Here is a 72,089-nt window from a genome sequence, read left to right as displayed (position 1 = left end):
TCTGCTGTCTAGGGTCTCTTCACTTGAGTCCTTTCTTAAGTTCTTGACAGATGGTGCTCTATGAGCTGCTTCCTCACTTTATGGCATGAGATTTATCTGGATCCTGACTCTCATAAATGGTCCAGAGAGTTACTGCTCTATGAGCTGCTTCCCAACTCCCTTCCACTATCAGGACAGGACCTATTACATCCCCTATCTGCCTAACTCTGACTATAGAATGAACTAATTAACTCTAGACTTCCTCCTTCTGGCAAAAAGTCGCACGAGCCGACTCTACCAAGAGGCGTGAGACAAAGTGGTTAAACACGGTTACAGCCAGCCATTGCCACACAATACCTCCCCCTGCTGGATAAGATGACACAATACAGGTGACATACATAACATTACACAGAATTGCAAATAAAATGAATTTAGTGCAGCAAATAAACAACACAATAGTAATGCCCCCAAGTCTGTGGTATTACAGTAATGACTCTCACTCTAACTTCCCAGCCAAGGAATTTTATTAGACATTCCCCCTTGTGGATGTCAACCTTTGCCAGCCATGAATGATCCAAACTAGATGATAACCATAAGCATTCTTTCATTACAGGTAGTTTTTCTTAATATTTCATCTGGGCTAAAAATAACACCTTTGTCTTCCTGGTACATAATGTTATCGAATTGTATGATTCCTATATACAGTATGGTGTTCACACAAAGTCCATTATATATGGTCACAATCATTAAATAATGAGTCACCACATTCATCCATTGTACTTGCTGCTTGAAAAATGGTCTGTCAGTGGTGAGAGGAAAAGTTGCTCAGAAACTGTAGGTTTGCCAGGAATTTATCTGGTGACTTCGATTTAAGATTCAACGTTTCTCCTGCAGGAGTATCTTATCTTTTAATAGATATTGTTTAAAACAGAAGTGGGCTCTTGTACCCAGGTGTATGCCCATTTTAAGAGAAGTAATCAGCCTAGTTCACTAACAATGGTGGAGTCTTGGACATTGTATGTTCCTTTCATCACCATTGTAGGCTGCAGGCTTCCAGTTACATGCAGGCTAACTAGCTGTTTACAACAGAAAGGCACATTACCAATGAGAGTACAGAGAGCTGGGGACAGAAGGTGTTCTGTGCAGAGTAAAATAATCTGCTCTGGGTGCTAGGAGAATTTGGCACATCCACCATCTCTGATTTAAGAAATGGTGGGAATCAGCCTGAACTCAGATGCTATCTCACATGTCCAAGGTTTTACTAAGGTTTTTTAAGATGGAATTTTAAGCATAAAAGTCCCATTCTGTGGGTAACTGAAAGATAATCCTAGATGTTCTTAAAGGGAAGTTGTGATTCAAATACATTCATGTAAAATGAGGAAGGAGCGCCCAGTGACAGCACAATGCTTACACTATGTAGAGTGGAACACTGTGTCACTCTTTACTAATTGCTTTGGCCTTTATGCACCCTCATTTAAAACTATTTCAAATGTTTCCATCAGAGTGCATAATCTTTTAAAAATGTTACTAAGGTCAGTCAATAGCAGGAAACCACTAACATGTCTGTAATGTTAATCTCAACCTCCACAGGACCTTTTAGGTTAAAGCATTTTTTTTAAGTGCTATAGCTTTTTAATTTTCTGTTGAAAAAGCAGTTTGAAAAACAAAGCTTGCCCTTTTGCATGTTGTATTTCTGTTGGCAAAAATGTAATTGGAATATAATTAATCGGTAAACTTAAATTTTTCTGTCAGTGTATCAGTACGGGGGATTGTTTTTTGCAAAATGAGTTGTCATTTTTGTACCAATTTTGAGTTCTTATAATTGTTTTTTTGTTCATTCCCTTTAGGATAAGGTTTAAATAATTTCTTTTTTTTTTTCTCTATACAATTGTAGCAGTACCATGTTTCTAATAAATTAGTATTTTTTTCTATAAAAAATGAATTGATTTATTTTTGTGGGATGCTTTTTTTATTAAACTTTATTTAACCTAACTTAACTTTACATTTTTTTCCCCCTAGGGGACTATAAGCTGCAGTCTTTTGATCGCTGACATAATGATTTGAAATATTTAGTATTCCAAACCATTACTGTCTATTAATGCAAAACTAACAGGCAAACTATTAGGGCACACCTCTGGTGTGACGAGATGCCCATGGCAGACTGGGGGTCAGAGATAGGCACCAGCTGCCATAGAGATAGCATCATCGCCAGTGATTTGCATTGTGAGATGCTGATGGGTGACAGAGGAGCCCCTCCCTTTGTCTAATTCCTTAGATGCTGCAGCCAATAGCTATTTAAAAGTGTTAACAAACCCCTATAATGCTCTCTCTAATGCCCGGGCCCCTCACACAGGTTGTACTTACCTTGCTCCCCGGCACCTGTGTTACTTCCGATGCCCGTATAGCCGCTAATGCAACTCCCCGTTTCACGGATCAAAACATCTGGCGATGGGGGGGTTTATCAGCCAATAGCAGCCTGTGACTTGGACGAGCCTTCCTAGCATCACCGGCGATGCTAGGGAGGCTCCTTCCTGTCGCGGCCTGCTTTTGGCTGCCCCCTATTTCCTTAGCAGAAGTTTTGATCCACACGACAGGGTCAATTTATGTTGTGGATTTCCATGAATAAGGTGAAAACCATGGCAAATCTGTAACAAGATCCATATGTACCACATGCAGATTTTGCCATGGATTTGTCATGAGTCCATAGCAAAATGTACGGCGGATTTCTCTGAAGCAAATTATTTTCTGTGTGCATGTTCTGTGAAGGGTGAAACCACAGCACAATTGAATTCTACGGATGTACAATGCATGCCACAGGTCAATTTACGTTGTGGGTTTTTCCAGCAGGGCGTGGAACTAGTACTTTGGTGATACTGTAATGTCCTAAAGATTTGCTGTACACAAATCCACAACAGCAGATCTGCAGCCTATCCATCCTGGTAGACATGACCTTAATCGTTGGCAGAACAAGTTGGTGATATGCAAATGTAACATTATTACTCTGCTTGGTGAAACTGTCCACAAACCCTGTTTAGTCCTTGGCCACACATCTTTAGCAGAGGCCTATTACATTACCAACAGTTCACAATTTGAAACATCTATTGCCTGCAGAATATTTACTCAAGTTATACAACAACCTATCGTTATTTCCGGAAAGAAATATATTGGCTCAAAAGAGCAACCAGAGAAACTGTTAATCCCAAGCCTGTGGGAGGACACTGTATGTTCAAAGCATTCTTACAAAGTACTTACTTAACATGATAAATGTAGAAGCTGCAATTTCGAGATATTTACTGAAGTGCTTCACTGCGGAAACAGCACAGCAGAAGTATCTATTATACCAGAATAACAGCACACTGCAAACTCACTCTGCAGTTTTCTGACTCATTGGGACATTTCGAGAATCAGAACACAGGCCTGCTTAGTGAAAAAAAAGTACATTTTTAAAGCAATAAAACAGATGTGCTATTCTCATCTTTAAAGGGGTCTTCCGGTTTGCATCAGCATCCTTTAAATTAATCATTTATGAAGGTTGCTGTAGTTCTGTAATGAATTCATTTCACCTTTATTGCTCCTGTTTTCCGTTCTGGGCTGTGGTCACATGACCATGTCCATGCAGATCTTTCTAATTTCCTGTGATGCTTTGTCCATGGGCAGCAACAGGTGCAGTGATAGGGGAGTGTCTATGTAATTAGCTGGGTGGGAGGAGCTATAAACTAGCTGGGAGTTGTTAGGGACAGTGATAGGGGATTGTCTATGTAATTAGCTGGGTGGGAGGAGCTATAAACTAGCTGGGAGTTGTTAGGGACAGTGATAGGGGATTGTCTATGTAATTAGCTGGGTGGGAGGAGCTATAAACTAGCTGGGAGTTGTTAGGGGCAGTGATAAGGGAGTTACAACCACCCTGTTATCCAGCAGCGTTGGCAGTGCTTGCACACTATAGGAAAAAGCGTCGGCCTTTGCGCACTCCTGTGGTCCTGGCCACCGGAGAGGCTGTTGGTTTGCTGGATTGCAGGGTGGTCATAACTCCTGGATACAAGCAGTGTATAATGTAATGGAAAAATGAATCCAGCCAGCAAAGGAGGTAATATGGATAATAACAATGCATTAGTAAGTGCTTTGTATTAACTTTGTCTACGTGATCAATGCCATTTGCTGAAGTGAGACAACCCCTTTAAAGAGGACCTTTCACCAGAGGAAAGCCTCTAAACTAACTATACAGAAGTGTAGAGCGGCGCCCAGGGATCCCGCTGCACTTACTGTTATCCCCGGGCGCCGCTCCGTTCTCCGGTTATAGCCTCCGGTATGTAAGTAGTTAGGCTCCACCCACTTGATCCTGCCGGCGTCTTCTTCTCCTATGCTGTAGCGCTGGCCAATCGCAGCGCTCAGCTCATAGCCTGGCTATGAGCTGAGCGCTGCGATTGGCCAGCGCTACAGCATAGGAGAAGAAGACGCCGGCAGGATCAAGTGGGTGGAGCCTAACTACTTACATACCGGAGGCTATTACCGGAGAACGGAGCGGCGCCCGGGGATAACAGTAAGTGCAGCGGGATCCCTGGGCGCCGCTCTACACTTCTGTATAGTTAGTTTAGAGGCTTTCCTCTGGTGAAAGGTCCTCTTTAAGTTATGATTTGTCATAAAACAGATTTGGGGCTGTAAGCAAATATTTGGCCAACCCCTTTAGGTCACTTGTCAGGCTAATGGCTAGAAATAGAAATATTCCTGGAGGGTCACAAGAACCTCCATGTGATAGCCAAAGGTACCCTTATTACTGTTAGGTACCAGGGGCCATACACACTACTGATTTACATTATGAGTTGCCATTATGAAATTCAAACAAATTGGATCAGCCAGTGATTTGATTTTTAAGGTGAATCGGAATCCAGCTCTCAACTGGTTCATGATTTTGGTTTCCACTGGCCTTCGATACGTCATTTTTTTTTTATCAACAAATTGCATTAATTATCTCGGTAAAGATTTTCAACTTGAATCTTTCATTCATGGAGATCATGTGATTTAAGTGTACCCTTCATTTTTCTGAGCATCCCAATAGCTATTGTACTCTTCCATTATGTGTTTCTGAGAAACTACAAAAAGTTAATTCCAATTATCAATAGTGTTTACATGTCATGTATTCTCTATGATTATCACAACTCTGATGTCATCTAATTATTTCCACTCATTATTAAACAGGTTTAGCTAATCTTTTTGGGGGTGACACATCTTGTCTGATCTGTTACCCTTTCATTAAGCAGATCATTTCCCTAACCTTACACTGTTTAATTTCTCTTCTTGATGCTTGTAATGTCCTTGAACCAAGCATGAGCTGCCATAAATTCAGTTACAATCTATATTCTAGTCTTGTGACTTATTTCAATAATTGAGGGTTTCTTATTTGTGACCTATGTCTCCCCACATCTACAAATTCTGTTCAGTCTCACATGGGTGCGTGTTCCTAGTAAATACTGTCACTTCTCTTAGAGCTGTCAAACCAACCACTTGGCATAAGATCTCTTCTCAGAATATCAAACTAGATATGAACTTTGCGTTTGAAGCATGATGCCAACAAAGTTTACAGTGCCAGGAAATTGTATGGCAATCCTAATGCATTTAAGACAATGTATTATTTTGGTTTTAGTATTTCTCAGCAATTAGTAAAGCATGAACCTTTGCTATAAAGGGAATGTATCACCATAATGTTTGGTTATTAAAAGAAGTAATGACACATTCTATTTTCTAATCTGTTTTATTTCCCAATTGTACTTTTTTTTCTATTAGGATGTGGGCATAACTACTGTGAATGGGGCACATGGGGGCATAACTACTGTGAGAGGCATAATGTGGGCATTACTACTGTGAAGGGGACACAATATGGGCTTAACTACTGTCTGCTAGCACAAAGGGGGAATAATTACTATGTGGGGGCATTAAGGGGGATGGTCTAGTATGAAAAAATTGCCATGTGTTTTTCAAAAGATAGGAGGTATGAATAAATGAACATTAACAGATGATTAAGGGCCAGGCCTCGTGCTTAATTTCATGTTAACACTCACAGATAAATTGCTGCCATAGTCTGTGTATTGTTGAACTGATCACCCATACGCTGGTTTAATGAAATTGAACAAGTCACAAAAAAATTTAATTTCAACCGTGGGGAGAAATAAATGAATGTTAACAGATGATTAAGGGCCAAGCCTCATGCTCAATTTCTTGTTAATACTCAAAGGTAGATTTCTGTCCTAGCATGTGTATTGCTGTAATAATCACGTATATACAGTGTATGCTAGTTTTATTAAATTAATAGCCCTAATGCAAACACAAAACTGATGCCACGCTTCATTAATAAATATAACACCTTTATTACAACATAACCACTAAAATCCATTCATAATAGTCACATTGCAGTACGGTAAGACAAGTCAGAAAATACCCCGGGGTGCTGCTGTTGGTCCCTTCATCCCTGGTTGGTTATTTTGATTCCTATTTGCACTACCTGCACTTTATTGTTTTAACTTTAATTTATTAATTATCGTATTTTTCACTTTATAAGACGCACTTTTCCCCCCCAACATGGTGGGGAAAAGTCAGTGTGTCTTATAAAGCGCATGTGCCAAAATCATGGTGGCCGGCACATTGCAGAAGCTTTAATAAGTGAGCCGGCCACCTAGAAGGAAGAAGTGTGGGGCGGCGAGTGGGTATAAAGCACTCTGGAGCAGGCAGCTGCAGTGAAACATTCAGCTGAATGCCGCCAGCCCACACGTCCTTTTTCTGCAGCCGGGGTCCGTTCCAGAGGAGGAGGAGAGACGAGAGCCATTTTCCTTCTCCTCTGTACTGCTGCCCTGCATGTCGCGCTGATTGGTGGTGAGCAGCAGCGGGAACTGCTGCTCTGCCGCCTCCACCAATCAGCTTACTCCCTCCTCGCTATGTGCGGTACTGGTATTAGGAAGGAAGAAGGGAAGGACTCATACTGGCCTTCCGTCATCCCTGAATGCTGTGCTGTCCACTGGCCCGTCTCCAACTCAAGTTCATGGGTGAGTGACAGGCAGGATATAAAGGGGCTCTCAGGGGCAGACCTGAACATTAAATATGACTATAACCCCCCTCATCCATAGGAATGCATCCTGGCACTGCAGTACATTGATGTATTCTTAAGGATGAGGGGGGTTATAGTTACATTTAATATAAACACTGTCCAGGAACTGTACCATTATTTGCCTACATCTTTATATTAAACGTGACTATAACCCCCCTCATCCACAGGAATGCATCCATGTACTGCAGTACACGGGTGTATTCTTAAGGATGAGCGGAGTTATAGTCATATTTAAAGAGGACCCTTGATCAGTTTAGCCATAGTCTAATTATGGTCTTACCTTATAGGGCGGCCCCCACTGATGCCATGGCACTTTTTTTGTCCAAAGACCCCACCGTTCGTCCGCTCTTGGCCCCGTTGATTTCGGTGCCTTATATTATAATGAGCCGACTCGGTTATACTAGGCGGAGACCCGCAGTTTTGCTGAGGGCGGTTTTCTTCTCCCTGGCTGTGAGCGCATCCAATCAGAGCGCACCGCTCTTAGCCATGGAGAAGCGCATCCAATCAGAGTGCACGGGTCTTAGCCAGGGAGGAGCTCATTCTCCCTGGCTAAGAGCGGTGCGCTCTGATTGGATGCGCTCACAGCCAGGGAGAAGAGAACTGCCCCCAGTGAAACTGCGGGTCTCCGCCTAGCATAACCGAGTTGGCTCATTATAAGGCGCTGAAATCAACGTGCCCAAGAGCGGACAAACGGTGGGGTCTTTGGGGGAAAAAAAGTGCCATGGCATCAGTGGGGGCCGCCCTATAAGGTAAGACCATAATTAGACTATGGCTAAACTTATGAAAGGTCCTCTTTAATATAAACACTTTTGAGGGACTGTGCCGTAATTGATGTTTAATGGTAAGTGTTTATATTAAATGTGACAATAGCCCCCTCATCCTTAAGAATTTATTCATGTACTGCAGTGCCAGGATGCATTCTTAAGGATGAGGGGAGGTATAGTCCCATAACATAGCAGTGTGTTAACCATAGATCTCCCCATAATAGTGTCATCCACAGATCCCCCCATAATAGTGCTTAGCACGGCTGGAGGGGGTTATCACAGGTTATATTTCCCAATGTTTTGGGGTGTACCCTAATTTAAACAAAAAAAATATATTAAAACCAAAAACCAGTGTTGGCTATTTCCTCCTCCTCCTCCACCACCGCTTCCACCAACACCGCAACATCCACCACCTCCTCAACCTCCTACTCCTAGATCAAGATTATTATTTTTTATTTTTATGTATTTTATGCTATTTTAAGTAATTTCCCTATCCACATTTGTTTGCAGAGCACCTGCCATGCTCTTAACCACATTTTGAAGCCCTTTGCAGCCCTCTAGCCCTTTCCATGACTTTTTTAGAGCCTTTTTAGTGCTCCAAAGTTCGGGTCCTTATTGACTTCAATGGGTCTAGTGACCACCTAATGTACCTCCAGCAACATAATCACTTGTTCTTTTTTGTCAGGTGAATGCCAAATTTTTGGGGTCTGTACTCCCACGGCCTAAAATAAAAAATTTCTAGGCTCCAGCAGGACACATTTTAGAGATTTTCCCTTTAAGACGCATAAAAATGGCCGCTGATTAAAATACATATTTTTTGTGGGAATTTTTGCCATTGATCCCCCTTTGGTATGTCACTGTCCATGTTGTGGGACTATTTGTGCACTTCTAGTAAGTATTTGGTGGCTGCAAATATGACCTAAAGTTTTTTCAGGTTCGCCTGCCATTAAAGTAAATGGGGCCCGCCGCGAACTCGCGGTTCGCGAACATCCATCACTACTCACAAGTATATTGTTACACTAGTGTGTATTAGTGTACTGATCACCTATGTGCTGGTTTTATTAAATTCAATAACTCCAACCCCACCAAAAAAAATAATTTTAACTGACCTGTGTGTGGAGATTATGGCGTTATTCTGTCATCCAGCTAGAGATTGCTAGGTCCTGACCAAGTGAAGTACAGAGACATTTTACTATAATAGGATTGAGCACGGAACTCCAATTATCTGACCTCCCGTGCGATCACATGGTTGGATCACGTGATCGCTCCAAACAGCGCGCGGAGATACAGAAACAAACACTGCGGCATATATGGCTTTCTGGCGTCCACCCCAAATAAGAAGAAACCACATACAGGAGTGGGGTAAGAGCCTCAGCGAGGCATATATTATTTATCCGCAGGTCTGATAGCTAAAAACAAACAATTGGACCACCAAATGAAACTGCTATCAGAATAATGTGATTTGAATGCTGTCTGAACACTGAACATTTAGTATACAGCCTGTAGCTACTTGGTTTGATCCTGTTGGATATTATATTTTCTTGGAGACGTGTTGGATGCCATTTCCTTCTATGTACACTCGCCTAAAGAATTATTAGGAACACCATACTAATACAGTGTTGGACCCCCTTTTGCCTTCAGAACTGCCTTAATTCTATGTGGCATTGATTCAACAAGGTGCTGATAGCATTCTTTAGAAATGTTGGCCCATATTGATAGGATAGCATCTTGCAGTTGATGGAGATTTGAGGGATGCACATCCAGGGCACGAAGCTCCCGTTCCACCACATCCCAAACATGCTCTATTGGGTTGAGATCTGGTGACTGTTGGGGCCATTTTAGTACAGTGAACTCATTGTCATGTTCAAGAAACCAATTTGAAATTATTTGAGCTTTGTGACATGGTGCATTATCCGGCTGGAAGTAGCCATCAGAGGATGGATACATGTTCTCATTCTGTTTACGCCAAATTCGGACTCTACCATTTGAATGTCTCAACAGAAATCGAGACTCATCAGACCAGGCAACATTTTTCCAGTCTTCAACAGTCCAATTTTGGTGAGCCCATGCAAATTGTAGCCTCTTTTTCCTATTTGTAGTGGAGATGAGTGGTACCCGGTGGGGTCTTCTGCTGTTGTAGCCCATCCGCCTCAAGGTTGTGCGTGTTGTGGCTTCACAAATGCTTTGCTGCATACCTCTGTTGTAACGAGTGGTTATTTCAGTCAACGTTGCTCTTCTATCAGCTTGAATCAGTCGGCCCATTCTCCTCTGACCACTAGCATCCACAAGGCATTTTTGCCCACAGGACTGCCGTATACTGGATGTTTTTCCCTTTTCACACCATTCTTTGTAAACCCTAGAAATGGTTGTGCGTGAAAATCCCAGTAACTGAGCAGATTGTGAAATGCTCAGACCGGCCTGTCTGGCACCAACAACCATGCCACGCTCAAAATTGCTTAAATCACCTTTCTTTCCCATTCTGACATTCAGTTTGGAGTTCAGGAGATTGTCTTGACCAGGACCACACCCCTAAATGCATTGAAGCAACTGCCATGTGATTAGTTGACTAGATAATTGCATTAATGAGAAATAAAACAGGTGTTCCACATGTGTTTACACATCAACAGTATTGACCCTGACCTACAATTCACAGCCCATACCGATCCACAATCTATCAGTTTCCTGGACACGGTCGTTATTAAGACACCTCATGGCACATTGACCACTGACTTATACCACAAACCAACGGACCGGAACACTCTCCTCCACTATTCAAGCTGCCATCCCCGTACCACGTACCACGAAACAATCCTTACCCCGATCACAGTTCCAAAGAGTATCTAGAATAGTCAAGGACCCCATACTTTGCAAGATAAGACTAGAAAAAATGTCACAGAAATTTCAGGATAGAGGTTATCCACGTTCCTTACTTACACAAGAACAGACTCTTCCTGTACGCCCAAATTCCTCTTCCAATACCACTCCATTGCCTCCTCGTCTCCCGTTAGTGGTGACATATCATCCCATTATGCCCAAAATCCAAACTATAATAAATAATAAAAAAACATTGGCCAATTCTTACACAATCATATCCAGATATTCCAGAATTTCAGTCTCCGGTCCGCATGTGTTATAAAAGACCCCAAAATCTGAGAGATAGACTAGTGAAAGCTGATATTGGTCCTATGAAACCCTCCTTAAGACAAACCACATTGGCCCCTTCAAAAACAGGAACTTATCCATGCCTCAGTTGTACCCAATGCAATAATGTCATTCGAGGCAACAGGATCATTCATCCACATTCTGGCAAAACATACCACCCAAAGGGCTTCTATACATGCGCATCTTCATACGTTGTTTATCTAATCCGTTGTCCGTGCAGACTGGCATATGTGGGTGAAACCACCCAATGTGTACGGGACCGCATCTCTAAGCATAAATCGGATATTCGCTGCCAAAAAACCGAACTACCAGTACCACACCATTTCATCTCTGCCAACCACCAGATCAATCAATTAAAGTTCCAAATCCTTGAACAAGTAGGATCGGCAAGACGCTGAGGAAACAGGATAGCACGTTTAAAACAACGCGAGGCGTATTGGATCTTTGAACTTAACACCCTGGCACCCCGTGGGTTAAATAGAGACTTTGATTTTTGTATCTCTTGATTCTTGTGTTTTATACTCCTATTTTCCTAGATCCATATGGCTACATGCTAGCAATCTTACAATTCATTGTTTAACATATTGTATATATATGTGAGAAAAATATGTGATATGTTTCCAGATATTAATCTTCCCCTTCCCCCCCCCCCCTACTCTTTATTTTCTACAGGTGAAATGACCACTGTCACTCAGGTAGTATCATATCACTGCCATAATATATTATAGTGATACATTATAGTATTATAGTATTATAGTGTCATATCGATATATATGTTAGGATACATAGAGGCATTTCTACTCATTTACCTTAGACTAGCCAAATTCCTAGTTTTAACATATATTCCTATATCTAACAAATAGATAGCGACTTTGTCCTAATATGAGCAATTTCTATATGATTAATGCTGACTTTATGTCCTTTATGCCGTTCTATTCCTTCTATTAGAATCGTTATTGCCATTGCGCATGCGCACATCTTCCAATATGTGGCTACGTTCTACCAGTTCCCTTTCTAGACCAGCGTTCTCTACTGCGCATGCGCCCGCACACATTCCATCCGGCTCAAGCTACTCTCCGTCCAAGTCGCTCTGCACATGCGTCCACTTGTGACGCTTGTCACGTGGACTAGTAAGTCACTTTACATATGCGCACGCTTTTGGCGCTAGACACGCCCCTCCACGCCTCTCCTCGCTACCTTTATAAATCGCACAGACTAGCAGCGTCCCTATACCATCCCAGAGACTTCCCTACTATGCAGACTAAGGTATGTGCGCTTCTAAAATTGATGGCTAAGGATCCTGCCAATATCTGTGTTTATGCTACCTTCATGTTACCTTCATCTGACATTATTTCTATATCTAAGTCTATTGGCATCGTATCTAAGTGGTCTGAACTACATTATTTATATCACCTATATGACTAGAACACTATCCCAGTATCTACCTAATAATATTATACTGTTTGGATTCCACAGATACCCTACATCACCGCTATCTGGACATCCCTATTACAGCATCCCATTTTTAGACTACTGCTTTCACCCTGCGGCATACCATTCTATTGATAGACCACCTGAAGAGATATATATGCTTATATGATTTTGGGTCCGTCCTTATATGATTTTGGTCCGTTTTTGTATTCTCCTTTACATGACAGAGATTTTCTTCCCAATAATGATGTTATTATGAATGCATTGTCAACTATATTATGTGATTTGACGAAGAACCATTTTTCTATTGTTGTATATATTTAAATATTAATTTAAAACATTTACTTGTCTATACATTAGGCCGTGAACAAGGTCTAAGACTAGACCGAAACGTTGGCCAGTGGCTTATTTTTGGATGGATACTAAAATGAAAAAAGATATATAATGAAATAATGAAATAAAATAAGCAACTTAAAAGCAGCTATAGAGTGCCGTGGTTTTTTGATATAAATTATATGCACCTTTACCACTGAGCACCTCCAACTATCTAAAGGAGTGCCGCTCAACCACCTTTTCTCAATATTTGTGCAAGGAGGAACAGGAGGAGCACTGCCAGAGCCCTGCAAAATGACCTCCAGCAGGCCACAAATGTGCATGTATCTGCTCAAACGGTCAGAAACAGACTCCATGAGGGTGATATGAGGGCCCGACGTCCACAGGTGGGGGTTGTGCTTACAGCCCAACACCGTGCAGGACGTTTGGCATTTGCCAGAGAACACCAAGATTGGAAAATTCGTCACTGGCGCCCTGTGCTCTTCACAGATGAAAGCAGGTTCACACTGAGCACATGTGACAGACGTGACAGAGTCTTGAGACGCCGTGGAGAACATTCTGCTGCCTGCAACATCCTCCAGCATGACCGGTTTGGCATTGGGTCAGTAATGGTGTGGGGTGGCATTTCTTTGGATGGCCGCACAGCCCTCCATGTGCTCGCCAGAGGTAGCCTGACTGCCATTAGGTACCGAGATTACATCCTCAGACCCCTTGTGAGACCATATGCTGGTGCGGTTGGCCCTGGGTTCCTCCTAATGCAAGACATTGCTAGACCTCATGTGGCTGGAGTGTGTCAGCAGTTCCTGCAAGACGAAGGCATTGATGCTATGGACTGGCCCGCCTGTTCCCCAGACCTGAATCCAATTGAGCACATCTGGGACATCATGTCTCGCTCTATCCACCAACGTCACGTTGCACCACAGACTGTCCAGGAGTTGTCAGATGCTTTAGTCCAGGTCTGGGAGGAGATCCCTCAGGAGACCGTCCGCCACCTCATCAGGAGCATGCACAGGCGTTGTAGGGAGGTCATACAGGCACGTAGAGGCCACACACACTACTGAGCCTCATTTTGACTTTGACTTGTTTTAAGGACATTACATCAAAGTTGGATCAGCCTGTAGTGTGTTTTTCCACTTTAATTTTAAGTGTGACTCCAAATCCAGACCTCCAAAATTTGATTTTCAGTTTTTATTTTTGTGTGATTTTGTTGTCAGCACATTCAACTATGTAAAGAACAAAGTATTTCAGAAGAATATTTAATTAATTCAGATCTAGGATGTGTTATTTTTGTGTTCCCTTTATTTTTATTTTTTTTGAGCTGTGTATATATATATATATATATATATATATATATATATACAGTGCCTTGCAAAAGTATTCACACCCTTGACTTTTTTCGTGTTTTGGTGCCTCACAACCTGGAATTAACATGGATTGTTTGAGGATTTGCATCATTTAATTTACATGCCCACAACTTTGAAGATGTTTTTTTTTATTTTTTATTGTGAAGCAAACAAAAAATAGGACAAAATAACATTTGTACAGCCAATTTTTGCGGCAATCACAGCTCCAATTCGCTTTGGATAAGTCTCTATGAGCTTGCCACATCTTACCACTGGACTTTTTGCCCATTCCTCCTTGCAAAACTGCTCCAGCTCCTTCAAGTTGGATGGTTTGCGCTTGTGAACAGCAATCTTTAAGTCTGACCACAGATTTTCTATTGAATTGAGATCTGGGCTTTGACTAGGCCGTTCCAACACATTTACATGTTTTCCCTTAAACCACTCAAGTGTTGCTTTAGCAGTGTGTTTGGGGTCATTGTCCTGCTGGAAGGTGAACCTCCGTCCTAGCCTCAGATCACACACAGAGTGGTACAGGTTTCCTTCAATAATATCCCTGTATTTAGCACCAAGCATCTTTCCCTCAACTCTGACCAGTTTCCCAGTCCCGGCTGCTGAAAAACATCCCCACAGCATGATGCTGCCACCACCATGTTTCACTGTGGGGATGGTGTTCTTTAGGGGTTGTGATGTGTTGGGTTTGCTCCAGACATAGCGTTTTCTTTGATGGCCGAAAAGTTCAATTTTAGTCTCATCAGACTAGAGCACCTTCCTCCATACATACTTTTTCCACCTGCACTGTGAATGTTTACATGGTGTGTTCAATAAAAACATGGTAACATTTAATTCTTTGTGTGTTATTAGTTTAAGTAGACTGTGATTGTCTATTGTTATGACTTAGATGAAGATCAGATCACATTTTATGACCAATTTGTGCAGAAATCCATATCATTCCAATTTAGGGTTCAATCATACTTTTTCTTGCAACTGTATATACAAGACCAACATATCTGGACTCTGAGGATATCTTGAGGACTGAGTATTCATGTATTTGATCTGTGTGAAGCATATGTGAGTCAGCTTTACATTACCTTTCACTGGCTCCTCTATACGATACACAAAGTAACATAGATAGTGTTCTATTATGTATCCGGCATATATGAAATAACTGTATATTTTCATAACCTTCTTTTTTTCCTTGGTGGGATTTCGTCATCCATGATTTTACTAGATGTGTAGTTTATTTATTTTTGGTTTTTAATTCATATGTACTCAGCATGTTTTTTACTCTATGTACTCAGCAAATATTTAAATTTATGTACTCAGCTTATATTTGATTAAATACGAGGAGTGAGAAGTTTTAAAAAAAACTGTGTTTCCTACAGCAATCAGTATTAGGTGTTCCTGCCTTACTGTTATAAAAATATTTTCTTATTATTGGACTCTGGGTGATCCAAACATGACAGAGAACCCTTTAATATCCATTTTTTCTAGTGTGAGCTGCCTCAATCAGTATTTTTTTAATAAAAAATATATATAAATTAAATATGAGAGATGAGTTCTCACTAATATTATATATGCTATGCTAGATTGATGGTAGAACACGAGTTTCCTGCTAGTCCCTATTCTACACAAGAAAATTCCTCTTCTTCTTTGTAATCCTAGCCTTTCCTCTTACTCTCCCTGGCAATAGAATACAAGCTTGAATGATTTCTGACTGCCTCTGATTTTTTTTCCCCACTGTTCCTGATCGGTTTTCTGTCAGACACTGTAAGACCTAACCACCCATATTCACAGCCCAGCACTGAATCATGTTCCGCTCATTCTGCTAGGTCACCTCCCTGCCTGCTGCAGCATTGATTGGCTCATCCAGGCTGTTTGTTCGCCTGGGAGCCAATCAAGGCAAGCCCTCCCCCCACCACTTCTTCTCAGGGTCATGTGAGATCTCTTCTTCTTCCTCCCTAGTGCTTTCCTTGCTGACATATCCATTATATTTAAATATTTTTGTTCAGACTGAACTGGTTTGCTCATCCTTAGTTGTCACTATAGAAATAAAGATAATTAAGCGTTCTTGCATGGCAAGACCACTTACTGTTATCTCACATATACATTCTTTTTATTATAGCCAAATTTACCACCCTAACTCCTCCCACAGTTTTTACACTACATAGACAGTAATATACCGAAACTTGTGGATTGTTCCCGATTGGTGTGCTATTACTTTGTGGTATGTTTCGCCTAATGGTTCACGAAATATCAGCGTTTTTGTGGCGAAATTGGTCCCATAGGAATAAATGGCAGAATGTTCAAAACTAGAGTGGGAGCTGACAAAAGCTAGAGTGTGAGCTGAAAAATCAGGACATGATTTCTAAACTGCCACCACTCCCTCGTTTTCAAGCCCACCTACACAAATCGGCTGGTAATGTTTTTATAAATGTAGGTTTTAATGTAACTGTGAAGCACTTTGGGCAACAACATTGCAATTAAATGTGCTATATAAATAAATAAAAGTTGAATTGCAATTTTTAAATTTGATCAATCAATTGGTTAGTGTAATGTTTACTATCTTTACTCATTCCAAACACTCCACACAGTTACTCTGCCCACTCCATAAAGTTACTCTGCACAGTCCAACCTTTCCACAGTTACTCCAGCCACTCCAACAGTCCAACCTTTCAACAGTTACTCAAGCCACTCCACCCAGTTACTCCGCCCACTCCAGTTGTAGACTACTGGTGGAGGCAAGAACACTTCACATAATTTCCCTAGAATTTGTAGCTTTTCTAGTTATAATTATTTTTTCCTTGCTGCAAGGAAACATGGTGTGACTCTTGAACGTACAGAATATATTTATTGGCAATAAAAACAATGTGTTTCCCACAAAATTACAACGCTAGAGCAGCTTTTCTGCACTATGTCAGTCATCTAATATTGCTCCTGGAAATGTAAAATTGAATGGTATAAATAACTGAGGGTTCAATAAGTACTGACAGTGTTAGTGACAATCTATTGACAAGAAGAATTCTACTACTTAGTTATCAATTTAGTCATATACTTTAAAAAGAAATAACATAGGAACGTCATCTCTTAAGAAAAGATTCTTAACATGTGTCATGTATTTTCCAAAAAAAAAGAGAAACCAACCCTCTTTAACCCCTTCCCGACACATGACGTACTATTATGTCATGCAAGCCACTGTGTTCCCGCAATTTGACGTAATAGTACGTCATGGTGATCGTGCGAGCACTGGAGTGGTGCGCACACGATCACTGCAGGGGCCCGGCAGTCCCTGGTAGCCGGGCCCCTGCTTTTACAGCGATGTCGGCAGATTAACCCCTTCTATGCCGCGGTCCGCGCTGACCGCGACATAGAAGGGATTTGTGTCGGTTGAGGGAGCACATCGAGTCCCTGCGCTGCTGTGTCGGGGACTCGATGTGTCAGAAGGCAGTCCGATGGCATGCAGAGGCTGCCCAATGCCTTGCACGGCATTCTGTCTTCTACGGTGCCAGTGCCGAGGAGATCCAGCCTCAGGCGGGGGTCTCCTAGGCAACCTGTTTGTGTACTACTCACTGTAGTACACGAACAGGCAATGCATTACAATAAAGATGTATTGTAATGCTTGCAGAGGGGATCAGACCCCTAAAAGTGAACATCGCAAATAAAGAAAAGAAAAAAAAGTTTTTAAAAAAGTGTTTTTAATAAAATTAATAAAGTAATAAAATGTATAAAGTAAAAACAGAAAAAAACGCCCCTTTACCCTTATTTTATAATAAAAAAAACACACATATTAGGTATCGATGCGTCTGTAATGACCTGCTTTATAAATATATCACATGATTAGAGTTGAGCGGACACCTGGAAGTTCAGGTTCGACGGGTTCGGCCGACCTTCGCAAAAAAGACGCGAACTTGACTCCGAACCCAATTGAAGTCAATGGGGACCCGAACTTTGGAGCATTAAAATGGCTCTAAAAAAGTCATGGAAAGGGCTAGAGGGCTGCAAAATGCAGCAAAATGTGGTTAAGAGCATGGTAAGTGCTCTTCAAACAAATGTGAATAGGGAAATGACTTAAAATAACATAAAATACGTAAAAATAAAATATTATAATCTTGATCTTGGAGGAGGTCCACATCGAGTAGGAGGTTGAGGAGGCGGTGGATGTGGCGGTGTAGGTGGATGTGGCGGTGTAGGTGTAAGCGGCAGGGGAGGAGGTAGCCAACACATTGTGAAATATAAAAAATAAAACGAAGAGAAAGTGCGATGGAGTACAACAATGGCTGGGTGAGGCCGGTATACGTGTCTATTCAGCACAAGGTACAGACAACTCATGTGGGATCCCTGCCTGGTTCATTTTAATGAACGTGAGCTTGTCCACATTGGCTGTGGACAGGCGGCTGCGCTTGTCTGTAATAACCCCCTCCGGCCATGCTAAACAAATGTTCAGACAATACACTGGCTGCAGGGCAGGCCAGCACCTCCAAGGCGTAAAGGGAAAGCTCAGGCCATGTGCCCAATTTGGAGACCCAGAAGTTGAAGGGGGCATAACCATCAGTCAATACGTGTAGGCGTGTGCACACATACTGCTCCGCCATGTCGCACGTCCACGTGACATTGGATATTTTCTCTATCAACTTTCGATGTTCTTTTATGTGCCTACCTTGGTGATCACGGGTAAAGGGGAATAAGTGTTCCATGCCGGAGAGGGAGCCTGAGAAAGGGATACCACATCCAAGGGAGGTCAATGGCTGAAATCTGATCAGGTGGAAATGTGGGACAAGTTATTAAAGCAGAAGAATCAAAGGAAAGGAGGGGGCGCGCGGCAATTACCCACTCCCATCTCGAAGAGGTAGTGACAATAAATAACAATACAGGACTCTTAAGAGGCCCTGTTATTGGAAAGAGTAATAAAAAATTACAGGGAATGTCACTGCGGTATTTTGGATGAGGAAATGTTATACAGGAGAGGCCCTGCTGCCACTTTATTGACTCTAGATAACTTCTGCCTGATTGCAAGTCCCCGTGACCTCCACAATCAAATTGGATATCTTCCCTATCAACTTTCGATGTTCTTTTATGTGCCTACCTTGGTGATCACGGGTAAAGGGGAATAAGTGTTCCATGCCGGAGAGGGAGCCTGAGAAAGGGATACCACATCCAAGGGAGGTCAATGGCTGAAATCTGATCAGGTGGAAATGTGGGACAAGTTATTAAAGCAGAAGAATCAAAGGAAAGGAGGGGGCGCGCGGCAATTACCCACTCCCATCTCGAAGAGGTAGTGACAATAAATAACAATACAGGACTCTTAAGAGGCCCTGTTATTGGAAAGAGTAATAAAAAATTACAGGGAATGTCACTGCGGTATTTTGAATGAGGAAATGTTATACAGGAGAGGCCCTGCTGCCACTTTATTGACTCTAGATAACTTCTGCCTGATTGCAAGTCCCCGTGACCTCCACAATCAAATTGGATATCTTCCCTATCAACTTTCGATGTTCTTTTATGCGTCTACCATGGTGATCATGGGTAACGGGGAATCAGGGTTCCATGCCGATGAGGGAGCCTGAGAAAGGGATACCACATCCAATTGAGGTCAATGGCTGAAATCTGATCGGGTGGAAATGTGGGACAAGTTATTAAATTAAATTTGCGGCAGGCAAGGGATGTGCGTCAAACCGGCTAGACCCAGAGCTGCTACGAGATTTCGCCCATTATTGCACACCACCAGGCTGGGCTTGAGGCTCACTGGCACCAACCACTCATCGGTCTGTTGTTCCATGCCCGTCCACAGCTCCTGCGCGGTGTGGGGTTTGTCCCCCAAACAGATAAGTTTCAAAACTACCTGCTGTCGTTTCCCCCTTGCTGTGCTGAAGTTGGTGGTGAAAGTGTTAGGCTGACTGGATGAGGAGGATGTAGAGGAGGAGGAAGCGGAATAGGAGGAGGAAGCAACAGGAGGCAAAGAGAAGCGTCCTCAGGCCGCCTATCCGCCTCAGGCCCAGCCGCCACTGCATTTACCCAGTGTGCTGTTAGGGAGATATAACGTCCCTGACCATGCTTACTGGTCCACGTATCCGTAGTTAGATACTGTGGAACTTGCCACAGATGGCGTTGTGCAGTGCACACCTGATTTTGTCCCCCACTTGGTTGTGCAGGGAAGGGATGGTTCATCTGGAAAAGTAGTGGCAGCTGGGCACAACGTACTGTGGGACAGCCACCGCCATCAGATGTCCACCAGATGGAATGACAGCATTTCAAAGAACAGGAATTTGGAAATGCTGGCATTCAGGGCCAGGGATAAGGGGTGGGTAGGGGGGTACTTCCTTTTTCACTCCAGTGTTTGGGAGATGTAGTTGCTTGGTGACCCAGGTGGTGGCGTTGCTGGCATATCCTTTGTTTGCGGGGTGGGAGGTGCCACTGTCACTCCAGAGGGGGATGAAGAGGCCGAGACTGCAGCAGAAGAGGAAGCAGGAGGAGCCAGAGATCTTTCTTTGCTTTTGAGGTGTCTACTCCACTTCAGCTCGTGCTTTGCACTTAGATGCCTGGTCATGCAGGTTGTGCTCAGGTTTAGAACGTTTATGCCTCGCTTCAGGCTTTGATTGCACAGCGTGCAAACCACTCGTGTCTTGTCGTCAGCACATTGTCTGAAGAACTGCCACGTCAGGGAACTCCTTGGAGCTGCCTTTGGTGTGCTCGGTCCCTTGCTGCGGTGGGCAGTAGCAGGCATACTGTCTAGGGGATGGCCGCTCCGCTTTGGCACCCTGCTCCCTCTTTTTCTGTGCTGGTGGCTCTGTGCGACCACCGCCTCTTCCTCCGAACTACACAGGTCACTCGCATGACTTGGATTCCATGTGGGGTCGAGGACCTCATCGTCCTCCACATCATCTTCCACCCAGTCTTCACTCCTGCCCAGGGGAGCACCCAGGAATTTTCTTTAGGGGGGGTCCGAAAGGCAAAAAAATGCGGCATGTGTAGTGCGCTATGCTAATTGAATTTTTCAAAGCCCCCTTTATATTTAAAAATGCAGGGAAAGGGTGTAGTGTGTTGTGCTGATTCTTTTACTTGGCGATTCTAAAAGGCCTGCAGGAAAATAACAATGCGGCGCACGAAGCCCCGCCCATTATTAAAAGCCCCTCCTACATATAATAGGCCACTCCCAACAAACACTGTACAGCTGACATTCTATAGTTGCGGCCTGTCTCTACACATCATACGGAGAGGGGAGGGTCTGTCCTGGCTGCACTGCCTGCTTATATAACAAGCTACAGCCAGGAAGCTCCTCCGCTCTCCTCCATCCCCTGATCCTGCTCAAGGCCTGTGGTTCCCCCCACCATCTGCCACCCGCCCGTGGCCTGCTGCCCCCCTTGACCGTCATCACCCAGCTCTGAATCCTCCTTCTGCAAATGGCAGGGGGAGGAGCCGGAACATCTCCTCTCCTACATAGCACCACATACCTCTTACATCCAGTGATGTCACCTTTGTTGTAGACGTTCTCTTTCCTCATCTTCTCCATTCAGACCAGACCGCCATGATGATTTTTCAGCCATCTCCCATCTCTGCAGAGATTAACAAACAGACATTAGTTTCCCACATTTCCATCATCTTCACATCTTCTGAACACCCTTTCCTGCCACCCCCAATACTGTGCCCGCTGTGCCCCCAATACTATACTACAGAAACAGTCCCCCTGGAAATACTACTACCACACAGATAGTGCCCCCCTCAACAATTATTGGCACACAGTGCTCTAAAAAAATAACTGCGCCCAGACACTAATAGTATAAAGATAATGTCCCCCAAAAATTATTGTGCTAAGCTGATAAAGTAACAGGGCTCCCCAAAATAGAAATAATTCTCTGCCAGAGCACACTTAGTAGTAATAATGCCCCTATAGTGCCCATACTAGTAATCATGTTCCTCATAGCCCCCCAGTATTAGCAAAGCTCCGCATAATACCTCCTAGTACTAATAATTCTCCCTACAATATGACAGTACATGAAATACCCCCGCTTAGTGCCCGCTGTTGAGCTAATGTCCCCATAATGTATGCCAGTATAAAATACCCCTATATAGTGCCCCAGTAAATTCCCTCATAGTGCTCCTCTCCCTTCCCCATAGTGTCCCCCATAATATGCCAGTAAAAAATGCCCCTTCTAAGTGCCACCATATGCCCCAATAGTGCTCCACTCCCCCATAGTGCCGCTCTCCCCTATAGTGCCTACCATAATGTGCCAGTAAAAAAATGCCCCCTTAGTGACACCAGATGCCATAATGCCCCCATAATGTGCCAATAAGAATAAAGGCCCCTTTAGAGCCCCCACTTCCCCTTAGTGCCCCCAAATAATGCCCCTATAGTGCAACCAGATGCCCCATAGTGCCATTCTCCCCTATAGTGCCCCCATAATATGTCAATAAAAAAAAGCCCCTTTAGACCCCCCAGATGCCCCCATAGTGCTCCTCTCCCCCATGGTGCCGCCCCATAAAGTTCCACCATATGCCCCAATAGTGCTCCACTCATCCATAGTGCCACCCTCCCCTATAGTGCCTCCCATAATGTGCCAGTGAAAAATGCCCCCTTAGTGCCACCAGATGCCATAATGCCCCCATGTGCCAATAAGAAAAAAAGGCCCCTTTAGTACCCCCACTTCCCCATAGTGCCCCCAAATAATGCCCCTATAGTGCCACCAGATGCCCCATAGTGCCGTTCTCCCCTGTAGTGCCCCCCATAATGTGTAAAAAAAAAAGCCCCTTTAGAGCCCCCATAGTGCTCCTCTCCCCCATGGTGCCCCCCAAATAATGCCCCTATAGTGCCACCAGATGCCCCCTTGTGCCGTTCTCCCCATAATGTGTAAAAAAAAGCCCCTTTAGAGCCCCCATAGTGCTCCTCTCCCCCATGGTCCCCCCCCCCCCCCCCCCCCATAATGTGCCAGTAAGAAGTGCCACTTAAAAAAAAAAAAGAGTACCACCAGATGCCCCATAGTGCCGTTCTCCCCTTTAGTGCCCCCATAGTGCCAGCTCCCCCCCTCCAAAAAAAACAAAACAACAAAGCAACAAAACAACGATGCGATGCAGGCTCTTCCGGCCTGTGTCCCTGCTGTGTGCTGCCCGGCTCAGGCGCGTGATGATGACGTCATCTCGCCTGAGCCAGCCTCTGATAGGCTGCAGGCATTAGTGCCTGCGGCCTATCAGAAGAACAGGGGAGGGACACGCCTCTCCCTCCCCTGCCGCAGCACAGCACAGGCATCTGTATCGCTGTCCTAAGGACGGCGATACAGATGGATTAGATATGGAGATGAGCGCTTCCACAATGGAAGCGCTCATCTCCTAGTACTCCCACTGCCCCACCACCACCGCCGCGGCCGCAATTACATCCAGGGCCGCGCCGCCTGTGGTGATCGGCGGTGCGGCCCTGAAGGATTAAAAAAAAAAAAATTAGGTTGGTTGTTCTAGGGGGGGTCCAGACCCGCTGGACCCCCCCCTGTAGGTGCGCCACTGCTCCTGCCCTCCTTGTCGGTCTGCACACTGCAGAAAGCCACAGCAGTTGGCACCTGTGTTTCGTCATCGTCCAAGACATGCTGCGGTGGTCCTCCCATGTACTCATCCTGAAACATAAGTGGTTGGGCATCGGTGCACTCAATCTCTTCTACTTCTGGGGCAGAGCTATGTGGATGGCCCAGGGAAACCCTGCTAGCAGAGTTATCAAAAAGCAGAAGAGACTGCTCCATGACTTGGGGCTCAGACTGCTTGGCTGATTTGCAAGGGGACGAGGTGAAAGACTGATGGCCATGGGCTGCAGGTGCCAACTCTGATCTTTCAGCAGGGGACTGGGTGGGAGACAATGTGAAGGAACTGGAGGCACTGTCAGCCACCCAATCTACTATTGCCTGTACTTGTTCTGGCCTCACAATTCGTAGAGCGGCATTCGGGCCTACCAAATAACGCTGAAGGTTCTGTCGCCTACTGGCACCTGAGGAAGGTGTTTCACTTGTGCGTGTAGCTGGCACAGATCGACCACATCCTCTCCCTGCAACAGGAGCTCCACCAACACCAGCAGCACCACGACCAGGGCCATGTCCCTTATTTAACGCTCTCTTCATTTTTTGCATTCACCCACCAAACTAACAGATGGTTTATGTCAGGCGACAATTTAACCACTAATAGTCAACAATTAGGTTCACTGACATTAAGGCTGTGCCGGTGTCATAAAGAGAAAACATTTCTTGAGGTCACACAAAAATGTTAATTTGTCAACCAACAATGTAACAGCAGTATTGACTGGTTTTATTGCACTGTCAGAAATGCAGCGCAGGCCGCAAATGTACTATCTAGCACAAAAAGTGATTTTTTTTTTTTAAACGACAATGTAACAGCAGTATTTAACGGTTTTAGTGGACTGTCAGAAATGCAGCGCTGGCCGCAAATGTACTATCTAGCACAAAAAGTGAGTTTTTTTCAAACGACAATATAACAGCAATATTTGAAACAGTTTTATTGGACTGTCAGAAATGCCGCGCAGGCCGCAAATGTACAATCTAGCACAAAAAGTGAGGTTTTTTTAACCGACAATGTAACAGCAGTATTTAACGGTTTTAGTGGACTGTCAGAAATGCAGCGCAGGCTACAAATGTACAATCTGGCATAAAAAGTGTGCTCTTTTTCAACCATCAATATAACAGCAGTATTTAACGGTTTTAGTGGACTGTCAGAAATGCAGCGCAGGCCGCAAATTTACTATCTAGCACAAAAAGTGAGGTTTTTTTAAACGACAATGGAACAGCAGTATTTAACAGTTTTAGTGGACTGTCAGAAATGCAGCACTGGCCGCAAATGTACTATCTAGCACAAAAAGTGAGTTTTTTTTCAAACGACAATATAACAGCAATATTTGACAGTTTTATTGGACTGTCAGAAATGCAGCGCAGGCCGCAAATGTACAATCTAGCACAAAAAGTGTGCTTTTTTCAACCAACAATGTAACAGCAGTATTTAACGGTTTTATTGGACTGTCAGAAATGCAGCACAAGCCACAAATGTACTTTATAGCACAAAAAGGGTGTTTTTTTCAAACAACAATATATCAGCAGTATTTAACGGTTTTAGTGGACTGTCAGAAATGCAGCGCATGCCGCAAATGTACTATCTAGCACAAAAAGGGTGTTGTTTTCAAACAATATAACAGCAGTATTTATTGGTTTTAGTGGACTGTCAGAAATGAAGCGCAAGCCGCAAATGTACTATCTAGCACAAAAAGTGTGCTTTTTTTCAACCAACAATGTAAAAGCAGTATTTAACGGTTTTAGTGGACTGTCAGAAATGCAGCGCATGCCGCAAATGTACTATCTAGCACAAAAAGGGTGTTGTTTTCAAACAACAATATAACAGCAGTATTTAATGGTTTTAGTGGACTGTCAGAAATGAAGCGCAAGCCGCAAATGTACTATCTAGCACAAAAAGTGTGCTTTTTTTCAACCAACAATGTAAAAGCAGTATTTAACGGTTTTATTGGACTGTCAGAAATGCAGCGCAGGCTGCAAATGTACTATCTAGCACAAAAAGTGTGCTTTTTTCAACCAACAATATAACAGCAGTATTTAACGGTTTTAGTGGACTGTCAGAAATGCAGCTATCACGGATGAAGTTGCAGACAGCTGGAACTTATAAATAAACGACCGACTGGCTTGATCCCAAACTAAGGAGCATATACAGTACAGACCAAAAGTTTGGACACACCTTCTCATTCAAAGAGTTTTCTTTATTTTCATGACTATGGAAATTGTAGATTCACACTGAAGGCATCAAAACTATGGCATCCACACATGTGGAATTATATACATAACAAACAAGTGTGAAACAACTGAAAATATGTCATATTCTAGGTTCTTCAAAGTAGCCACCTTTTGCTTTGATTACTGCTTTGCACACCCTTGGCATTCTCTTGATGAGCTTCAAGAGGTAGTCACCTGAAATGGTTTTCACTTCACAGGTGTGCCCTGTCAGGTTTAATAAGTGGGATTTCTTGCCTTATAAATGGGGTTGGGACCATCAGGTGCGTTGAGGAGAAGTCAGGTGGATACACAGCTGATAGTCCTACTGAATAGACTGTTAGAATTTGTATTATGGCAAGAAAAAAGCAGCTAAGTAAAGAAAAACGAGTGGCCATCATTACTTTAAGAAATGAAGGTCAGTCAGTCAGCCGAAAAATTGGGAAAACTTTGAAAGTAAGGGCTATTTGACCATGAAGGAGAGTGATGGGGTGCTGCGCCAGATGACCTGGCCTCCACAGTCACCGGACCTGAACCCAATCGAGATGGTTTGGGGTGAGCTGGCCCGCAGAGTGAAGGCAAAAGGGCCAACAAGTGCTAAGCATCTCTGGGAACTCCTTCAAGACTGTTGGAAGACCATTTCAGGGGACTACCTCTTGAAGCTCATCAAGAGAATGCCAAGAGTGTGCAAAGCAGTAATCAAAGCAAAAGGTGGCTACTTTGAAGAACCTAGAATATGACATATTTTCAGTTGTTTCACACTTGTTTGTTATGTATATAATTCCACATGTGTTAATTCATAGTTTTGATGCCTTCATAGTCATGAAAATAAAGAAAACTCTTTGAATGAGAAGGTGTGTCCAAACTTTTGGTTTGTACTGTATGTGAGCCCTTTAAAACCCTAAGAGCTCTCCCTGACTGCTATGCACATGCAAGGGTCTCAATGGTAGACGATTGCATGCCCATGTACCTAAGACTGTGTGACACCTGAAAACCCTATAATAGTGAGGGGACACGACCACCGGCTCCCTGCACTTAATACGGACGGAGTCAGGGTCACCTAGAATCAAGCCAGCAAGAAAACACAATAAAGGAAAATTCTTATCTTGAGCAAACAGCAGCAGCAGCCTCCAGCAGTGAACACTTCATCCAGGAAGTAGTATAAACTGCAAAGTGAGGCAGAATGGGAGGGAATATAAAGGAAGACGATTAGTCTAAATAAGTGACAACTGGCAGAAGGAAAGGAGATGACAAAGTGAAACCAAAACAAAGAACATCGTACAAGAGGTAGAGAAAAACGTCTGCCAGACCTTCTCACAGAACTGGCGGTGACAGTACCCCTCCCTCTACGGGTGGACTCCGGACACTCAGAGCCCACCTTCTCAGGATGAGACCTATAGAAAGCCCTGATGAGACGAGTGGCCTTAATGTCTGCCACTGGGACCCACATCCTCTCCTCAGGACCATAACCCTCCCAATGAACGAGGTACTGAAGAGAATCGCGGATAAAGCGAGAATCCACAATCCTAGAGACCTGAAATTCAAGATTACCATCAACAAAAATCGGAGGAGGAGGCAAAGAGGAGGGTACAGTGGGTTGGACATAAGATTTTAATAGGGACCTGTGAAAAACATTATGGATCTTCCAAGTCTGAGGAAGATCAAGACGGAAGGCAATGGGATTGATGACGGAAAAGATCTTGTAAGGCCCAATAAACTTAGGACCCAACTTCCAGGAGGGAACCTTCAGTTTGATATTCTTTGTAGACAACCACACCAGATCACCCACATTCAGGTCCGGACCAGGCACACGCTTATATCTCTCACTCATCCTCTTCAGATTACCCTGAATCTTTTGCCAAATAAATGACAAAGACGAGGAGAATCTCTCCTCATCAGGTAAACCAGAAGCCCCCTCTCCAGAGAATGTCCCAAACTGCGGATGAAACCCATATGCATCAAAAAATGGTGACTTATCAGAGGACTCCTGACGACAGTTATTTAAAGCAAACTCAGCAAGGGACAAAAAAGAACACCAATCCTCCTGATTCTCCGCCACAAAACAGCGCAGATATGTCTCCAGATTCTGATTGACGCGTTCGGACTGACCATTCGACTGCAGGTGAAAAGCAGAAGAGAACGACAACCGAACCCTCAAGCGAGAACAGAAGGCCTTCCAGAATCTGGAAACAAATTGCGTGCCCCTATCAGAAATTATGTCTAAAGGAATGCCATGCAATTTAACAATGTGATCAACAAACGCTTGCGCCAGCGTCTTAGCATTGGGTAACCCAGGAAAGGGAATGAAATGCGCCATTTTGCTAAAACGGTCCACTACCATCAGAATCACAGTCTTCCCCGAGGAACGAGGCAGGTCCGGAATGAAGTCCATGGACAGATGCGTCCAAGGACGGGAAGGAATGGGTAACGGGAGGAGAGAACCCGATGGCCGTGAATGAGGGACCTTGGCACGAGCGCAGGTCTCGCAGGCTGCCACAAAACCCTCAACCGTCTTATGAATAGCCGGCCACCAGGCTCTACTCCCTGGGTGCCCAGCAAAGACAGTATCGTGGTGCTCCTTAAAAACCTTGTGTCGTAAAGCGAGAGGCACAAGCAACCTCCCAGGAGGACAAAGATCAGGAGCCTCTGCCTGGGCTGCCTGAACCTCTGCCTCCAAATCAGGATAAAGAGCAGAGACGACCACCCCTTCAGCCAAAATGGGACCCGGGTCTTCAAAGTTCCCCCCTCCCGGGAAAACAACGTGACAGGGCATCCGCCTTCACATTTTTAACCCCAGGGCGGAACGTAACAACAAAATTAAACCTAGAAAAGAACAAAGACCATCTGGCCTGTCTCGGGTTCAGACACTTGGCCGATTCCAACTAGGCCAGATTCTTGTGGTCTGTAAACACGGTAATAGGGTGTCTGGCTCCCTCTAACCAATGGCGCCATTCCTCAAAAGCTAATTTGATGGCCAACAACTCCCTATCTCCCACATCGTAATTTCTCTCTGCAGAGGAGAGTTTCCTTGAGAAAAAGGCACACGGTCGCCATTTGGCAGGAGAGGGACCCTGAGACAAGACCGCACCCACACCCACCTCAGAAGCATCCACCTCAACAATAAAAGGTAGAGAGACATCAGGTTGTACCAAAATGGGAGCGGAAGCAAAACTCTCTTTAATACTAGAAAAGGCTTTAAGCGCATCTACCGACCACAAGGAAAAATCCACCCCCTTTTTAGTCATATCAGTGAGTGGCTTAACAACAGAGAAATAATTAAAAATTAACTTTCTGTAATAATTGGCAAAACCCAAAAACCGCATCAGCGCCTTCTGATTCTCAGGAAGCTCCTAATCAAGCACAGAGCGGACCTTCTCAGGGTCCATCCGAAAACCAGAAGCGGAGAGAAAAAAACCAAGAAATTGAATCTCCGGAACTGCAAACACACATTTTTCCAGTTTAGCGTACAATTTATTCTCCCGCAGAATCAGCAAGATCTGACATTGGTGGTCCCGATGAGTCTTGAAATCAGGAGAAAAAATCGAAATGTCATCTCGATACACCAGTACAAATTTCCCCATTAAATGATAAAAAATGCTGTTCACAAAATGTTGGAAGACGGCCAGAGCATTCATCAAACCAAAGGGCATAACCAAATTCTTGAAATGACCCTCAGGGGTATTGAAGGCCGTCTTCCATTCATCCCCTTCCCTGACCCTTACTAGGTTGTATGCCCCTCTTAAATCCAACTTAGAAAAAACTTTAGCCCCAACAATCTGGTTAAACAGGTCCGGGATCAGAGGAAGCGGATATGGGTCACGAATCGTGATACGGTTCAGCTCCCTGAAATCCAGACAAGGTCTTAAAGAAGCATCTTTTTACAACAAAAAAATAAACAGTGGCAACAGGTGACTTCGAGGGTCGGATGTGTCCCTTTCTCAGTCTCTCAGAGATATAAGTAAGCATAGCGACTCTTTCAGGTTGGGAGAGATTGTATAATCATGATTTTGGCAGCTTGGCGCCTGGGATGAGATTAATAGGGCAGTCGTACTCCTGGTGAGGGGGCAACTCCTGGACACCACTCTCGGAAAACACATCCGAAAATTCAGAGAGAAAAGATGGCACAGTCTTGGTAGAAACCTCTTAAAGAGATGCCGTGAGGCAATTCTCTCTGCAAAACTCACTCCAACCATTTATTTGCCTTGCTTGCCAATCAATGGTGGGGTTATGTTTAGTGAGCCAGGGTAGCCCCAACACTAGAGGAGTAGGTAATCCGCTTAAGACGAAACATGACATATCCTCAACATGAGCATTACCCACAGTCAAACGGATATTGTGAACTATTCCCTTTAACGATCTTTGAGAAAGTGGAGCGGAATCGATAGCAAAAACAGGTATATCCTTTTCCAAAGTGCATACCTGGAAACCATGCGTTGTTGCAAATTGATTATCAATGAGATTCACAGCTGCTCCACTATCTACAAAAATCTCACAAACAATGTTCTTGCTGTCTAGCGCCACCCTGGCAGGTAGGAGAAAACAGGAACTACAAGCAAAACGGCAAACTCAATTTCCGCATCAACCTTGCCAATAGAAGCAAATGGAAAGTTTTTAGAGGGTTTTTATTTTTTTTATTTTTTTATTTCCCTCAGAAAACTCCATGAATCTCCTAGAGGGGCAAACATTAGCCAAATGATTTATACTCCCACAACAGAAACAAACCCTCCTGTGAGAGCTGAATCCTCTACTATCAGAGGCAAGTAAACCCAGCTGCATGGCCTCCTCCTCAGAGGGGATTGAGACAGACTGAGACGCCTGCGCACTGAATGAGACAGCCCCACTGTCCTTGGGCTGAATATGACAGGAAAGAGTAGTCTCCTCTCTCTCTCTCTAAGACGCCTGTCAATACGAACAGCTAGAGACATGGCAGACTCTAACGGCGCTGGTCTCTCATGAAAAGTAAATGCATCTTTTAATCTTTCCGAAAGACCATGGCAAAATTGACTTCGGAGTGCAGCATCATTCCAACCAGTATCAGCTGCCCATCTCCGAAATTCAGAACAATATACCTCTGCGGAATGTTTACCCTGGCATAAAAGACGCAGTTTAGATTCAGCCAGAGCAATACGATCCGGGTCATCATATATCTGCCCCAGGGCTACTAAAAATTCATCCACCGATCGGAGGGGCCGTGCCCCCACCGGCAGCGAAAAGGCCCAAGACTGAGCGTTATCCCTGAGCAGCGAGATGATGATCCCTACCCTCATCATCACCAGAGGAATGGGGAAGTAGGCGAAAATGGAGTTTGCAAGCCTCTCTAAAGCGAACAAAATTCTCACTACACCCGGAGAACATATCCGGAAGCGAGATTTTAGGCTCGGAACAAACTTCATGAACGCCAGCAGAACCGGTCACCTGAAACTGAGACACACTTTTACGGAGATCTGCTACCTCCAGCGAAAGAACTTGCATGCGGTCAATCAAGGCTGAAACCGGATCCATGCTTAAGACGGTTATGGTGGTTTATAATGTCACGGATGAAGTTGCAGATAGCTGGAACTTATAAATAAACGACCGACTGGCTTGATGCCAAACTAAGGAGCATATAGGTGAGCCCTTTAAAACCCAAGAGCTCTCCCTGACTGCTATGCACATGCAAGGGTCTCAATGGTAGACGATTGCATGCCCACGTACTTAAGACTGTGTGACACCTGAAAACCCTATAACAGTGAGAGGACACGACCACCGGCTCCCTGCACTTAATACGGACGGAGTCAGGGTCACCTAGAATTAAGCCAGCAGAGAAAGACAATAAAGGAAAAGACTTATCTTGAGCAAACAGCGGCAGCAGCCTCCAGCAGTGAACACTTCATCCAGGAAGTAGTATAAACCCGCAAAGTGAGGCAGTATGGGAGGGAATATAAAGGAAGACGATTAGTCTAAATAAGTGACACCTGGCAGAAGGAAAGGAGATGACAATGTGAAACCAAAACAAAGAATGTCATACAAGAGGTAGAAAAGAACATCTGCCAGACCTTCTCACAGAACTATCGGTTACAGCAGCGCAGGCTGCAAATGTACTATCTAGCACAAAAAGAGTGTTTTTTTCAAACAACAATATAGCAGCAGTATTTAACGGTTTTAGTGGACTGTCAGAAATGCAACGCAGGCCGCAAATGTACTATCTAGCACAAAAAGTGTGTTGTTTTCAAACAACAATATAACAGCAGTATTTAACAGTTTTAGTGGACTGTCAGAAATGCAGCGCAGGCCGCAAATGTACTATCTAGCACAAAAAGAGTGTTTTTTTCAAACAACAATATAGCAGCAGTATTTAACGGTTTTAGTGGACTGTCAGAAATGCAGCGCAGGCCGCAAATGTACTATCTAACACAAAAAGTGAGTTTTATTCAAACGACAATGTAACAGCAGTATTTAATGGTTTTATTGGATGTCAAAAATGCAGCGCAGGCTGCAAATGTACTATCTACCACAAAAAGCAAGTTTTTTTCAACAGACAATTTAACAGCAGTATGTAACGGTTTTATTGGATGTCAAAAATGCAGCGCAGGCTGCAAATGTACTATCTACCACAAAAAGAGAGTTTTTTTCAACAGACAATGTAACAGCAGTATTTAATGGTTTTATTGGACTGTCAGAAATTCAGCGCAGGCTGCAAATGTACTATCTAGCACAAAAAAAGTATTTAACGGTTTTAGTGGACTGTTATTTGACTGTTGGATATGCAAAGGGCCGGTGTCAGAAAGAGAAAAAATCGCTTTAGGTCACACAAATATGTGACAGACTAATGTAATTGAATTATTTTCACTGTCAGGTATGCACTGCAGGCCGCATGGGTACTTGACCACCAAAAAAAGGGAATTTGTCCCCCTGGAATCTAACAGATGGATTTAATGAATAGATTAGATTTTCCCTGTCAGATATTCAGCACAGGGGTACTTCACAGAAAAATATTTGAATATGTCCCCCCCCCCCCCCCCCCCGGGACGCATTACCTATATTATTTTCCCTTCCCCTGGCACAGATGCAGTGCAGGTGTCCTTAAAAAATGCCTAGATGTTGCCCACTGAGCTACCAAAACAGGATTAAAGTAATGTCCCTGGCACCCATGCAGTTCCAAGTGCACCCACAAAAATAATCACTGTAGTTTGCAGATTTAACACCAAGAACACCAGAATTGTTTCCTAATCTCTCCTTCACAGCTGCAGCATCCTCTCCCTACACTAGTAAGAGCTGATGTGACGTGCGGCGCTACGTGAATCCAGCTTATATAGAGACTGGGTCACATGCTGCACTGGCCAATCACAGCCATGCCATTAGTAGGCATGGCTGTTATGGCTTGTAAGGGCACACTAGTTAAACGCTTGTTGATTGGCTGCCCTGCAGCCTTTCAAAAAGCGCCATTAAATCACCGAACACCGAACTTTTACGAAAATGTTCGGGTTCGGGTACAAAAAACTCAAAAGTTCGGTACGAACCCGAACTTTTCAGTTCGGGTTCGCTCAACCCTACACATGATCCACCCTGTCCGATAAACACCATAAAAAAAAACGGTGTAAAAAAAAAGCCCAAAAATGGCGTATGTCCCGAAAAATGGTATCAATAAAATCGTCACCTCGCCCCGCAAAAAAGACAATCGCCCAAAAACAAAAAATATATATAGCTCTCAGAACATATTACCTAAAACATATTACCTAACCCCTTAGGTGAACACCATAAAAAAATAATTATAAATGGTGTAAAAAAAGTCATTTTTGTCACATTACATCACAAAAATTGCAGCAGCAAGTGATCAAAAAGGCGTATGCCCCCCTAAATAGTACCAATCAAACCGTCACCTCATCCCGCAAAAAATGAGACCCTACCTAGAGAATCGGTCAAAAATAAAAAAGCTATCGCTCTCAGACAATGGAGACACTAAAATATGATAATTTTTTGCTTCAAAACTGCTATTATTGTGCTAAAGTAAAAATACATTAAAAAAAGTATACATATTAGGTATCACCATGTCGGTAACAACCAGCTCTATAAAAATATCACATGACCTATTCCCTCAGGTAAACGCTGTAAAAATAAATAAATAAAAACTGTGTCAGAAACAACCAATTTTTTGGTCACCTTGCCCCATAAAGTGTAATAATGAATGATCAAAAAATCATATGTACCCAAAAATGGTACCAAGAAAAACATAAATTCTTCCTGCAAAAAACGAGCCCTTGCACAAGACGATCGGCAGAAAAAAAAAATAGGTCGTTCTGAAAATGGAGATACAAAAACCTAATTTTTGTTTTCAAATATGCTTTATGTAAAACTGAAACAAACATCATAGAAAGTAGACATATTTGATATCATAGCATCCGTAACAACCTGCTCTATAAAAATAGCGCATGATCTAACCTGTCAGGTGAATGTTGTTAAAAATAGAAAATAAAAACGGTGCCAAAACATCAATTTTTTTGTTACCTTGCCTCACAAAAAACGTAATATAAAGCAATTAAAAATCATATATACCCCAAAAATAGTATCAATCAACTGATACCTTATCCCGTAGTTTCCAAAATGTGGTCACATTTGAGTTTCTATTGTAGGGGTGCATCACAGGGGCTTCAAATCGGACATGGAATCTAAAAACCAGTTTAGCCAAATCTGCCTTCCGAAGACCATATGGCGTTCCTTTCCTACTGTGCTCTTCCATGTGGCCATACAACAGTTTACCAACACATGTGGGGTGTTTCTGTAAACCGCAGAATAAGGGTAATAAATATTGAGTTTTGTTTGGCTGTTAACCCTTGCTTTGCTACTGAATTTTTTTTTATTAAAATGTAAAATCTGCCAAAAAAGTGAAATTCTGAAATTTCATCTCCATTTCCCATTAATTCTTGTGGAACACCTAAAGAGTTAACAAAGTTTGTAAAATCAGTTTTGTATACCTTGAGGGGTGTAGTTTCTAAAATGGGGTCATTTTTGGGTGGTTTCTATTATGTAAGCCTCACAAAGTGACTTCAGACCTGAACTGGTCCTTAAAAAGTGGGTTTTGGAAATTTCAAGATTTGCTTCCAAACTTCTAAGCCTTCTAACATCCCCAAAAAATAAAATGTAATTTTCAAAATGATCCAAACATGAGGTAGACATATGCGAAATGTAAAGTAATAACTATTATATGAGGTATCACTATCTATTATAAAAGTAGAGAAATTGAAATTTGAAAATTTGGGAATTTTTCAAAATTTTGGGTAAATTTGGGATTTTTTCACAAATAAAGGTGAAATATAGTGACTCAAATTTATGACTATCATGAAGTACAATGTGTCACTAGAAAACAATCTCAGAATGGCTTGGATAAGTAAAAGTGTTCCAAAGCTCTTACCACATAAAGTGACACATGTCAGATTTGCAAAAATGGCTTGGGCAGAAGAGCGAAAACTGGCCCGGGGTAGAAGGGATTAATATAGACATACAGTAAACACATGTAACCTCGATTTATGGATATATATATAGATTTTCTAGTACACTACATTAATGGAAAGAGAAAAAAAAACTATTTTAACCAATTTTTTTTAGTTTTACAGCAGTAGTACATACAGTATTACCAGCAACACTATCACTAAGTTAACCTTGCTGTGCATTACATAGTCTCTGCACCGAGTATCAGACATAATGTATATCATTACTTGTCAAGACTGCAGAAGTGAAACTGATTAATACTTGCTCTCAAATGTTGACCTTGTCATCACTCACTTAATATAATGTCCCTCACACAGAAATGGCTTTACATGGATTTACATAATACACAGTCAAGTCACATTATGACCAGCAGCTAATATGCAAACTAACCATCGTGTGCAGCACTACAGCAGCAAGACGAGCTGACAGTGACTCAATAAAGTCCTGGTAGGTTGTCACAGGTATCTGGAGGGTGCATAGGGGGAGGATCCACAGAGAAAACACAGCAATCGAGGTGGACCCACAGAATTATTGGGCCAGGGTAGTACGCGGAGGTCTTGATCATGCTCTTACAACCAATGTTTGACATTTCAAGCCATGTGAAGTCGCATTGTCTTGCTGGAAGATCCTGTATGCCCTAGGGAAGAAAATCAGCATCTATGGGTGTATGTGATCTGCAAGAATGGATAACAGTGCCATCCACATGAATTAATTGGCCCAGAGAATGCCACAAAAACATTTCCCAGATGTTAATGCTTCCACCATCACTTTGTGTTCTTCTAGCAATGGTTGCAGGGTGATTGTTCTCTGATGTTTCTCACCTGACACACCAACGTCCATCTGTTCAATGAAAATATGATTCATCACAGAAGGCAACCCTTTGCCAATCAGCATAGGTCCAATTCTGATACTGCTGTGAAAATTGAAACCTTTTCTATCGATTCAGCTTTGTTAGCAAAGGTGCAGTGACCATCTGTTCTCTTCCGAGCCCCATATGCAGTAGCATTCGTTGAACTGTTTTAGATACACATCTGGGAGCCTCCTGGTTAATTTTGGAGGTGAGCTGCTCCACTTACTACTATAGCATGTCGGTCCACCCTTGCACACCTTCATAGCGGACGTTCATCTCTCACATCAATAACACATGGTTCTCCACAGTTTCCACATTGCTTATTCGAAGTGGTGCTAATTGTCCACTCACGATACACTTTCACCACAGCATGTGAACAGTTCACAAACTGCTCACTTTAAGAAATACTGCCACCATTGGCCTGAAAGCCAAAAATCATCCCTTTGTAAGCTCTGATAAATCCTCCCTTTTACCCATGACAGCAACAAGGGTTATATACTCACCAAGCCAGCTTAACATGTGACTTCCTTTATAAGCTATGCACTGCCAATGTCGAAAGTAGGAAGTGGTCATAATAATCTGACTGGACTGTATATATGAGGACTTATAAATACAACCATATATGAAAACATATATTTCAAAATAGGTGTAATATAGCTCTAACCAGTGATGCATAATGCAAACTATTTCAAGACATAATACATTACAGCAATGTTTAGTGCAATGGATAAAAGGTTTATTAATAAAAGAAGAAAAAAAAAACAATGCCTATTCAGCCACCAGCTATTCCTCTGGACCAACACATCCCCATGCACCCTCGTCTAAACCTGTGAATGTGTTTGTAATTGGGAAACAGAAATAAGCTGCTGACAGACACCTTTGGCAGTGGCTTGTCTCCTGTGACAACAAAGGATTGGGCAACTCGAAGCCTACATATTCTTTCATTTAACTAACATCTGTTACACATTAAAGCCTCTTACGTTTTGTTTTTTGCGTTCCGCATACGGACCGTATACAGAACCATTGATTTCAATGAATCTGCAAAAAAAAATCTGAAGGTACTCCGTATGCCTTCCGTTTCCATATTTCCGTTTTTCTGTTCCGTTCAAAGATAGAACATGTCCTATTACTGTCCGCATAATGGACAAGGATAGAACTGTTCTATCAGGGGCCAGCTGTTCCGTTCTGCAAAAACCCGAATGCACACGGACGTCATCCGTATTTTTTGCGGATCCGTTTTCTGTGGACTGCAAAATGCTGAAAAAGCCATACGGTCATGTGCAAGAGGCCTAAGAGGGAGACGAGTCCTAGTAAAATCGTCAAGATTAGCCGGTGTTTATCTATTGTGTATTGCCACTCTTAGATTGTAGCATTGTAGATCTTGACAATTTTGTTTAGATTTCTTTTTAGATTCAGCGTTGACTATTTCTGACTAGTTTACTTGTATTGTACTGCATTGTGGGGGGAAGGAGCATCCTTGGAAAGAGAAGTCTCCAGGACACATCAGCAGAGCTGTCCTATACATGTCTCCTTCTCAAACTCCACCATCCTTGTGAAAGCATATCTGGTGATAGATCTACCTATGTTTCAGGGATATCGTGTGTTGCAGAGCTGTTCAGCTAGTTGTAATTGGTCCTCAGGGAGTTGTTATTACTGTTAGCTAGCCATGCAATCTTATGTATGGGCAGCCATTTTACCATGTGCTTCAGTGTTGATGTAATGTTATAGTAAATGCTACGCTATGCTTTATACTTATACATGTTATTTGTATTCTTGAAGTTTTAACAAACAATCCTGTTTTATCAATCAATCGTATATAATCAATCAATCACATATGTATGACCTGTTGACCAATAAACAAGTTAATCACAGCTAAGACGATATCCCGTCAGAGGGAGTGATAACCACAGGTGGTGTATATGTAATAAATGTAATCACAGGAAGCAACCTGTTTAAAACGTAGCCTTTAATCTAATATCAACATAAAATAAGAAACTCCCACAGACACACACAGAAAAGAACAAAAAAAGAAAGATATATCCTTGATGACATAAGAGATAATACTGCAATCGTCCAGTGGCATGGGTCAATGATAGACGAAGTGGACAGTCATGGATTCTGGTCTGTCCCTAAAGCTGACCCTAGACTTGATAGCCCTGCCTAAAGACGGAATAGCCGTCCTGATAAGGACGATCCCGTACACAGGAACCTCCTTATGATACCTGGATAGACCCTATAATCCCGGTGAGTCTCTATTAAGGGGCCTGCTCTAGGCGCACAGAAAAAAACAAACAAAACGAATATAGATTGACAGTATAGGGAGCAATGAACCACCCACACTCATGGATGCTGCGTCTTGTGGGTGGACAGTTGCTCACACAGATATGTCATATAAGGTACACAGACAACCACAGGTGTGATCATCTGTGAGTATGCATCATCAAATAGGCAATATCGATGCGTGGCCCCCACACATCAGAAATGTGTGATGTTCATACGCCGATAATCGCCGTTTACATTTGTACAAGCAAGTGTATAGTTGAGATGTGTATACACTCTAGGCACCAGGACCACTGCCTGTAGTGGCATGCAATCATGTGCCAGTGTCCCAACGCGTTTCACCCTAATTGATTTTCGGGTTCCTCAGGGGACATATATAAGTACAATGCTATTTTTGGCATCAATAAGAGGTAACGGAGCAGTCAGCAGAGTCCTCAATCATGATGACACGATTAGACCAGATCATTTACTGGTCTCATTAAGTTCAGTTAATAGATAGCTTTTAAGCGGTCAGATACAAGGACCATATTAGAGGACCATGGGGACATTACCTGAGTATGTCACTTGCCTTAGTGTGTATAGAGCACGAGTTGCAGATTACCACACAGATATACAGGCTCATGCAAATATAGTTCCCACATAGGTAAACAGAGTAACGACCTATAGAGGCGGCCACATATGTGTGATAACATGTATGAACAGCATGGCAAACAAGTAACAGGTACTACTTGCGTGTCCAGATGCAGTCTAATAGGCCCCAGGCTGTCTATGGAGTTAGTAGGTTCTCTGTCACTCCATCCATAGCCCGTGTGTACACTGTTTAGGGCAGAAGAAATCATAGTTAACAGCCAGATAAGGCCATGCACACCAACCTTTAGTAAGTAGGAAGAGAAGCCCTCCGTGGAACTCACAGGTAAGGGTGCCTCACTGGTCCTGCGTGTGAGGTCGCCATGCAGGGAAGCCTGTCTGGTTTAAATAGCCCGCGCTTAGTGAGTAATGTTGGGGGTGAGCCTATGACTCAATCACGCCTCTAGTGGGCGTGTCTGTCATACTGAGTAGCTGAGGCCACCCCCACACCTGCTATGTATTATGTGCCGATGCCGCCCCATTACACCCACAGGGGGTGTACCCTGCTGCTATGGGCAGACCTAATCCTACTCGTGTCCTACAATGTGCAGCCGGCATACCAGACATCGCTATTGACATCACTGGCCGCACTCGGTCATATGGCCCAGCAGACGTCGCGTCATCAGCATAGTGTCAGGACGCTGCCTGATGACGTTGCCAGTCACCTCCGATCACATGGCTCGGCAAGTACAGTTTAAAGCAATCAAATGCTTGTGATACACGGATCATGTTGTGATCAAAATCGGGTCCAGTAGGATGAATAAAACATCGTTGTGATACAATTGTGAGGACCCAATGTGAATACCTGGGCCGTGATTAAGGGTATAAGACAATTTGTGCAGTATAGATGCACAGACCATGAACCGGTATAATATACATGAATAGAATGGGGACAATACATAGGACAGGTATTGACACGGTACCCATACATAGGAGGCGATGATATTCATGGGACAAGAATCCTGCAGGCTTAATAAAGCTATTTATAAGATCTATTGTTATATCATAGTGAATAGAGTTAATAATCTATATATATGTGAATTGATTTGTACATGGGATAGAATAAAAAAGCATACCAGTAATGGGGATGGCCACATATCCTCCCCTCAAATTATTACCGTGCTATGATATATATATCGACCCCATATTAGATAGTATATGGCTGACTAAAGAAAGCAGGAGTAATCGATATTTTCATTCAGTCCTGCAGGTGACATAGTATTTAATCTGTGTATCCATTTTGACTCTTTCTGTCTCAGGATAATGTCAATGTCTCCTCCTCTGATGGAGTGTTTTATTGTCTCCACCATGGAGAAGTTAATTGCTTTCGGGTCTCCTCCATGTTTAAGAACCACATGCCTGGACAAGGGCTTATCACGCTTATGGCGGATGTCACCGATGTGTTCCAGGATCCTCTTTTTGAATGCTCTGCATGTTTTACCAATGTATTTGAGGTTACATTTACACTGAGCCATATAGACCACACCTGTTGTGTTGCAATTTGCAAAACCACGGGTCATATATGTATGGTTCTGTTCGGCATTCGTAAAGGACTGGCCTACTGCTATAAAGGAACAGGCCTTACATTTACCACACCTATAGGTCCCGTTTCTCCTGTCCGCTAGCCAGGTACATGGAGGGGGGGTTGGTTCAAAATGGCTGTGTACCAGCTGATCCCCTATGCTACGACCCCGTCTAAAGGTGATTGAGGGGTGTTCCGGAAGAAGGTCGGTCAAGTCAGGATCAGATTTAATCAACGACCAGTAACGTCCGATGATCTGACGCACTTGATTGGACTCAGTGTCGTACGTGCCTATGATTCTAATGACATCTTCTGATTTCTTACCCTTCCCTACAGAGTGGATTAATGCTGATCTATCAAGGGACCCAGCATGACTCCAGGCTTCATAAAGACAATCCTCCGAGTATCCCCTCTGTTTGAACCGATGAAACAGAGTGCTGGCTTGTTTATCAAACTCAGTTGAGTCGGAGCAGTTCCTGCGTATCCGCAGAAACTGTCCTTTAGGGATACCCTTTTTGAGCGGTTTGGGGTGGAAACTCTCCCACCTCAATAAACTGTTGGTGATTCTTAATTTATCTGGGATAGATCTATCTACCTGTGATTCTTAATTTATCTGGGATAGATCTATCAGAGGTCGAGCAAAAACTGTTGAATAAAGGACTGTCATTTGTGCCAACCACCCGCTTTTGTTTGTTTGACTGGGTAAAGGATCTTCAAGGGTCAGCTTTAGGGACAGACCAGAATCCATGACTGTCCACTTCGTCTATCATTGACCCGTGCCACTGGACGATTGCAGTATTATCTCTTATGTCATCAAGGATATATCTTTCTTTTTTTGTTCTTTTCTGTGTGTGTCTGTGGGAGTTTCTTATTTTATGTTGATATTAGATTAAAGGCTACGTTTTAAACAGGTTGCTTCCTGTGATTACAATAAACAAGTTAGACTACAAAGAACAGTCCTCTTATTTGAAAGACAGGAATGGTTTATGCTGAATGTCAGACTGCACACTGTGTGAACGTGTAAGAAGACAGAATAGTAAAACAGATACTATTCACCAGCGATAGTGGATCTGAATATACGGAGCCACCATCACACACATGCATACAAGATTGCAGCGGCTGCCATACAGTCACAAGAAGTGAGTGTGCAGCCCCCAGCAAGTGCAGCAAGATGCAAACCACGCTGAAGTCTGTTCATACCTAGACTCTGCACAGAGACATTGAACAGCCTGCAAAAAGCACACAATGTCCACTAGCCAAGCATCATCTTACAGGACTAGGTCACTAGCAAGCTGCTCTAGCAAGTCCTCAATAAAAGAAAAGGCTGCTCTCGCCCGTGCACAAGCTGAGGCTGCAAAATTAATGTCTTCCTTAGCTGCACAAGAGATGCAACTAAAGAAAGAAAAAGCGTCAAAGTAAAAAGAGAGAGCAAGCCTGCAAGCATGACTGGAAGAAGAGACAGCATGTCTGTAAGCCAGTGCTCCAGACAAAAAAAGCATCAAGGAGCCATTGGCTCCTAATCTGAAAAATGTAAGCGCCAAATGAAATTTTTTAGTCGCCAAATTTTTGGTTCATCATAAGGGTCAGAAACAGGGTTTTCTTTAGCCTCTTGGCTATTAGTTTTTCCCATTCATAAACCTCCACATTGAGCTTCCAGCAGAAGATAGAAGTCTGCAGGGCACGCTGGCACTTCTGGTGTCACATCACCTGGGCACATGGTCTTTACTCAGCAGAGGCTCCGTTCCCGACATGCTGTCCCTGGCCCTTCATGAGCAGTCGGCAGTAGCACATGCTCCCCTGTTCCATGAATGGCAGTTAAATTATTGTGCGTATTCATACGCATTCAACATTTTTTAGGGAGAAAAACTGTCTGTACAGGCGTCCATGACAGTCGTTATTGCAACTAGGGATGAGCGAATCGAATCTGTAGGGTTGCAATGCGACCCCATTAACTGTAACGATTTGAAACCATGCACTACATTACGATGATTGGTCGTGCAGGTAACAGTGCATTCCTTTCTTTTTATTTAGCACACAGACAAAAAGTGCCCCAGGCCCTGTGACAGAATTGCGTAAACCAGCTATGGATTCAGTTTCATCTGCTAGTGTGAGGAGACATAAAGCCCAGCGTTACTTGGCATTCTGTGTGTGGCTGAGCGCACTACAGCTGTCCACCATCATTGCCCTCTCTTCTCCACCACTTACCCCTTACATGGGGGGCACAGGGCACCCTCAGCACATGGCGCAGTGTAAGCAGAACGCGCTCACCTCCGTGCGTTGCATGACTGAAAAACTCGTCTACTGTAGCTGCCCCTTGTCTATGGAGCAGTCGGCAGTGAACGCACTCCCCATTTTTATAACTGAAAAGCAAACTGCTGTGTTCAGAGCGGGAGAAGGGGGGAAGAGAGGAGCAGCCAATGGTACGGCAGCATGCTGATACTGACAAATCAGCCGCCTCCTCACTAATAACAGAGCTCTGTACTGTATGGAGCACTGTTATTGGATTGCTGTGTGTCTGCTGGATGCAAGACCTTTATTCTTAAAGTGGCAGAGCAGCGGAGGGTCTAGGCGTAAATGGCGACAAGACTACAAAGTCTTGCCACCATTTTGCAATTCTAAGTCGCATTGGCGACCATTTTGATCGCCATCTGGGTCCTTGTAAGCGTCAAAGGAAAAAGAGATAGCACGCCTGAAAGCGTCACTGGAAGAAGAGACAGCATGCCTGCAAGCGTCACTGGAAAAACTCGCCGCAGAGAAAGAAGCGGCAGCCACAGTAGCCAAAGCAGAGTTCCTAGAAGTCTTGGAGTTCCCCAAATCAAAGAAAAACAGCCAAGTACTTGGGCTAGACCTAGATGAACAAGATCCAACATAGTGTGTCTCAGAATACGTCCATCAGCATCCCAAGACAGATGACAACTATGATCCAGTATATCAGCCAGCTTATACAGAGTGCCAAAGATCCTACCTTGAACCGCAGTACCTCAATCAGGACGGTATGCAACAAAGCGATGCTGACCACAACTACCGCCCTACAGAATAAAGGCTACAACCTTTTCTTCGACTTAAAAGGACAACCTTCGCGTCAGAACGGTATTATACAGACTTCCCTAAACCAGAAACCCCAAAAAGGTATGGTGATACACCACACATGCAGCATAACAACAGCACACCGAGTAGTATTGGTGCTAACCAGGCTGCCATAGACTTTGCTAAGTTCTTTGCTAAATGGGAGCTGGTTACCAAAGCACTTATAAAGTTCACCGATCACCCCGAGAACTACAGGGCATGGCGAGCCTCCTTCCAGAATGCCATAAGGGACTTACATCTTTCCTGTAGTGAGGAGTTAGATCTCTTAGAAGCGAGTCTGCTGAACATGCCAAAAGAATCAGAGACATTAACATAAACTAGCCGGGTAAAGGCCTAAAGATGGTGTGGGAAAGACTTGATGAGTGTTATGGGTCAATAGAAACTATAGAAAATGATTTATATAAGAGAATTGATAATTTTTCCAGCATAGTGGGTAGGGGTTACCAGAAGCTCAGTGACTTCTTGATAGAGGTACAGGTTGCTCAGGCAGAAGAAGATCTACCGGGGCTAGCATCTCAGGGACTGGATTAATCTCAGGTTAATTTGCATATGTATCAAATCGGTTTTTTTACACAATAAAAGCACACAGAACTATGGGGACTGGATTTTGCGGATGTGCTAGTGGCCATCTAGCAACCCATATCCTCAGCTCTATACACAAAATTCCGGTGACAGGTTCCCTTTAAGTCTTCTCAAGAAGAAAACATACCCAAAGATTTTACCAAACAATGCCCCCTGCACAAGAAACCAAATTATCTACTAAAATGCAGAGCCTTTAGGGAGAAGTCTTTAGAGGACCGCAAAGAATTCCTCAAAGAAAACAACATCTGCTTCAGATGCTGCGCTACAACATCGCACTTCGCCAGGAACTGTAAGGTCATCAGTGTGACATGCACAGAATGCGGTAGCACAGAACACAACACAGCTTTACACCCTGGACCACCCTCTCAGGTATCATCCCAAGCAGAGGAGCATGATGGGAAGTAGATAGACACTGACAGACACTGCAGTAGTCACTTCTCACTGTACAGAGATCCGTAAAGGACTTGCAGGGGGGAAGTCCTGCTCAAAAATCTGCCTTGTCAGAGTTTATCCGGTCAGCCACCGAGATAAGGCGATCAAGGTATATGCAATCTTAGATGATCAAAGCAACAGGTCTTTAGCTAAATCCACCCTCTTCAACACCTTTAACATTGTAGGGCCCAGTTCTCCCTACTCCTTAAGGACATGTTCAGGTACCGTTGAGATGGCTGGGAGGAAAGCAACTGGGTACAAGGTAGAGTCCATGGATGTCAGACCTGCTTGTCCCTGCCAACCATACTGGGGTGCAATCACATTTCTGACAACTGGTCTGAGATACCTACACCAGAGGTAGCGGCATACCACCCCCACCTGAGGCGTATAGCTCACCTGATACTGGAACTGGACCCAGAAGCCCTGATAGTCTTACTCCTTGGAAGAGACACACTACGAGTTCATAAGGCTAGAGGACAGATTAACAGCCCCCAAAATGCTCCATACGCCCAGAGACTTGACCTAGGATGGGTCATCATGGGAGATGTCTGTCTAGAAGGAACACACAAGCCAACCTCAGTCAACAGTGTGCTCACCAACAAACTTGAAAATGGATGCCCTTCCATATTCCAGCTATGTCACAGTAGTTTCCTGATAAAAAGAACTGCCACACAGAGCTCCTGTGCCTTGTCCTTTCACAGATCCCTCCTGTGAAGACCATGCCTGCGATGTTGAGCAAGATCAATTAGGGTACACAGTTTTTCACAGGACAAGGGAAGACAACAGGATCGCAATGTCCATAGAAGACAGACTGTTCTTGGATATCATGGATCGAGGAATAGTAAAAGACAAGTCAAAAAGCTGGGTCGCACCTTTACCGTTTAAACACCAGAGACAACGCTTACCTAACAACTAACCTACAGTCGATTCATCTCCCTCAAGCACAAATTTCAGAGGACACCGGAGACAAAAGAACATTTCTTTACCTTCATGGAAAGAATATTCCAGAACAACCATGCAGAAATGGCACCCGCGCTCCAAGACTCCGAGGAGTGTTGATACCATATTCAGCGTGTATCATCCTAAAAAAACAGGGCACATACGAGTAGTATTCAACTCGAGCGCCAGGTGCAAAGGCATCTCACTAAACAATATCTTACTGTCTGGCACAGACCATAACAACAGACTTCTCAAGGTACTTCTCTGCTTCCGCAGAGATTCCGTAGCATTTATGATCGACATACAACAGATGTTCCACTGCCACCTCGTCAAGGAAGATCATAGGAACTACTTGATGTTCTTCTGGTACCACAAAAATGACCCCAATGAAGACATTGTAGAGTACCAAATGAGAGTGCACATCTTCAGAAACAGTCCTTCCTCTGCAGTCGCTATCTATGGTCTCAGACAATCAGCCCAAGAGGGTGAAGGAAATTATGGGTCAGATGTCAGATCATTTGTGGAAAAATATTTCTACGTGGATGACTGCTTGAAATCCACACCCACGAACGAGACCGCAATCAGTCTCCTGAAAAGGGCTCAAGAAATGCTTGCTCTATCTAATTTGAGGTTGCACAAAATCACCTCCAACAGCCGTGAGTTAATAGAGACCTTCTCACCCCAAGACCATTCAAATGATCTAAAGGACTTGGATCTTAGCACCGACTCCCTTCCCATGCAGCAGAGCCTCGGTTTGCTCTGGGATTTAAAGGCAGACACATTCTCCTTCCAATTTAGCAAGGTAAAAAAATCCCTTCACACGTAGAGGAGTTCTGTCCACCATAAACAGCTTATATGATCCTCTGGGATTCGTAGCGCCTGTTACCATCCAAGGCAAACTGATGTTAAGAGATTTCACCACAGAGACGTCTGATTGGAATGATCCGCTTCCCATGGAGAAAAAAGACCTGTGGGCAGGTTGGAGGAAGTCTCTCGAAGCTTTGTCCAGCCTTCATGAGGCACGACCATATGCTTCTGTGCCATCTACTGAAGTCAAGATGCAAAGACTATATATTTTCTGCGATGCTTCAGTCAAGGCAATTGCTGCCATAGCATACCTAAAGACCATTGATGTCAAAGAACAATGCCATATAGGGTTTGTCATGAGCCGGACCAAACTAGCGACACTCCACAAACACACAATTCCCAGACTGGAGCTCTGTGCTGCTGTGCTTGCAGTGGAGGTGGCTGAACTTATAACATCAGGAATGAACCTGGAAATCGAAAGAAGTTGAGTTTTATACGGATAGCATGGTAGTCCTAGGATATATTTGCAACAAAACCAGACACTTTTACATCTATGTCAGCAATCGGGTGCTATGGATCAGGAGATCCACTTGTCCTACGTGCCCACACACCATAATCCTGCAGGCCACGCGCGACTATATCCGTCGCACCAAGCCACCTTAAGGACACAACAGGGTTTACGGGTTCTGCATTCCTGTACTGTTCAATGTTTTGCAGTGTCGGATCCGACACGTTTGAATTGGTAGACCCAGATGCAGATGATAAAATCCGACCTGAAGTATCTGTTCTACGTACAGTGACTTTGGACCATCAACTCAAATCCCATCATTTCAACAGGTTGTCCACCTGGATGTTGCTCATTTGTGGTATAGCCTGTGTAGTTCATATAGCTCAGTCTTACAAGTCGACATTATCTGTGAGTCAGAAGCCCTGCAAAGGCTGGCATCACTGCAAACCCGCCTTTAACGCTCCCAATATGGAAAGGTCCAAGAGTATAATAATTTGCACTATACAACACGAATGTTATGCTAAGGAAATAGATTACTTCAGCAAAGGTCAAACAGTCTACAAGAATAGCGCTTTGATGAAGCTCGATCCCATCACTGACCAAAATGGGTTGCTAAGAATGAAAGACCTAGCCTGTTGGCGCCAGACAGGGAGTGTTCTGCCCAGCTGAGTTAGAGAATCATTACAGATCACGTCTGCCTCAATCTTTGTATTTCTGAAGTGTTTAGTGTGGTTATAGCACTATCTAGCGGTGTTAAGTGGTATTACACTTTGTTTTTCCTGTTAGAATACTACTACATTGTGGGTTTTGCACTGCATTGTGGATAGGCAAAGCATCCTGGGAAAGAGAAGTATTCAGGACACATCAGCAGAGCTGTCCTATGCATGTCTCCTTCTCAAACTGTGAAAGCATATCTGGTGAGAGATCTACCTTTGTTTCAGGGATATTGTGTGTTGTAGAGCTGTTTAGCTAGTTGTAATTGTTACTCAGAGAGTTGTTATTACTGTTAGCTAGCAATGCAATCTTATGTACAGGCAGCCATGTGCTTCAGTGATAATGTAATGTTATAGTAAATGCTACGCTATGCTTTATACAATCAATCAATCAATCGTATATAATCAATCAATCACATATGTATGACCTGTTGATCAATAAACAAGTTAGACTACAAAGAACAGTCCTCTTATTTGGAAGACATGAATGGTTTATGCTGAATGTCAGACTGCACACTGTGTGAAAGTGTAAGAAGACAGAACAATATTTAATTATACAGATGAAATGCACTAAAGTTTGAAATGTTAAAGTTCCATGGCAACACAGTTTAATATTGAGGACTACAAGCTTCGATATATATTGTGATAAATACATATACTTGACGAAGATCCCAAGAAAGTACACGTTCTGCAGGTTCCAGGAGACTGCCTTATACATAATGTTTAAATAACAGCTTAAACTACAGCTTTTACAGAGAACCATAATCTGGGACGGACATAGTGTTCTGAAGAATTCTCCTACAAAAGCTTTGCAGAATTAAAGCTAGGTTCACATAAACATTTAACTTCCAGTATTCTGTACTGGCATAGGAACAGATTACTGGAATTGCTGGATCAGGCACATGCAAGACACTGCCAGTGCCCGACGGATCCCATTCACTATAATGGGGTTCACCATGTTTACAACATCAGTACCAACATTTTGTCAGGCCAAATACCACTAGATGCAGCAGTATTTTGTCCAGCAGAATGAATATAGGGAATGGTATCCATTGGGCACGGATGGAATTTAAGCAGTGATTTGAACCTAGCTTTACATATAGTATAGAGCAGTCTCCACCAAAACTGCCTAGCCATTGCTTATCAGTAAATAAATATTGACTCAAAAATGATAAGCAGGTGACAGCAAGAGCTATAAAAAGCAGAGTAAAGCTTCATTTAGACTGACCACTTGTCGAGCAGATTATGGGGGGAAATGATCAGAGGTGCAGACACCTCAGTCATCATTTCGGGGCAGCTAATCGTGCTGTCTAAACTGCATTATGCTGCCCAGAAACAATTTCTATGAGGACGAGTGATGGCAGTAGTCCTTGTACAGTGGAGGTGATTGCTACATGTAAGTGCATCGCTTCACCTCCACTGATGAGCAGGCAAGTGTTGGGAAGGAATTCATCCTTCCTGACAATTGTATGCTCATTGACGCAGTGAAAATGTGCCTTTACTCCTGACCAGACTCCTAGGAGAGATAGAGAGAACCTTGATGATCCCATCCACACATTCACTCACTGTGTGAAAGGGTGGGGTAATCAGGACTCTCACTGTAATTCTTAGGAGTCCTGTCAGTATTTACTCTGAAATCCTGCTCAAAATCATATAAACATATATTACACAGAATGAAAAAGTGAAATGAAAAAGATACAGCGGCTCACCCCTTCTCCGTATGGATAAGGTGCTCACCCTCCGGCCCTACCCTGAGGACCTACAAAGAGCAAATGAGGTGTAAGCAGATGTGAAGGGGCACACTCAGAAGGGAAACACAGTGGTGGATATAATATAGTAATTTAATGCTTTAAAAACACACCCCTAAAAATAATATAAAACATACATAAAAACGCACATCAACCGTATAAATCACGTTGTGTGCCAATCCTGCACAATGAACATACAGTGGGCACGTGCTAGATAGCTTGCATGATCTCTGGGACAATAAATCAATGCGGCGGAAATGTCCCAATCCAATATTGTATAATAATCGTGCCGACAATGTCCCAATCAGAGTCCTAATTCCATATAGTATGAATTGTGCTGATATAGCAATGGCACTATGGCCAAATCCAGATGGAGCAGTAGTAGTAATGGTACAACCCAATACCAGTGTCCGGTAATGTGAGCGTTCAATAGTGTATAACAGTTCCTATTGCTTTACAGTGGGACTGGTGATGAAATTACTTACAGTCTCTTGCAACTTGTAATGCTCAAATGCGAGCCCGGTCTTACCCCTCTTCACTGCCTAACCGCAGCGGTGTTCCCAGGTAGCCGTACACTCGCAGCGTCCCACGTGGTGTACTCGGCCGTGCGTGGCGTCTTACGTGACCTGGTTGCCTAGGGTACCGGATGGACGCTCAGCTGACGTCACTGCTGTGCGACTGCAACTCCGGTTCTATGATGAAAGTAAATCTCGTACACTTGTATCCTTTAATGTCGGGCTTCCTTATTCTTTCTGTGAATCCACGCTCACTCTGCAATGCCAGACGCGTTTCAGGGTCTTGCGCCCCTTCCTCAGTGGCCAACCGAGTGAGTGGATTCTCACTCTATATAAATGGAATTTTCTTACCCACAATCCCACTTTTCTGTGCGTGTCCTAATATGCGGGATGGATTGGATTGTTATCTCTTTATGTTATCATGCATGCCTTAAAATTAAAATGTACTTAAATGAAGTTATAATAATAAATACATAAACCCACATACATAAATCAAGATAAAAACTGATTGTGGAGAAGACTGCAAGGTCAGGCAATCATTACGAAGGCAACCGCATCAAAAACGCATCAATGTGAATTGCGTTTTATGTGCGGTTTATGGTCTGTTGGTCATAAACCGTCATCTTTCCTCCAACAGTCCCTTTGTGGATCAGTATAGTGTTCATCAGGACCCAGTGATGGATTGTATCCTTTGACTGATTTTATTGTGGCTAAGCGGAGCCGTCCGGCAGGGAGGGGAGATCACAGTGTCGATAATCGGCCAGACTGCGATGTCCCATCCCCACCGGACAACCCCCCTATTTGTTACAGAAACCCAAACACCTCCATCTCTGCGTTTAGGCCCCTGGGAATAATTGTATCATACTCAAAAATTCTGCGGTATTCTTGCCTAGACATGTGTGCAATATGGTTTCCCCCTCTCCATACCTTCTTAACCCTCTCAATGGCCATGAATTTTAGGCCAGTAGGATCACAATTGTGTTTGATTTTGAAATGTTTGGACAGTGAGTGCGTTTCTACACCTTTCCTGATATTTGCCACATGTTCCGCTACTCTTTTTAAGCGTTCTTTTTGTTCTGCCAACATATTGCTTCCTACACCCACACTGTAGCAAATATATGACATCAGCGGAATCGCAGGTCAGGCATTCTTGTATCTCCAAACTAAAAGAATTAACTGTAGATACTACTTTTGTGTTTTTTTTGGGGGAAACTAGTAATCCTGCAGTTGGCGCATCTGCCACACTTGAAGAACCCATTCACTGTCAACTAATAGTTTTTTTGTTGTTGGTTATCTTTTCTCACTTTTACGGTCGGGGCTATTTTGCCAGCTAGATTGCTAGCCCTCGTGTATGTTATTTTAGGTGCATCACTCAAAAGAGGACCAATCACCTTGTCATTCAGCAAATGTCCCCAATGCTTCCGAATACTCCTTTCCATCATCCTATATTGGGAATTAAATGGAAGGATAATCCTCAATGTTTCATCTCGCAATTGAGGCTGACTGGCCAAGAAAAAATCCTTTCTTTCCATCCTTTGTACTTTCTCTAATGATTTGTCAATTACCTGGGCTGGGTAATCTCTTTCCAACAGTTGCTGTTTCAAGCCAGTGGCTTCCTCCTCAAATTTGCTATCATCCGTACAGTTCCATCTAAGTCTACGGAACTGACTGGTAGGTATGTTGATCAACCATCGTGGAAGATGGCAGCTAGCAAACCTGATGAAGCTGTTTTTGGCAACTGGCTTGAAAAACGTGTTGCAATGCAGCTGGTCATCCTTCACCCATATCTCTAAATCCAAAAATTCCACCTTTTCTTTACTTACCATGGGGCTGAATACCAGGTTCCTATCATTATTATTGATGTTACTAAGAAATAATTTAAGGGATTCAGTTGTGTCCTGCCAGATAAATAGAATATCATCAATGTAACGCCGCCATAGCACCAGATCCGTCCCCAGCCTGGGTAGAATGACCTCCCTTTCCCACTGGGCCAAAAATAGATTGGCATAGCTGGGGGCGAATCTGGTGCCCATGGCGGTGCCGGTACGCTGTACATAGAACTCCCGCTCAAAAGAAAAAAAATTATGAGCCAATATGTATCTAACTCCATCCAATAGGAATTCCAATTGTTCTGTAGAAAGACCGGCATCTCCCGACAATTGTTCATATACTGCCTGTATCCCCTTGGTGTGCTCAATCACCGTGTAGAGGGATCCGACATCCAGTGTCCCCAAGATCCATCCGTCCACCCATTTGACATTTTCCAGTGTTTTAATAATGTCGGTGGTATCACTAATATAAGATGGCACTCGCTTGACATAAGGTTGAAGCCATTGGTCAATGTACTTGGATAAGTTACATGATATAGACTGGATCCCCGACACTATTGGATGGCCTGGGGGTGCTTCCAGATTCTTATGGATCTTGGGGACACAATAGAACATCGGAATCCTCCTCTCAGTATCCAGGATGAACCTAGCTTCCTGATTGGAAAGAAAACCCACTTGTGATCCCCTCTCACAATAACCCTTAAGAATGTTATAATACTCCTCTGTCGGGTACCCTTTTAGTTTTTGATAGGTATTTTCTGATCCTGATTGTCTATAACATTCTTGTAGGTAATCTGCCATATTGAGTATCACAACTGCCCCGCCCTTATCGGCTGGCCTGATTGTGATATCATTTGCCTCCTGCAATAATTTAATTGCCTTGATTTCCTCTTTGTTTAAGTTTGTATTGACCCTCCGACTTTTAATTTTCCTCAGATCCTGCTCTACATTATTCTTAAATGCAGCCATTTCACTACTGATCTCCTGCCTAGGACATTTTCTGGATCTAGCCTTCAAATCTGTATGTAGATATTTACTTGTATTCCCTTCCATATCCATCTCTCTATTAATAGGGATTTTTAGAAAATATTTCTTAAGACACAGTCGTCTGATGAACTTCTCGACTCCAATGTATGTAGCAAACTTGTCCAGGGGATTTGTGGGGGCAAACTTTAGACCCTTATTTAGCAGCTGCACCTGGATGTCTGTGAGTACAGTGTCACTGATATTTATTACATTGGTGGTTGCTACTATTGGTTCCTGTGATTCCTTCTTATGTGCATGTCGTCCTCTTCGTATTTTCCGTTGTGCTCGTGTCTTTTTGGCCTGATTGTTACTGGTGTGTGGTGATGTGTTGTGTTCTGATAATACCTGTGCTCCTGTCTGTGTGTTTGGTGATTCCCTCTGTCCTGTGCATAATCCCTCGGACGCTCCCTCAAATTGTAATCGTGTACATACCCCTGTGTCCTGTGATTGTGTTTCTTTATCTCCTGTCGTGGTGGGGTAGGAGTGCGTGTGCTCCTCGTTCGTGCTTTGTGATGTGGGGGAGTGAAATCTAAAAAATGTGGTGTTGCAAGTGTTTCAAACCTATTTGTGATTTTAACATTCTCAAATTGTATCCCCTGTGTATTACTGTGCTCAACCTCCCTCTGTTCGTAATCCTCAGTGACTTCTTTCCTCTCCATGTGGTGTAGTTTCCTAGACTTTTTTCCTATTATCTCTCTTTCCAATGCGTCCAAATTTTTACAAATCCTCTCATGCCATTTGCGGACTACATCAGTGTCTGGGAATGCTTCCATCTCCCTTTTTAGGGTATCTATTTGCCCTGTCATCTCCTCTGTCATTTGTGTCCTTCTTTTAATGATCATTTGTATGAGAGCTCCTGACTGCATTTTCAGGAATCCATCCCATTCCTTTTTGAATTTGTCATCCACCAGATCCGATGCGGGTGTCTTGGTGAGTGTCAAACCCTTAGGGATGTGGCCCCTATCAAAATATTGCATAAGTGATCTTATCTCCCACTTATTGCGCAACTGACATTGCAATGTCTTCTCCAGAACCCTAAAAACATCATCAATTGATCTTTCCATTCCTGCCAATGCTTCACCTTCCACATTAAAGGTAAATGCCTCTATTTTTTTGTATTTATTGTCTAAGTGTTCCCAAATGTCCATCTCGGGGAAAGGGGAGCTCAGCTGTTGAGGGTACTGAATTAAGTAAAATGAAAAAGATACAGCGGCTCACCCCTCCTCCATATGGATAAGGTGCTCACCCTCCGGCCCTACCCTCAGGACCTACAAAGAGCAAATGAGGTGTAAGCAGATGTGAAGGGGCACACTCAGAAGGGAAACACAGTGGTGGATATAATATAGTAATTTAATGCTTTAAAAACACACCCCTAAAAATAATATAAAACATACATAAAAACGCACATCAACCGTATAAATCACGTTGTGTGCCAATCCTGCACAATGAACATACAGTGGACACGTGCTAGATAGCTTGCATGATCTCTGGGACAATAAATCAATGCGGCGGAAATGTCCCAATCCAATATTGTATAATATTCGTGCCGACAATGTCCCAATCTATATTACACAGAACTCTGCTTCACTCCCTCTACCATATCCTGCTCTCACATAGGGCAGATAACAAACATGGCAGTAATAGATATTTATCGGTAGCAGTTAGAGATGAGCGAAGTTTGGAATAATTTGATTCTGACACTTCGCCAAATTTCTCAAAGAATTTAGCTTTATTCTGAATAAATTAGTTACAGAATGCGGTAAATCAGCTATATCCTGGCCTTCAGATAAACTGCAGGGAGAGTGTATCTCGGTGTACATCACTGTGCATTGCAGCAACATGCATAGCTAGTCCTTTCTGGTAGTGAAACAGTTACTGTGATAGACAGGTCTCATACAGTATATGGATGTGTGCATTGTTCTGCAGGCCACTAACAGTCCTAGCTTATTTGTAGCTAAATCAAAAGAAAAGCATACAGCAGCCTTCAGTAAAGGAAAAAAAACAATGTGCTCCTATGCAGATGCTGTGTCCCAATGACTATTGAGTGGAACAAAAAAAAGCATATGGAGGTAGTTGAGGTAGTGCCAATAAAGTAGTGGAAAAAAAAGGGTTCTTTTAAGCCATGTTGTGGCAGTGCAAACACATGCTTTTGAACCACTTCTGTTAGCTGTAGAATAACTGTACGTTACTATTAGGCTCAGTTCACACTTATTTGGTAATTTACAGGTCAAAAACAGAGAACAGGTGCAGAACTTTTTATGATACATCATCTGAGTAAAATTTGCTCCTGATTTTTGATCACCTTCCATTCAGAATGCATTAGGGCAAAACTGCTCCGTTTTGGACTGCTTTTGAGAGCCCATGACGAATCTCTGAAACGGAAAGCCAAAACGCTAGTGTGAAAGTAGCCTAACTGAAGTTTTAACAAATTTGAGAATCAACGCGGACAAGGAGGTCACCCCAATAACAGTAGTATTAGACAGGTTAATCACACCAATTTGAAAATCAAGACCTAATCAATTTATCTGTTTATCTATTAAACAAGATTGACACCCCAATACCAGTAGAATTAGGCAGGTTATTCACCCCAATTTGGGAATTAGGGCCCAATAGAATTGTTTTTCTATAAATCACTGTGGATACTGTTCAATTAGATAGCTCTGTCCCTACACTGCAATTGATTTAAACTGCGCTGTCTCCTATTGATCCCTTTCACACTGGCAATCCAGTATTCTTTTTTCTACAGATTGTTATTTCACAGTGATATGGCAGAGACCGTGCCGGATGAAGGTTTTATAGAGCTGTGACATCACAGGCGATGGCCATCTGCGGATTGGTTGGCTGCATGGCATTATGGGGGATCTCAAGTTCCTAGGCTTCATACTTTCACTTAGTAACATGTGTAGCCTTCATTTTAGGAAAGAAACGATTTGTTATCACGAAGCGCGAGTAAATTTGGAATAGTTGCAAATCAAATTTTTTCTAAACTTCCAATCGAATTCTACTTCAGATGCTTCGATTTGCTCAACACTAGTAGCAGTATTTAGTTTTGTGTTGTGTGACTAATCGAGCTGCAGTCCATACATGTGACGGTAATCTAAATAAAAGTTATAAAAAAACAAGTACATTGTTACTTTTTAGTGTAGGTGTCTTGAAATGTGTTTCGCAAATTAATTTTAAATAGCGGTATATTACGCGAACAAGCTTTCAATTGCTATGGAAATGCTTGATCTCATTATGCAATGTTGCTCTCTGGTTGTTATAGGACATTTAACACTGACCTACTGTAAATAGATGACTCAGAGGATAGATGCTACTTTGATGAAAATGTATAAAATATTAAACATTTGCTATACTTGCTTAAAGTGAATTCACCCAAAATCTAATTCTTGCAGATTACTTATCAAGGGTGAGTCATAATGCAATGTTCCTACAGACATAGAGCTGTACGGTCAGTAAGCCAACTTCTGACTTTAGGTTCACACTAGCGTTAGGAGATCCAACAGCCTGTTAAGATGGCACAAATGCCAGAAGGTGGCCGGATAGTCAATGAGGATCCACCAGGGAATGTCAGTATCTGGTTATGTCGGATACGGTGAACTCCGGCAGGCTGTTTCTCTGCTGGAACAGCCTGCCAGATTTCTATCACTGATGTGAACATACCCTGACTCTGACTCCAACTACTCTATTTTACTGTACTCCGACTCCAAGCCTCTAAAACTGACTACAACTCTGGGACACCAACTAAAAAGCCCTGATAATAACGACAATTTTTTTCATAAATACCTTAGGGTATTTTCACACTTGCGGCAGGACGGATCCGACAGGCTGTTCACCATGTCGGATCCGTCCTGCGGCTGTTTCGCCGTGCCCCCGGGCCGCCGCTCCGTCCCCATTGACTATAATGGGGATGGGGGCGGAGCTCCGGCGCAGCACGGCGGTGCACGGCTTAAGGCCGCCGGACTAAAATTACTGCATGTCAGGTTTTTTAGTCCGGCGGCTTTCTCCGTGCACCGCCGTGCTGCGCCGGAGCTCCGCCCCCATCCCCATTATAGTCAATGGGGACGGAGCGGGGGCACGGCGAACAGCCACAGGACGGATCCGACATGCTAAACAGCATGTCGGATCCGTCCTGCCGCAAGTGTGAAACTAGCCTTAGATTGATAGAACATAACATTTATTTACATGATTAACATTTTTACACTTTTCTAGATTGCCATGAAAGTAAATTTGGAACTAAGTTTAATTAAGTAATTATGCAATATTAACTCCCTAATGGCCAGGCCTTAAAAGCCCTTAATAACCAGATATATTATTGTGAATTAGTGCACATGTAGTTTAATGACCCTATTTGCTGGGCTACCCAAAATAAGTTTTGTGGAATTTTGTTATGTGTCAGATAAAGCAGTATCCTGATATGATTTTTTGGAGACGTATTTTCTTTCTTAGTTTTATTTGGTGGACACTGAAAAAAAAAAACTTTTAAAATAGTATTCCCTAATGAGAGACCTCTGGGGGACATTTTCACTCATTTCTAATTTTAAGCACCTTTCAACTCAGTCTGATGCAGTCAAATTTAACTAGTAATCTACATTAAAAAATTACAAAGGTAAACACTTGTCACGATACCAAAATTTTGACTCGATTTCAATATCATAAAAAAATATTGTGATACTCGATACCACGTGAAAAAAAAAAAACACCAAAAAAGCCGCGTGCATTCCATATTTTATGGAACGTCTGGACCATAATAGAACAGTCCGATCCTAATTTTTGTCGGGACAAGGTGACAAAAAAATTGCAAATTGCACGTTCTTTATTTTTTTTTTTCTGTTACGGCGTTCACCACATAGGAAATATTTTTAAATATTTTAATAGTTCGCACGTTTTTGGGTGTGGCAATATGTAATATTTATTTATTGTTTATATATTTTATATGTAAAATTGGGAAAGGGAGTGATTTAAACTTAATATTTTGGTGTCTGTTTTTTTTTAACCTTTTTTTTTTAAACTTTTTATATAATAACTATTTCCCCCCTTAGGGGCTAGAACCTGGGATCTTTTCATCCCTTGTCCAATTCACTCTGATAGAGCTCTATCAGGGTGAATAGGACTTCACAATCTCCCTGCTGCACTGTGCTTTGTACACACAGCAGCAGGGAGCAGACTATGGCAGTCAGGGCTTCAGTAGCGTCCTGGCTGCCATGGTAACCAATCGGAGCCCCGCAATTACACTGCTGGGGCTCCGATCAGAAGCTGCCACTGCACCACCAATGAGGAAGGGAAGGGGGACCCTGTGCCCACTGCCACCAATGATTATAATAGTTATAATAAGGGAGGGTTTGGGGGCGCACTGCGCCACCAATGATTCTACTTTATAGTACTGGGGTTCAGGGGGGGGCGCACTGCACCACCAATGATTATACGGTACTTTATAATAGTGGGGTTGGGGGTGTTGCGGTGCACTGTGCCACCAATGAATAGAGTTTATGCCTGAATACAAACGCAGGCTGCGGGTGCCGGCCATATACCATACCCGGCCTCTATAACTGCGCGCTGCAATCCGCCGCAATTAACCCCTCAGGTGCCGCACCTGACCGGTTAATAGCGGCGGTTGGCAGCGAGCAGTTATAGAGGCCGGGTATGGTATATGGCCGGCACCCGCAGCCTGCGTTTGTAAGGCTGATCTGAATGCTTGTTAGATTTTTAATTTTGTGAGTATAATAAATGATTATACTCACCCCTAAGTGCTTCACTATCCTCCGCGTTTCTTTGGTCTATGAGGAAACAGGGATCTATGAGAAGATTAAGGAATACCAGAGAAGGTGTTTGCTGAAGCTTATGGAGATGTGGGGACACAAGTGGTGATAAATACGCACACTGTGAATGGAATCTTGTGAGTATATTTCTTCCTTGCGGTTGTAAAACACAGTGGCAGTACTTCACCATATGGAGTTTCAATTTGCACTCTGCAGGCTCTTGTAGATCTGAGGAGGATTTTGTTACATCCTGTGAACCTGGTGAAAACCTAGCTTTCTTCCCTTTTAATCCGAGGAGAGAGGAAAAGAAGAAGAAAATAAATAAATAAATAATCTTTCTGCAGCGCAGTCTCTTTTTTGTTTGAACCTTGGCTAAGTGACAAAAACCCACGTCACTATTTGCGGCTTGCAGCGCAGAGGAATTACCGTAAGATTACCAGAGACATTTCTCCTTTGTATTTTGGGTTTGTAATAAGGCATAAACTATATTCATTGGTGGCGCAGTGGCCACAGCCCCTCCCCTCCTCCTCCCTGCTATCAGTCCATTGGTGGCAGCGGCACAGGGGTGAGGGAGTGCCTCCTTCTCCCCTGTGCTGCTGAGGAGAACATGGCACATGCTGAGAGCAGCACGTGCCATGTCTGTTTAATGTGAAAGCGTCAGAGCAGCGGAGGGTCTAGGCGCAAATGGCGACAAGACTACAATGTTCTGTCGCCACTTTGCAATTCTAAGTCGCATTGGCGACCATTATGGTCGCCATCTGGAGCCCTGGAGTCTGTAGTCTGATAAATGACAGTTACCTTCCTTCGTCAATTTTTCACGGTCTTCAGAAGCCATGGGTACCTGCCAGTATCCACTGGTTAAATCCAGAGTAGAAATGTAAGCTAAGGACCCTAATGCTGTCAAGGACGCCTCGATTCTTGGTAAAGGATAGGCATCCTTGTGGTTAACTTGATTAATCTTCCTCTAGTTCACACAAAACCGAATATTACCATCTTTCTTTCGGACAAGGACTAGAAGTGCAGCCCATGGACTATGGCTGTCTTTGATGATTTTTGAATCTTTCATCTGGATCATTTTTTTCACAGATTGGTACATAGTTGGTGCTATAGGCCGGTACCTTTCTTTAATTGAAGGGTGTGAACCGGTAGGGATGGTGTGCTTGAATATACTGACCTCTCCATAATCTGAAGGATGTTTACTGAAGGCTTGATGATGTTCCTTAATGACTTTTAAGACTCCTTCAATTTGTTCCTCAGGTGGTAGAAGTATCTCCCACATGGAGTTCTGTCCACCATGATGTATTTGGAGTATTTAGCTTTTCAGTAGACTATTCAGTCGTAGCTGCAGGTACACTGATAACATCTTGAAAAGTGACTTGTAACAACTGAGCAACAGGGCAGTGCTTGGTCAAAGTTATACTGCTACTACTTAAGTTCAGGAGACGAATTGGCACTTTACCTTGAGAAACAGTCACTAGGCTTCTTGCAGCTTGGACTAGAGGATGGTCCTGTAGGTTGATAGGCTCTACTAAGACTTGGTAGTCTTGACCCTGGATTCCAAGAATGGCTCGGCACCATAGGAGTGTTTCAGTATTGGGTTTCAGTATCACTGGTTGGTTATCTTTAAAGCGAGCACAGCAAATCTCTCCTTTCTCATTAGCAAATTTCCGTTGTGCACTTAATACACAAATGGTCTGTTGTATCACATTTTTGGAGGCAGGTGAAGCGGTAGGCATAGACTTCTGCAAAGCTTCGAGCATTTCAGTATAACAGTTCCTAAGGACGTCATTCCTAGGACTACTGGAGGGTTGTTATCTTTCCTAACTTGCACAACAATGATGCCTTGTTGGGGTAGTGTGGTTCCTCCCACTTGAAGAGTTGGCTCCCAGTATCCATGCATTGGCACAGGTTTGCTGTTGCTGGCAATAATGCTCAGCCAGGATTCTGGTGGCTGTGTCAGCTGGTTTTGGTCCTAGTATTTCTCAAATGCAGTCTTGTTTCACCATACGGGTAGATTCACTCTCCCTTCCACTGAGGAAGGGAGAGTGAATCTACCCGTAACGCGTATGGTGAAACAAGTGATGTACCTGCATTGAAAAGCCTCCGATAATACTGTATGGCCATACAGAAGAAAATCTCTACAGTAAAGGATTAACTATTCTTATCGTTGAAAGCTGCACCAAAGGAAATTGCGGAACAGAGTGGTAACTCCTGCGATCTTTGGAACTCCCGCGAAATTTAAACCAGCTTGCTGTATGGAGCGACTGAATAAGCCGGCAAATATTTAAAGCTCCATTGAAGCAATAGGGAGACAGCAGACGCTAGACGGTAAGCCAAACATCGATTTAAAGTTTTCTTCAATCCAAAGCTCATATCGAGCTTAAAAGGATATGCTATAATAGACTTTTCACATTATCAGGATTCCTGTGGACACTTTATGAACATATTTCACTTCCAGTGAATACACCTACAGCATTTTCAGTGACATTCAGTTTCCCAAATTGGGATAGAGCGCTAGAAGATAATACCCCCTCTTCCCAAATAACAGCATATACTTGAAGTTTTTTGGTGAGATATATACTATTGAATTTATCGACACTATTGAGTCATATGAATATAGTGTCGATCATATCTACCACAATATATGTCACTGTAATGTTGTATATTATTGCTACATTGTTCTTATAAATTTTATTACTTGTATTTTATGGGGATTTAATAAATATTTTCTGCACATGTCAATCTGGTTGCCAAGTGTATGAGTGCTCGCTTATTTCCCTATTACTACATTTGCCTTTAAGAGAGGGTGGGGTGATTCCCTCTATATGAGCTTGTAGCACCATACCTTAACTACTTGCTAGTGAGCCACCACAACCTACCACAGTCTGTTGGATAGTTGTGACTTGAGACCCAGTATCCAATAAGGCAACAAAGGTAACCCCATTGATTCGGAGAACCACTTCTAGACTTGAGCCTACATATCTGGGCATCCAGCTAGGATCTTCTGGACCTACTGCTCTACCTCCCGAGGGGCGGTCTTTAGCCTCGGGGGTCGACCTTTTAACTGCCAGCACATAATTTCTGTATGACCTGGCTTGTGACAGTATGTACAAATGGGTCGCTTTTGTTCATTAAAGCCGGTCAGTGGGGCGTCTACCAGCGTTTCTGGAATAAGTCTCTTTATAATCAGGAGGGAAATGTTTCCTTGGGGACGGTGTCTCATCCTCCAGCAACAAGGGTTTCTCCCACTGTTCTATTTTTTTGCATACTTTCTCCAGAGTTTTGGTTAGGAAGTTAACTTGCTCTGTCAAGGCAGCGACTGCATCAGGAACTTGGGCTTCCTGACTGACTATAGGGTGACATTTTGGAGATGTAGTTGGCTTATACACAGACATTTCAGCAGGCCTAGCAGGCTCTGGTTGTGGGTCTTTCCCCAAAATACTGATAGCTAGTTCTTTGAAGTCTGGGAAGGTAGAACTTGGCTGCTGTGCAGCTAAAATTTTTAACTGGAATTTTAAGATTTCTGTCCTAACACCTTCAATGAATTGTTCTCTCAGCGTTTTATCTTGATCCTCTGCCTTATGTGGGTCTACCTGTATAACAGCTCTCAGGGCTTCCTGTAAGGATAATGCAAAGTCTCTAAGTGACTCTCCAGGCTGCTGTCTCTTGCTGAAGAATCTCCTCTTGACCTCTGACACAGTCCTGGGTTCAAAAGTGGCGTAGAGTCAAGCAAATATCTGCTTCAGTGTTTTTCTCTCTGAGCTTGGCCAGGATTTCACTTCTCTGAGGGCCGCTCCTTCCAATTGTTCAAGGAGGATTTCCATTTGCTGTTCGGCTGACACAGGGTACAATCTGAATATAGCCAACAGTTTTTCTTTAAATTCCCTTAAAGTATGAGCTTCCCCTGCATATTGTGGGAACCAGGGTGCTCCAAGTAAATAAGGCATTGTTAAAGGCATTATGCTTGGTGCTGCAGCGGCTGGTGATGCACTAGGACCAGCTGCGGCTACTGCAGGGGACCTGTTGAGGTCAGGCTATACACTATCTCCTTGTTCAGACATGGCAGTGACAGGCCTTCAATATAATGCAGGTTAAATATAGTTTTACACACTTTTGGCATTGCGTTGCTATGGGCAACCGCTACTTTGTAGGTGTCTGGCTCTTTAAGAGACATTGTGACAACTTAATACAGAGCGGTATGGTGCTCTGTAAGGCAGATTATGCTCCCAAACAGTCCCGCTTAAGGTTACTTCTTCCCAGCGGCACTATTATATTTGTTCTGAAAAGAAGGGCTGTTGATCTCCCTATTTTTTCAGTTCACCCTCATATAGTCTTGCATCTCTTTAGTGTGCATATGCACGTCACGCTCCCTTCTTATGCGCGGCCCTACCCCTACGTCCGTTTGCAAGACAGGAGGGGCGGCGCTGATTTGCAACTATTAGCAGCAGCTATAGTATTGGCATAATTGTAATAAGGTATTTTGCATAAGAGGATTGGCTTCTCTTTTCCCGCTCTATAGGGGGTGTAACTCAGTTTTCCCGCCGCCAGCAGGGCATAACTTACAGTAATGGCGCAATAAATTAATTAAAAAGCCCTCCACTGGCCATTTTAGGTCCAGTGCAAAAGTCCATTCACTGACAGCAAGCAACAGAAACATGCAATTTTTCCATTTTGAACACTTTGATTTGATTGCAGATGACTTGTATCATACATCCATGCAATTTTATAGCAATTTAAACAGTTCTGCAGCCCAATAAATAGTTAAAAGTTTGCGCTGCATTAAAGCACATTGACAGTCTCTCAGGCAAACAAGTGGGGCTTATTCTCATAAGGCAATGGCACACAGTCATATTGAATGAATCCTGTTCGTATTGACTCCAATTCTTTTGTAGCATACCAAACCACACATTTACATAAAGGCAGCTTTCACAGTGATTCACATTAGTTCCCAGAAGTTGCATAAGGAATCGTCCTCTATGACAATCAGTCTTTCTCTCTCTTATTTCTCCAGGTATGAGGGATGAACTATCTCTGTTGTACTGTATAATGCTGTACCTCTGTATTCTCTTCTAGGAATACTATACTCAGACTAATTGCCCTTTTGTCTTTAATTATGGGGAGTAGCTTGTTGCTTTGAATCTCTCCACCTGATGCAAAGGAGTCTGGAGACTGATAAATGACAGTTCCTTCGTCAATAGCCTCATTCCCAATCTGGGTAGCCTGGAGATACTGTAATATTTTCCCTTCTATGTGCCACGCCTTGCCCTTTGAATGTGCGGAGGTCTGTCAGACAGGCTGCACATGTCTGACTTCTCTGTTTGTTTTGGTTTTGAGTTTGAGCTGGATCCACCTTCCCTCAGGTGTACTGGGTTTGATTGTTAGTGAGGCTATTTATCCCTCCTTCCCCCAGTGGTCTGGTTATAGTTCTTTCCTGTGAGCTCTGGATGTGTGGTGGATCGTCTGCTCCAGCTCTGCTCTACATAAGACCTCTCCATTTTTTCCCATTGTGTCTTTTATCTAGGCCTCTAGGGAGACGCTTGCTTCCTCCAGGTTTGAAGAAGCAGGTTGCCTCTTCCCTTTTCCCTACAGCTTAGGGTTTGCCCAGGGTGTATAGGTTTAGGCACGAGGGCATGTGCATATCCACCATTAGGGTATGCACATGGGCACAGCAGTTTAGGGAAAACTTTTAGGGATCACTAGGAGGTGACCCTTTTCTCCCTAGCTTTTGGGCCTAGTCATTTGTTCTGTTTGCTTTCCTGTGTTTGGTTATTTCCGCGCTTACCTCCCTATTGTGACATTATAACCCACCAAAAAACTGTAATTTCCCTCCTGTTTGCTAAATGGAGGCTATGGATGCTTTGGTTGATCGCATGCAGGGATTATCGCTAGAGGTTGCTGACCTCCGCAGTTCTGTTGCACAGTGTCAGAATGCTCTGGCGTCTGGCGCCGTTGGAGGAAATCAGGTCTGCTTAGAGCCTAAAGTCGCTCTCCCTGATAGGTTCTTAGGGGGTGGTGATGAGTTTATTCGGTTCAGGGAGTCCTGCATGTTGTATTTTCGTCTGCGGCCGATTTCATCTGGTGACGAGAATCAAAGAGTGGGGATCATTACATCTCTGATCAAAGGGGATGTGCAGTCCTGGGCTTTTTCTCTGCCGACTGGTTCACCATCCTTCCGGTCGGTGGATGAATTTTTCAGAGCCTTGGGTTTGATTTATGATGACCCAGACCGGGTCTCTATGGTTGAATCTAAGTTGCGCAGTTTGCTACAGGGAGAACGTACTGCGGAGTCGTATTGTCCAGAATTTAGAAGAAGATGGGCAACTGACTTGGGGTGGAATGATCCTGCACTCTGGAGTCCGTTTTGTCGGGGGCTATCTGGGAGGTTGAAAGCCCTTGCTTTTCATGAATATCCCGATTCATTGGAGACAGCCATGTCTTTACCGTGGTTGATAAAGCATAACCCTACTATTGACTGGCAAACAAGACAAATCAGTAGCTGGAGTGAATTTTGTACGGACAACTGTCTTTGTGCTTCTATCTCAGGGGTGTCAACTACATAGAAACATAGAATGTGTCAGCAGATAAGAACCATTTGGCCCATCTAGTCTGCCCAATATATCTGAATACTATGGATAGCCCCTGGCCCTATCTTATATGAAGGATAGCCATATGCCTATCCCATGCACGCTTAAACCCTTTCACTGTATTTGCAGCTACCACTTCTGCAGGAAGGCTATTCCATGCATCCACTACTCTCTCAGTAAAGTAATACTTCCTTATATTACTTTTAAACCTTTGCCCCTCTAATTTAAAACTGTGTCCTCTTGTGGTAGTTTTTCTTCTTTTAAATATGCTCTCCTCCTTTACCGAGTTGATTCCCTTTATGTATTTAAAAGTTTCTATCATATCCCCTCTGTCTCTTCTTTCTTCCAAGCTATACATGTTAAGGTCCTTTAACCTTTCCTGGTAAGTTTTATCCTGCAATCCATGTACTAGTTTAGTAGCTCTTCTCTGAACTCTCTCTAGAGTATCTATATCCTTCTGGAGATATGGCCTCCAGTACTGCGCACAATACTCCAAGTGAGGTCTCACCAGTGTTCTGTACAGCGGCATAAGCACTTCACTCTTTCTACTGCTTATACCTCTCCCTATACATCCAAGCATTCTGCTGGCATTTCGTGCTGCCCTATTACATTGTCTTCCCACCTTTAAGTCTTCTGAAATAATTACTCCTAAATCCCTTTCCTCAGATACTGAGGTCAGGACTGTGTCAAATATTCTATATTCTGCCCTTGGGTTTTTACGCCCTAGGTGCATTATCTTGCACTTATCCACATTAAATTTCAGTTGCCAGAGTTCTGACCATTCTTCTAGTTTTCCTAAATCCTTTTCCATTTGGTGTTTCCCTCCAGTCCTACCTCAGTTTCTCTCTGATTTTGCGGACATATTCTCGGAGGGTGGAGCTCAGGAGTTGCCCCCCCCCCCCCCCTCCCCATCGAGAATATGATTGCCCAGTCAATTTCATCCCTGGAGCTAAACTGCCAAAATCTCGGCTATACAACCTTTCCCAACCCGAAAGAGAAGCAATGCGGAAGTATATTGCCGAGAGTTTGGCAAAGGGACATATTAGGCCATCTAAGTCCCCTGTGGCCGCCGGCTTCTTTTTCGTAAAAAAGAAAGAGGGATCACTTAGACCGTGTTTAGATTTCCAGGAATTGAATCTCATTACGGTCCGTGATCCGTATCCCCTTCCTTTGATTTCTGATCTATTTGATCAAATTGTCAGAGCCAAGGTCTTCTCCAAGTTGGATTTAAGAGGAGCTTATAATAGGATCAGAATTAAGGAAGGAGATGAGTGGAAAACGGCCTTCAATACACCCGAAGGTCATTTTAAGAATCTTGTCATGACCTTTGGTTTACCTAATGCGCCAGCGGTCTTTCAGCGATTTATCAATGATATTTTCCATCATTTAGTGGGAAGGTTCATTGTTATTTACCTTGATGACATTAATTTACTCACCCGATTTGGAGAACCATCAGGATCACGTGAGATAGGTGTTGTCGATCCTTCGAGAGAATAAATTGTATGCAAAATTGGAAAAATGTGTATTTCCTGTCCAGGAGCTACCATTTTTGGGATACCTGCTTTCTGACTATGGTTTTTGTATGGACCCCAAAAAGGTCCGTGCGGTACTGGAATGGGACCGGCCTGAGAATCAGAAAGCTCTGATGCGGTTTTTGGGTTTTACCAATTACTACAGAAAATTAATCTTTAATTATTCCACTATTGTAAAACCTTTGACAGATATGACTAAAAAAGGCGCCGACTTCTCTGTCTGGTCGGATGAGGCATTACAGGCCTTTTCTGCTACTAAGAAATGTTTTGCATCTGCTCCCATTCTGATGCAACCTGATGTGTCTCAACCGTTCATCGTGGAGGTTGATGCATCAGAAGTGGGGGTCGGAGCAGTTCTGTCGCAGGGTCCATCCCCTAGCAAATGGCGTCCATGTGCATTTTTCTCCAAGAAACTCTCGGCCGCTGAAAGAAATTATGATGTAGGAGATAGAGAATTACTGGCCATCAAATTGGCCTTTGAGGAATGGTGTCATTGGTTGGAAGGGGCTACTCATCCTATTACGGTATATACTCACCACAAGAATTTGGCTAACCTGCAGTCTGCTAAGCGCCTGAATCCTAGACAGGCTAGATGGTCACTGTTTTTTACTAGGTTCAATTTTGTGGTCACCTTTCGCCCTGGGGTTAAAAAAGTCAAGGCAGATGCGTTGTCACGTAGTTTTCCTGGGGGGAGTGATTCGGAGGATCCCGCTCCGATTTTGGCTGATGGGGTGGTGGTTTCCGCTCTGTACCCTGAGTTGGAGATGGAGGTGTTGGGGGCCCAGGAGGAGGCTCCTGATTCTTGTCCTCTAGACAAGTTGTTTGTTCCTGCTGAACTGCGATACAAGGTGTTCAAGGAACATCATGATACAGTCCTTGCGGGACATCCTGGAAGCAAATCTACCATAGAGCTTATTTCTCTGAGATTCTGGTGGCCAGGGTTGCGCAAGGGTGTGGAAGGTTATGTGGCAGCTTGTGAGACCTGTGAACGTGCGAAGGTGGCTCACACTCGGCCTTCAGGATCCCTTCTTCCTTTGTCCATCCCGTCTCGTCCTTGGACGCATTTGTCCATGGACTTTATTATAGATTTACCGAGTTCCTCTGGGAAAACTGTGATTTTGGTGGTAGTGGACCGCTTCAGTAAGATAGCCCACTTTGTACCGTTACCTAGCTTGCCCAATGCCAAAACTCTCTCTCAGGTTTTTATCGATAACATTGTGAAACTACATGGCATTCCCTCCTGATGTGGTGTCTAATAGGGGGAAGCAATTTGTTTCCAGGTTTTGGAGGGCGTTCTGCTCTCGCCTCGGAATTCGACTGTCTTTCTCTTCGGCTTTTCATCCCCAGTCGAATGGTCAGACAGAGCGCACTAACCAAAACCTGGAGACCTATTTGATGTGTTTTGTTGCCGAGAACCAGGATGACTGGTCCTCTTTCTTGTCTCTAGCCAAATTTGCCTTGAATAACCGTAGACAGGAGTCCACTTATAAGTCACTATTTTTGGCGCATATGGTTTTCACCCACAGTTTGGTATTTTTTCTGGGACTGGATCTTCTGGGATGCCAGAAGACGAGAGATTCTTTTCCACCTTGTCATCTATCTGGTGGAAGATCCAAGTTAATTTGGAAAAGATGGGTGAAAGATATAAACGGATGGCTGACAGGAGATGTATGACTGGTCCAGACCTGTGTGTGGGTGTTTCGGTGTGGTTGTCCACTAAAAACATTAGGCTGAAGGTACCATCTTGGAAATTGGGTCCAAGATTTATTGGCCCTTACAAAATCTCTGCTATTGTCAACCCGGTGGTGTTTCGTCTGGATCTTCCACAGACCTGGAAGATCCATAATGTGTTTCACAGGTCTTTATTGAAGAAATATGTGGAACCTGTGGAACCATCTCTATTGCCACCTCCCCCTGTCCTAGTGGATGGCAATTTGGAGTTTGAGATCTCTAGGATTCTCGACTCACGTGTTCTTCGGGGTTCCCTTCAGTACCTGGTGCACTGGAAGGGATACTGTCCCGAGTAAAGAATGTGGGTTCCGGCTACTGATGTTAGTGCTAGCCGCCTGGTGAGGGCCTTTCACAGGGCAAACCCGGATAAAGTTGGTCCGGGGTGTCCGGAGGTCACCCGTAGAAGGGGGCACTGTCACGCCTTGCCCTGTGAATGTGCGGAGGTCTGTCAGACTGGCTGCACGTCTGACTTCTCTGTTTGTTTTGGTTTGGGTTTGAGCTGGATCCACCTTCCCTCAGGTGTACTGGATTTGATTGTTAGCTATTTATCCCTCCTTCCCCCAGTGGCCTGTGTGGGTTATAGTTCTTTCCTTTGAGCTCTGGATGTGTGGTTGATCGTCTGCTCCAGCTCTGCTCTAGATAAGTCCTCTCCATTATTTCCCATTGTGTCTTTTATCTAGGCCTCTAGGGAGACTCTTTCTTCCTATGGGTTTGAAGAAGCAGGTTGCCTCTTCCCTTTTCCATACAGCTTAGGGTTTGCCCAGGGTGTATAGGTTTAGGCACGAGGGCATGTGCATATCCACCATTAGGGTATTCACATAAGGAAAACTTTTAAGGATCGCTAGGAGGTGACCCTTTTCTCCCTAGCTTTTGGGCCTAGTCATTTGTTCTGTTTGTTTTCCTGTGTTTGGTTATTTCCCCACTTATCTACCTATCGTGACACTATGGGCTGGTACATGGAACTAAGTATGGAGTTTGGATAACTCACAAAAATGGCTGCTGAGGTTCAGCTTATCCTCAGACATGACACACTGACCTTCTTCTTCCGACACTGTGCACTGAGTGAGTAGGGCATAGTTAGCCCTGGGAGGCTTGTTAGAACCTTCCTCTCCCTATGCAACTTTATGAGAACACATTTCTAAGCACAATTTACATGAAACAAAATCACAACATTAAGCAGTATGTTTTCAGGACACTGCATCAGCAGCATTGCATAGCCTGCCCCTATCTCAAGAATAGGGCACCCTAATAGACTTCAGCACTTTATTACTCACAATTAGGGTCCATCCACACGTCCGTGGTGTGTTGCGGACCCGCAAATTGCGGATCCGCAACACACCCAGCTGGCACCCCCTATAGAAATGCCTATTCTATTTTTTGCGGAGCTGCGGTCCGGAAGATCGGGGCCGCGCTCTGCAAATGCGGACGTGTGAATGGAGTCTTAGTGTGGAAAAAAGAAGTATCCAAAGTGGACTTCAATCTGAATTTCAGGAAAAATTTGATTTGCTGCGAAGCCAAATTTCCTTGCTCTTCTTAGTAACAAATCTATTTTTCCTGATATGGCGGTAATAAAAAAAATACATACATACTCACCTCATACATTTCATTGCGGCCATATTAAATGCAGAAAACGTGCAAAATCTTGTGTAAAGTGTGTATTTTTTTTAATGGATTTGCCCCTGAAACGCCTTAATTTTAATCTTGGATGCCAAGATCAGCTATTAACAAGGCATCTAAAGGGTTAAATGATGGAGGGTGGCGCAATCACCGCTCCCAGTCGTTACTACATACAAAGGAATGTGCTTCATGGAAAAGTAATTAGTCTCAAATCAAATTTCGGCGAAGCAGCAGAATCAAGATTTTCATAACTTCGCTCATTAGTGATGAGTAGCATAGGCAATATTCTTTTTTGCAATATTTTGCGAATTTTTGGCCTGATATTCCCCATAAATTTTTAAATTCTAGAATTCGTGATCTCCAGTCATTATTTTCTTGATTGCAAAAATCGGCAATGTAATATGCGCATATTGCGTGCGCAATAACAGACGTGGCTCAATTTTGCTACATTTTTCAAGCTGCTAGAAGTTTCCTGAGACTGGAAAAAATGGTTGGCAGCAACTTTCGGGACTGTGAGGAAAAACTCCTGATCACTGTAAGTCATTTTACATTACATCACTGTTTTTGATTACATTACGCATACATGGCAGAACAATAGCTTTATATGCAGTGTGACACAGTGAGAGGTTTGGTCTGAGAAAACAGGCTGAGGTCGTCGCTCTGTTCCTGGCATTGAGAGCAGGTGTTTTTCAACTTACCAGATGATCAAGCGGCCAATTACATGACAGTAAAGTGTCAGATTCTGGCAAGACTGGGGGTGAATCTGTTGGTCCAGGCTCAGCGGGTGCATCAGTGGGAGTTTAACCCGGCTAAACCCACGAGACCTCAGTATTATGATCTGTTACAATGGTTGCAAAAATGGCTGCAGCCTGACGTGCTGAGTTCCACTGCTATGCTGGACTGTCTGTTGGCTGATGTATTCTGGAGGGCTTTGCCGTACCCTCTCCAGCACTGGATCGGCCAGGTGTCTCCTGGTCATGCCCTTGAGATAGTCGACCAGGAGGAGCGCTATGAGGCTACCAGGACTCTACAGGGGGGTTCTTTTGGGAGGGGGGCAGTCAAACCCCAGAAATCTCCACCCCAGACCTGGCAACTGGTGCCAGCAAAACCAGCCCAGGATATACCCCCTACAGACCTAGCTCCGTTAGTCTGCTGGCGGTGTCAGGAGCCTGGCCACATAAAGGATGACTGTCCCCTTTGGGGCGAACCCATGGATACTAACTATGGCTACCGCCACTCCTTGTATGCCAGAAATCTGTCTGCAACAGATACCCCAGAGAATATAGACAATAGCGACCTGTGCCAGGTGGAAGTGGGAGACACTCTGGCGGTAGCTCTGCTGTACTCAGGGAGTCTGATGTCCCTGGTAAGAGCTTCCCTGCTGCAGCCCGCCGAGTATACTGGCCTAAAAGGAGGGGTCGTGTGCATCCATGGAGTCTTAAAGGACTATCCCACTGCCCTGGTGTCTCTGTCCACGGTGCCGGGAGGTGGACACACGAGGTGGCCGTCGCCACCAATTTACATTATGAACTCATAATAGGGAGAGACTTCCATAATCCAGCATGACATTATCACTGAGCCTCAGGCAAAAGTCCAAATAAAACCATACCGGGTGCCTGAGGCTCGGTGACAAGCCATATCGGAGGAGGTACAGCTAATGTTGCAGCTAGACGTCATTGAGAGGTCAAAAAGTGAGTGTGCCAGTCCTATAGTATTGATGCCCAAGCCGGACGGGACGTTGCGTTTTTGTAACGACTTTCGAAAACTTAACGAGGTTTCCAAATTCGATGCGTATGCCATGCCCCGGGTAGATGAGCTCATCAAGAGGTTAGGACAAGCCTGGTATTTTTCTGTTTTGGACCTCATGACAGGGTACTGGCAGGTGCCCTTAACGGTGGCTGCCAAAGAGAAAACTGCCTTCATCATGCCTGAGGGGCTGTATCAATATAAGGTCTTACACTTTGGTCTGCATGGCGCCCCTGCCCCACAGTGTTGGTACGCCTCGGCTTACCTGAACGATATTGTCATCCACAGTACCGACTGGGAAAGTCACCTACCCAAAGTGCAGGCTGTAGTGG

The sequence above is a fragment of the Bufo bufo genome, chromosome 2 (assembly GCF_905171765.1).
Source record: "Bufo bufo chromosome 2, aBufBuf1.1, whole genome shotgun sequence".
Taxonomy (NCBI): domain Eukaryota; kingdom Metazoa; phylum Chordata; class Amphibia; order Anura; family Bufonidae; genus Bufo; species Bufo bufo.
The sequence above is the reverse complement of the archived record's forward strand: the minus strand, read 5'-3'. Positions refer to the sequence as shown.